Here is a 72,089-nt window from a genome sequence, read left to right on the forward strand (position 1 = left end):
GTTCATAGCCATAATTGAACTGATTCCGATGTTCTCGAGCTCTCTGTTTATTTTTTACGTACAGTTGGAAGTGATAGAATTTATCTATCACGGGCAGGAAAGCCCTAAAGCTGTCTAGCTCGTCGGGAGAAAGAGTAATGGTTGCAAAATAACGTTTTGCTGCTGCGCTATAAAGCGGGTTGTAACGCGGTTGTTGTGCTGTGTTTGGCTTATTGTTGAGATAGTTCGTTCGGTTCTGTTGATCACTTGAAAAATTATTCTGTATTGGTGGAGAGGGATCCTGAACTCTGTTGAAAATTACAATCGGCTGATCGTCAAGTGGAGTCAAGCAAGTGAATATCTTCAAGTTGTCTGACAGATAAGTTGTTAAGGTGGCCGTGTCTTCTCTGTGCATCACTTTGTGTCCACTGTGAAAATATTCTTGCTTTACGTTCCGCGCAGTGATTTGATAATTGATCGTTTGTTGAACGAAAGTTTGAATGATGATAACAGGAAGGAACTTGTTCTTCTGATATTATCTCTGAGATTCGGGGACAATTTAGATCCTCCAGATTATAAACAGTTTTTTGTAAAAGCTTACTGAGGAGCTCACACTTTTCAATGCCTTTGGCAAAAAAATTTTTTAGTGTGAATCGGAAACTGAAACTCAAACAGATTGTTTTCAAATCACAGTAAGGTATATCACCTTCGTCCCAATCAAGACCGTGTAAGTTATTGGTCAGCCAAATAACAGTTTGTCTATCGTGTGTGGGTAAATCAGCGAATTTAAGCGGCGGTTTGAAAAATATTGTATCGTTGTAACTGGAACACAAACTGAGTTCTTTTATAATGAATCCTAGTGACTTGAGTTTGAAACCTTCGAGATCAAGGACAATAATATTTGTGGTTTTGCTGCCAAAATTTTCTAGCATTCCAATTCACGAAACAATTGTGAATGAAAAATTTTCACTGATAGAATGAATAATATTCCTGTCAGGTGTCCAAAAAGACAATTGTTTACTGGTGAGTAACGGAAAGCGTAAACATATCCAGGGCCTTTGTTTCGGCAATCTTTTATAAATCCAGCGGCGTCATGTAATGCAGCATGAAGTCGTAGCACTTTGCTCCGTTTCAATAAAGGATCTAGTCTTGAATTATCAATTCCAATGAAACCACTATAGGGTCTAAATTTAAGTGCTATTTCTCCGTCAACTTCTGGATCTAACAAAGAACAAGCAGCTACGAAATTTAATTGTCGATAAGATATGTGTGTATAATTTATGTTACCTCTCAGTGATAAAACTTTCTCATGAATGAGCTTGATGTCTTTTGTTCCTATTGTGTTCATTATTTACTGTTTACTGAACGTGAGCGTTTAGAGTTGTTGTTTATAAACCTTTCAATTCTGATTGGTTGTCAACTTGAATAATAAATCAAGCACTGCGATTGGTCAATTTATTTTGGAAAGTTTTGTGACCCTGAACATGTTTGGGCATGATCTGATGACTCTCCAATTGATATATCATTAATGATTTTATACATCTACTAACAGGTTAGTTGTTTTACTGTTGTTTTCACCAATTTATGTATGCATTTATGGACATAAGTGATTATGACCATAATTGTGTACATACTTAGGTAAAAACTTGTTTTCTTGTACAACTCTGGGTTTTTTTATCATTGTGTATGTATGTATGTATGTATGTATGTATGTATGTATGTATGTATGTATGTATGTATGTATGTATGTATGTATGTATGTATGTACGTATGTATGTATATGTGTATGCATGTTGTATATGCATATATGCAGTTTTGTATGATGTATGCAAGTTGCTATATATAAGTGTTTATGTATAATATATATATATATATATATATATATATATATATGTATACATATATATATATATATATAAAAGCAGGATGGCGCAGGGGGAGCGCGCTGGGCCCATAACCCAGCGGTCGGTAGATCAAAACTATCTCCTGCTCAACCTTTTTACGTGAATTTATAGATTTTTTTTTGTATTCATATATGTACTGCAGTTGAAATATTTTGCTTAAATCGGAGGTTGAGTTTGGGTGTGGTTGGTGTAGGTGGGTGGCGCGTGTTTGTGTGTGTTTGGGGGTTGTGTTTGGGTGTGGTTGGTTTAGGTGCGTCGCTCGTGTGTGTGTGTGTGTGTGTGTGTGTTGGCTGGGCGTGTGGGTTGGGCATGTGTGTTGGTTGGTTGGACGTGTGTGTTCGTGGGTTGGGCGTGTTGGTTGGGGTGTGTGTTGGTGGGTTGGGCGTGTGGGTTGGGCATGTGTGTTGGTGGGTTGGACGTGTGTGTTCGTGGGTTGGGCGTGTTGGTTGGGGTGTGGTTGGGTGTTGGTGGGTTGGGCGTGTGTGTTCGTGGGTTGGGCGTGTTGGTAGGGATGTGGTCGGGTGTTGGTGGGTTGATGCCCAAAACATGATTAACACCGTATCACATCTAATAGAGACAAAAAATCAACAAAGATTTTGGACCCTATTTCTCAAAAATTTTTATAAGTTCTTGTCCTCCTATTGGACAAAAATTCGATTTCCAATAAAATCTTTTCTGACCACTTTTATCACTCACAAAACGTGTTTCACAACTATTTGCATTGATTCAAACCAAAAAACACAAAAAAAAAATTTTGACCCCATTTTTCAAAAATTTTTACAAGTTTTTGTCCTCCCTATAGGGCAAAAATTTCAATTTTTGAAAAAATTTTTTCCGACAACTTTTTTTACTCAAAAAACATGTTTCACACATTTTTACATTGATTTAAGCCGAAAAAACGCAAAAAAACTTTTCGACCCCATTTTTCAAAAATTTTTACAAGTTCTGATCTCCTATATGGCAAAAATTTCAAAATTTGAAAAAATTTTTTCCGACAACTTTTTTTTACTCAAAAAACATGTTTCACACATTTTTACATTGATTAAAGCCGAAAAAACTCAAAAAAAAAAAATTTTCGACCCCATTTTACAAAAATTTTTACAAGTTCTGATCTCCTATAGGGCAAAAACTTCAAAATTTGAAAAAATTTTTTCCGACAACTTTTTTTACTCAAAAAACATGTTTCACATATTTTTACATTGATTAAAGCCGAAAAAACTCAAAAAAACTTTTCGACCCCATTTTTCAAAAATTTTTACAAGTTCTGATCTCCTATAGGGCAAAAATTTCAAAATTTGAAAAAATTTTTTCCGACAACTTTTTTTACTCAAAAAACATGTTTCACACATTTTTACATTGATTAAAGCCGAAAAAACTCAAAAAAACTTTTCGACCCCATTTTTCAAAAATTTTTACAAGTTCTGATCTATAGGGCAAAAATTTCAAAATTTGAAAAAAATTTTTCCGCCAACTTTTTTTACTCAAAAAACATGTTTCACACATTTTTACATTGATTAAAGCCGAAAAAACACAAAAAATTTTTTCGACCCCATTTTTCAAAAATTTTTACAAGTGTCGACGCCCATTAGCGGTAAATTATCAAATATGAAAAACTGGATCTGAATAATTTTATCATACACAAAACATGTAATCGCAATGCTAGCAATAGCAGTGCTTAATTTATATCACTGTTCTAAACAAACAAACAGACCCCGCAGCAAACAGTTAGTCGTAACAAAAACTGGGTCAAGCTTGTAAACAAATTGAACAAAGTTAAAATCAACCGAAAAGTTTTCCATTTTTGGTCAAAAAAGGAGGGGGACAATTTTTGCAACCTATAAAGTGTCCCACCCCGTTGTAGATGTGCATTGCAAAAATTGTCCGTCCCCCCCCCGTTGAGGTTCTAGTCACTTTCCTTTACTACTGGGGGCGTCAACCTCTAAGAACCGCCTTTCACACTATAAGTGTAAGTCTCCAAAACAGTTTCTGTGAATCACATACTTGAAGACTGGTGAGCTCAAAGGCTCAAAGAGCACTTAATGTCCGCTGGGCGCTACATATTTATCCCTTTTTAAGGACGAACGGTCAAATGGGTCAGACAAAAAAATCGGTCGAGCGAAAAATCGCATAAAAAAGACCAACAGGACTAATATAATTGCTAAAGGAGTTTCGCTGGCATCTAAAGATAAAAGAACTCATGAAAAATGACAAAAAAGCTCAAAACAACAAAAATCGTAAGAGAAATCGTAAATTTTGTTTAAAAGTCGCAAACTTCGTGATGATAAGATCTTCAAAAAATTCCCTCTGTCCAAAAACCGTTTTGTAACCAATGCCACAGAAAAGTTTCATTTGCCCGTAAATTTCAAAAAAAAAATAAATGTTGAAAAAGCTTGAAAATTGCGAAAAATTAGTATAATTTTGCGTGTTGATATATGCATTACCAAAATATACAGCTCAAGTTTACTAAAAAAGCTATGTCGTGCAAAAAACCTTTAATAACAATTTATGGCTAATCAGCTTGACCTGACTTTTTCACCTTGAATTAAGGCTTTCCCAGCAGCTGCGGCACTCAATGCACTGGATAAACTACTGAAGCCAGCTACGTGCCTCTAATGAAAAACAGACAATAATATTAGGAATGCAAACAGAAGACAAAAAGACGGCATGAAGCAACTCATTTGGTTATCTGCTCCCGGCATTCGTTATAAATAAAAAAACAAATGTAGTGTTTTCCTTTCACTGCGAAGATGTATTTCTCCCAATCTTTCATAAAACTTCTCAAAAACCACAGAACATCAAACATTCAAGCAGCGAAAACAACTAACAACTGAAAACAAAACCGAAGATTAACTTTCAACATCAAAAAATTCTAATAATTCTTAGTATTATAAGAAACGGATTTAACCAACCAAAAACTCATTTTGTTGGGAGAGAGCAATCACAGGAACACAGCTCACAACTATTTAAGGCCAGGAATAATTGGAGACAGCTGACCTTGAAATTTCAATTTCTTCCATGTGCCATACAAAGTACATTACCTAAAACGCATGATCAAAACCGCATACTCAAATTTTCATTATCTTATCAAAATCCTCAATATGCAGCAAACCTCTTATTACAATTCCACTTTCATCTAACGGAGCCAACTTTTGCGAGGAAATCGGGCTGTCATTTTCAAGCCGTCCTTAGAAGCCAATTATGCACCCTAGAAGCCAAGTATGCACACTACGGAGCTTCTAAGCACATGCGGGTCGAGGCCGAATGGATAGCTTGTAAGAACTTGCAAGTTTCTTGCAAAAGATGGTTTATTTGTAAAAAATGCAAATTTCTTGAAAAATATGCTTTACTTGTAAGAACTTGCAAGTCGAACGGCAAACGTGAAAGTCTTTTGTATTTTCGCTCCGGTTGAGCTCAACTCATATTGGTTAACTCATTTATTGTGAAAGCGCATGGGAGTTAGTTGTTCAGTTTGAATAGCAAAATACAATCCGACATAAGTTGACTAAATGGTTACTTGTCAATTTTATCAGCTCCGGACGTCATTTTACAATTCAATTCATAAACAGATGTTAATTAGCTTGCTTTTTGTAAGCTGTTCCAAATTCTCTATGCCTTATTACCCTTTATCGCTTTGATTAAAGTTTATAATTCATGTCAGCATTTTCTCGAAATAATTTAGTGACCTTTCATTTTCTACACCTTTTTTTCTTAACTCCATTTCACAATTTTCCCAATCCTATATTTTTAAACATCTGTTTGCATTCATATCTTGCAAGGTTTTATTATCTTTCGGTTAGAATATAGGCAGAATGGTTATCTAACAACTCATATTCTAATAACTTATGAAAGAACATATAAATTAAGTCGAATTTTTACTTTTATGAACCCTTTGAGTCGAATGGTTAATTTTCAAGAGCCTTGTAAGTCCAATGTTTAACTTGAAAGAACTTGTACGTCGAATGGTTAACTTGTAAGAACCTGTAAGTCGAGTGGCTAACTTGTAAGAACTAGTACGTCAAATGATTAATTCGTAAGAGCTTGCAAATTTTTGAATAAAACATGCAATCCGATGTATCGTCTTGTAAGCTTCTGCAAGAAACTCGCAAATTCTTACAAGTTTACCACTCGGACTCAACACGGGCAGCTAAAAAGATTCAGTGAAAAATACAGTCCAAAAAAACATCAAGCAACGAAAACAACTAACTACTGTAAACAAAACGGAAGATTAACTTTTAAAAGTAAAAAAACAATCTAATAATTCTTTTATAAGAAAAAGATTTAGCCAACCAAAACTCATTTTTCCTATTTTTCGTTAGGAGAGAGCAATTACAGGAAACAGTTTATAACTTACTTAAGGCCAGGAATAATTGGAGAGAGCGGACCTAGAAATTTCAATTTCTTCCCTGTATCAAAAAGGTACATTACGCAAACGCATGACCAAAACCGCATATTCAAGTATTCATTATCTTATCAAAATCCTCCTCAATATGCAGCAAACCTCTTATTACAATTCCACTTTCATCTAACGGATCTAACTTTTGCGAGGAAATCGGGCTGTCATTTTCCAGCCGTCCTTAGAAGCCAATTATGCACCCTAGAAGCCCAGTATGCACACTACGGACCTTCTAAGCACATGCGGGTCGAGGACAAATTGCTACCTTGTAAGAACTTGCAAGTTTCTTTTAAAAAATGGTTAATTTGTAAGAAATGCAAATTTGTTGAAAAATATGCTTTACTTGTAAGAACTTGCAAGTCGAACGGCAAACTTGAAAGTCTTTTGCATTTTCGCTCCGGTTGAGCTCAACTCTTATTGGTTAACTCATTTACTGTGAAAGCGTATGGGAGTTAGTTGTTCAGTCTGAATAGCAAAATACAATCCGACCTAAGTTGACTAAATGGTTACTTGTCAATTTTATCAGCTCCGGACGTCATTTTACAATTCAATTCATAAACAGATGTTAATTAGCTTGCTTTTTGTAAGCTGTTCCAAATTCTCTATGCCTTATTACCCTTTATCGCTTTGATTAAAGTTTATAATTCATGTCAGCATTTTCTCGAAATAATTTAGTGACCTTTCATTTTCTACACCTTTTTTTTCTTAACTCCATTTCACAATTTTCCCAATCCTATATTTTTAAACATCTGTTTGCATTCATATCTTGCAAGGTTTTATTATCTTTCGGTTAGAATATAGGCAGAATGGTTATCTAACAACTCATATTCTAATAACTTATGAAAGAACATATAAATTAAGTCGAATTTTTACTTTTATGAACCCTTTGAGTCGAATGGTTAATTTTCAAGAGCCTTGTAAGTCCAATGTTTAACTTGAAAGAACTTGTACGTCGAATGGTTAACTTGTAAGAACCTGTAAGTCGAGTGGCTAACTTGTAAGAACTAGTACGTCAAATGATTAATTCGTAAGAGCTTGCAAATTTTTGAATAAAACATGCAATCCGATGTATCGTCTTGTAAGCTTCTGCAAGAAACTCGCAAATTCTTACAAGTTTACCACTCGGACTCAACACGGGCAGCTAAAAAGATTCAGTGAAAAATACAGTCCAAAAAAACATCAAGCAACGAAAACAACTAACTACTGTAAACAAAACGGAAGATTAACTTTTAAAAATAAAAAACAATCTAATAATTCTTTTCAAAGAAAAAGATTTAGCCAACCAAAACTCATTTTTCCTATTTTTCGTTAGGAGAGAGCAATTACAGGAAACAGTTTATAACTTACTTAAGGCCAGGAATAATTGGAGAGAGCGGACCTAGAAATTTCAATTTCTTCCCTGTATCAAAAAGGTACATTACGCAAACGCATGACCAAAACCGCATATTCAAGTATTCATTGTCTTATCAAAATCCTCCTCAATATGCAGCAAACCTCTTATTACAATTCCACTTTCATCTAACGGATCTAACTTTTGCGAGGAAATCGGGCTGTCATTTTCCAGCCGTCCTTAGAAGCCAATTATGCACCCTAGAAGCCCATTATGCACACTACGGACCTTCTAAGCACATGCGGGTCGAGGACAAATTGCTACCTTGTAAGAACTTGCAAGTTTCTTTTAAAAAATGGTTAATTTGTAAGAAATGCAAATTTGTTGAAAAATATGCTTTACTTGTAAGAACTTGCAAGTCGAACGGCAAACTTGAAAGTCTTTTGCATTTTCGCTCCGGTTGAGCTCAACTCTTATTGGTTAACTCATTTACTGTGAAAGCGTATGGGAGTTAGTTGTTCAGTCTGAATAGCAAAATACAATCCGACCTAAGTTGACTAAATGGTTACTTGTCAATTTTATCAGCTCCGGACGTCATTTTACAATTCAATTCATAAACGGATGTTAATTAGCTTGCTTTTTGTTAGATGTTCCAAATTCTCTATGCCTTGTTACCCTTTATCGCTTTGATTAAAGTTTATAATTCATGTCAGCATTTTCTCGAAATAATTTAGTGACCTTTCATTTCCTACACCTTTTTTTTCTTAACTCCATTTCACAATTTTCCCAATGCTATATTTTTAAACATCTGTTTGCATTCATATCTTGCAAGGTTTTATTATCTTTCGGCTAGAATATAGTCAGAATGGTTATCTTGTAACAACTCATATTCTAATAACTTATGAAAGAACATATAAATTAAGTCAAATTTTTACTTTTATGAACCCTTTGAGTCGAAAGGTTAATTTTCAAGAGCCTTGTAAGTCCAATGTTTAACTTGAAAGAACTTGTACGTCGAATGGCTATTCTTGTAAGAACTAGTAAGTCAAATGATTAATTCGTAAGAGCTTGCAAATTTTTGGATGAAAAACATGCAATGCGATGTATCGTCTTGTAAGCTTCTGCCAGAAACTCGCAAATTCTTACAAGTTTACCATTCGGACTCAACACGGGCAGCGAGAAAGATTCAGTGAAAAATACAGATCAAAAAAACATCAAGCAACGAAAACAACTGACTGCTGAAAACAAAACGGAAGATTAACTTTTTAAAATAAAAAACAATCTAATAATTCTTTTCTAAGAAAAAGATTTAGCCAACCAAGAACTCATTTTTTTCTATTTTTTGTTAGGAGAGAGCAATTACAGTAAACACTTTATAACTTACTTAAGGCCAGGAATAATTGGAGAGAGCTGACCTTGAAATTTCAATTTCTTCCCTGTGTCATACAAGGTATATTACCTAAAACGCATGATCAAAACTGCTTATTTAAATTTTCATTATCTTATCAAAATCCAACTCAATATGCGGCAAATCTCTTACTAGAATTCTACTGTCATCTAACGAATCTAACTTTTGCGAGGCAAATGGTCTTTCATTTTCATGCCGTCCTTAGAAGCCAATTATGCACCCTAAAGCCAAGTATGCACAATACGGAACATATAGCACACCCGGGTTGAGGCCTAATGGCTAACTTGTAAGAACTTGCAAGTTTCTTGCAAAAGCTGGTTAATTTGTAAGAAAATGCAAGTCGAACGGCAAATTTGTAAGAACTTGTAAGTCGAATGGTTAACTTGTAAGAACCAGTACGTCAAATGATTAATTTGTAAGAGCTTGCAAATTTTTGAATAAAACTTTGCAATGCGATGTATCGTCTTGTAGGTTCCTGACAGAAACCCGCAAAATCTTACAAATTTACCATTCGGCCTCAACCCGATCAGCGAGAAAGACTCAGTAAAAAAAACAGTCCAAAAAAACATCAAGCAACGAAAACAACTACTAACTACTGAAAACAAAACGGAAGATTAACTATTAACAGTAAAAAATCTATTAATTCTTAGTTTTATAGGAAACAGAATTAGCCACTCTAAAACTCATTTTTCAACTTTTTGTTGGGAGAGAGCAATTACAGGAAACAACTCATAACTTACCTAAGGCCAGGAATAATTGGAGAAAGCTGACCTTGAAATTTCAATTTCTTCCCTGTATCAAACAAGGTACATTACTTAAAACGCATGATCAAATCAGCATATTCAAATTTTCATTATCTTATCAAAATCCAACTCAAAATGCGGCAAATCTCTTATTAGAATTCTACTTTCATCTTACGGATCTAAATTTTGAGAGGAAGTCGGGCTTTCATTTTCATGCCGTCCATAGAAGCCAATTATGCATCCTAGAAGCCAAGTATGCACAATACGGAACTTCTTAGCACACCCGGGTCGAGGCCTAAAGGCTACCTTGTAAGAACTTGCAAGTTTCTTGCAACAGATGGTTAATTGTAAGAAATTGCAAACTTCTTGAAGAATATGCTTAATTTGTAAGAACTTGCAAGTCGAATGGCAAACTTGAAAGTTTTTTGCGCGTTCGTTCCGGTTGAGCTCAACTCTTATTGGTTAACTCATTTACTGTGAAAGCGCGTTGGATTTGGGTGTACAGCTTGAATAGCAAAATACAATCCCACCTAAGTTGACCAAAGTGTTACTTGTCAATTTGATCAGCTCCAGACGTCAATTTGCAATTCGATTCATAAACAGCAGATGTCAATTAGCTTGCTTTTTGTAAAATGTTCCAAAAATTTTATACTCTATTACGCTTTATCGCTTCAATTGAAGTTTATAGCTCATATGTCAGCATTTTCTCGAAATAATTTAATGACCTTTCATTTTCTATACATTTTTTTGCTTAAGTCCATTTCACAATTTACCCAATCCTAAAATTTTAAACAACTTTTTGCATTCATATCTTGCAAAGATTTATTATTTTACTGTCACAAAATAGGCAGAGTTGTTATCTTGTACCAACTTCTGAACCTATTCTGATAACCCATGAAAGAACATATAAATTAACTCGAATTTTTAACTTTTAGGAACCCTATGAGTCGAATGGTTAACTTTCAAGAGCTTTGTAAGTCAAATGTTCAAATTGTAAGAACTTTTAAGTCGAATGGTTAACGTGTAAGAACCAGAACGTCAAATGATTAAACTGAAAGAGCTTGCAAGTTTTTGGATGAAAAACTTGCAAGGCGATGTATCGTCTTGTAAGTTTCTGCCCGAAACTCGCATGTTCTTACAAGTTCATCCTTCGGCCTCAACCCAGGCAGCGAGAAAGATTCAGTGAAAAACAAACAGTCCAGAAATCAACAAGCAACGAAAACAACTAACTACTGAAAACAAAACAGAAGATTAACTATTAACAGTAAAAAAAAATCTAATAATTCTTAGTTTTATAGGAAACAGATTTAGCCACCCAAAAACTCGTTTTTCTACTTTTTGTTGGGAGAGAGCAATTACAGGAAACAGCTCATAACTTACTTAAGGCCAGGAATAATTGGAGAGAGCTGACCTTGAAATTTCAATTTCTTCCCTGTGTCATACAAGGTATATTACCTAAAACGCATGATCAAAACTGCACATTTAAATTTTCATTATCTTATCAAAATCCAACTCAATATGCGGCAAATCTCTTACTAGAATTCTACTTTCATCTAACAAATCTAACTTTTGCGAGGAAATTGGGCTTTCATTTTCATGCCGTCCTTAGAAGCCAATTATGCACCCTAAAAGCCAAGTATGCACAATACGGAACTTCTTAGCACACCCGGGTCGAGGCCTAATGGCTAACTTGTAAGAACTTGCAAGTTTCTTGCAAAAGATTGTTAGTTTGTAAGAAATTGAAAACTTCTTGAAGAACATGCTTAATTTGTAAGAACTTGCAAGTCGAATGGCAAACTTGAAAGTTTTTTGCGCGTTCGTTCCGGTTGAGCTCAACTCTTATTGGTTAACTCATTTACTGTGAAAGAGCGTGGGAGTTGGGTGTTCAGTTTGAATAGCAAAAAACAATCCGACCTAAGTTGACCAAATAGTTATTTGTCAATTTTATCAACTCCGGACGTCATTTTTCAATTCGATTCATAAACAGCAGATGTCAATTAGCTTGCTTTTTGTAAATAATCCAAAAATTTCATGCTCTATTAAGCTTTATCGCTTCAATTGAAGTTCATATGTCAGCATTTTCTCGAAACAATTTAATGATCTTTCATTTTCTATACCATTTTTTTCTTAACTCCATTTCACAATTTTCCCAATCCTAAATTTTTAAACATCTATTTGCATTTATATCTTGCAAAGATTCATTAATTTTCTGCTACAGTATAGGCAGAATTGTTATCTTGTACCAAGTTATATTCTGATAACTTATGAAAGAACATATAAATTAACTCGAATTTTTAACTTTTAGGAACCCTATGAGTAGAATGGTTAACTTGAGCCTTGTAACTTGAGCCTTGTCAAGAGCCTTGTAAGTCCAATGTTTAACTTGAAAGACCTTGTACGTCGAATGGTTAACTTGTAAGAACTTGTAAGTCGAATGGCTAACTTGTAAGAACTATTACGTCAAATGATTAACTCAGAAGAGCTTGCAAATTTTTGGATGAAAAACATGCAATGCGATGTATCGTCTTGTAAGCTTCTGCCCGAAACTCGAACGGTCTTACAAGTTTATCATTCGGCCTCAACCCGGGCAGCGAGAAAGATTTAGTGAAAAATAAACAGTCCAAAAATCATCAAGCAGCGATGATTAGAAAAGTACGTTACGTCAAACTTCTCTAAATTTGAAAATTGATTTGACAACCCTAGTCGAGACAGGATATTAATCTTGCATGATACTTGTAAATAGATATCAATCTTGCAAAATTATTATTCTTTCTAGAAAAATAAAAGAAGATTTGCGGAGGGAGTTCTCTGTTTCGTGTTGCTTTCTTTCGAGAGATTGATTTTTCGATGTGATGTATTTATTTTTTTACTGCGTCGCTTCTTCTTAATTCAAAATTTTTCTGCTTTCGTGAATTTCTTCTCCTAATATCTAGAACTAGGATCGGTATCAGCGGTTTTTTGGCTTTTTTTTTACAAAAACTAGGATAGTAGACGATTTCCGTGGCGTTTTAGGCACTTTTTTTTATTTAGGGCTAGGTAATGAAGCAACAAAAATGGCATCCGTGTGGTTGTTAATCTTGCAAGACGATGTTAATCTCTGAAGAACATCTTGCAAGATCTTGCAGAATTAACATCTTGAATTGACTAGGGAATTAAATTGGTCAGCTTAACTACAAGCAGTCCATTTCATGCTTCAACCCATAAGATGGTCCTTTCTTCCAATTTGCACCTCGCTCTCCCACTTCGGTCAGGCCAGGCCACATAAAACTAGTCTTCGAGAAAAAAACAAATAACTTGGGTAAAGTCATGACACCACAACAATGAAAGAACAAGATATGGAATAAACAACCTAATATTTCTCGGTTTACAAATATATCTTTCCATCTACAAAATAATTGGGAAACATCTAACGAGAAAAAATAGGAAAAATGGAGCAAAATCAAGTATGTACACTATTTGACTGAAAATAATTTTCCCAACAACCGAACAAGACAAGTTTGATTAGTTCTCTGCAAAAAAGACATCAAAATGTATGCGTAGTCGTCAAACGAAATAAACGACTCACTTCTGACGTGTTTTGTTCCCAAGGAAACTGTGACCACCAAGACGAGGAAAACAGCAGAGACATGACTTGAGAAACAAGAGAATTGACAACAAATCTGCGGGCTTTTCGGGCAGTCAAATGTTCTCAGACGTTTAGAATTCCTTATTTCCGACAAAAAATAATTCGAAATCAATATTAAATAATTGCGAAGTCTAAATATATTTTGTTAATAAAAAAATAATAGCAGAAGCTATCACCATAAATTCTAAATACTTCTCTAAGATAGCGTTAAAAAAACCCTTCTAAAAAACGAAAAATAACGTTAAAACAAACCACTCAAAAAGCCTTCCCTACAAGGTGGTCATTGAAAATTGCGTGCAAACAAAAATTGAGGCGCATTACTGGAAAAGAAATCGAAACAAACATTGAAACAATTCAAAAAATCTGAATTTAGAGGGGGTGTTATGGTAAAGCGGTTAATGAACGTACGGGGGGAATTAAATGGGAAGAGGTCAAACGCTAAGAAACGCCTTTACACCCAAGTTTTAAACCGTATCGATGAATCGTATACTTAGAGACTAGTGAGCTGTGAGGCTCTAAGACAACTTCAGGCTCTTCAGGCTTTACTTGTTTTTCCAGCTTCTGAGGAAAAAAAGCCAGATGATCAGATAAAAAACAATCGAACTAAATATTCATAGTACGAAAAATCGCAAAAAAAGAGACCAGCAAGGCTAATTTAACTGCTACAATTTTTTAGGGAGCATTAAAAAATATTAAGTTTTAGCAATTTTCACCTCGCAAACGAGATCATCAATTATTCAACAGTGAGCCAAACAAAGCACATATTTAAGTGGTAGACAGGAACATCGCTAGCAGATTGCTGAAAAAGCTGCAAAAGAGACTTGCGTGTGGTAAATTACAGACAGTAACAGATTCAGTTAAAAGTTATGGAAGCCTCTAAAAAACGATGAAAAAAAGTTCAGCAATAAATTAAAAAGGCTGGCAAGCATTTACTCAGCAGAAGCCTTTTAATTTTTATTGTGAACTTGTATTAAATATAGGAGTTCCTTCAATCTTAAACCAATTCAAATTAAACTTAAGTTTTAAAGTGCAAAAGTCATTTCATTGAGTGAGGTAAGTCATCTACGATCAAAATCGATTTACCTAAATGACCTAAAAATTTTTGCTAGAAGGAGTGAGAATTGATATTACCATTGCAAATGCCTTCAGTGAGAGGAAGAAGTCACTCGAAAAAAACTTTTTCATCTTCGCTGCCTGAACAAATGTAACCCATACAAGAGCGTCAGACAACACAAAAAACCAGGAACACCACAATATAGACACGCTCATCTTACACCTTCGCAGCTATAACAGGAGATATTTTAGCGATAGAGAAAGGGTTAAAAATTATATGAAAAAATTAATCGAAAAGGGTTTACAATTTGGTTTCAACATTTCTAAAGTGGGGAGCATCAGCAGTAAAATGTTTTGCATGTTTAAGCATTTCAGTATTAAAGGAAAAATGAAATCTTCTGAAACATTAGGAGCTACTTTTGATAGCCACTAAGGGATTGGTTTATTTGTTCTCAGCATTACAATATTAAAGTTTAAGCAAATTATCAAAATTTTTCAATTCTTTGGCCGCGGAAACGGCGACAACCAATTTTTGTGAGTTTGCTAACATAAGTTTGCTTATATTCCACTGAATATTTGAAGAAAATCTTTGGTATCGATTAGAAGGAAAATCTCAAAAAGGCAGGACAATTTGGGGGGTCTCTGACAGCTGCTATTTCGTTTCTTATCCACTAGCTCGTGACATGACTTGACCACAAAAAATGTGGTCCTCATAGCTCTCATGGTTTGCCAGTTTGGAAAAAGAATTGATGCCGAATGCCATCATCATTACGTTGCCAATGTCGTAAAAATCGAGTACACATACTCGATTTTGTCCGGCTTTTTCACTACCCATGTTTGTGTTCTAGGCCTGTGTGGAAACGAAAGACACTAGGCTAATTTATATCAAATTTCGTTATATGTTTATCTACTTGTCACATAGCACTATCAAGAAAACCTGTAACAATTTTTCGTCACGCTTTTCCACGCCATAAGTTACTAGTTTCCACACTATAAGTAACTCATCTCCACGTCAACCATTCCCACGGTTGCAGTATCTAATTATCGAAACGAAAGAAACCCTAGTTTATGATTTATTTCAGTTATTTCTCTCTCGATATTACTAGTCAATTAAGAAGACAACAAGCGACTTTACAATTACCCATAGCACTCCTCACAAGAAAAACTGAGTATTTGAATTTGGTCTCAATTGATTACTAAAAAAATCGACAATAAAATTTTAGGCTGATTACATTCTCAAAATGATGTGAAATTTGCTTTCTCGGAAAATGACCACGTAATGATCTCACCAATAAACGACGTCGCTCCACTTGGTTTCGCGGATCTGAAAATATTTATTTAATGATCAGTTCTACAAGAAATGCAATGTTTTTGGACATTTTTTGTGATCTGCAGGACAAAATTGCTGAACTACTAATACAGAAAGACAAAGAACGTGAAAACTCACAATGCACTCGTTTTAGAGGGCACTCGGTTAGCTGCACTCCTGCTGTTACACTCGCACAGTGCATTTAACCCATACACTTGACCCATCACGTCTTCATCAAACCTGTAAACATAATTGAATACTGTCAAACGAATTACTAGTGGGAAAAATTGCTTTCAAACGACAGGGGAGGAGATCAACTGTGCCTTAGTTTACCCGGGGAGGCGGTTTAATGTCACTATCTTCTCAAAATGATGGCATTATTGCTTGTTGCAAAGTACTACTCAGAATTAAAGTAAAAATGAGATTCATTCTAACGCAATCTTGATTTGAATTTTAGGATCTACCAACCCCCCCCCCCGTCAATGGGAACTTCATTTAACTCCACCCAGGCGAATGTGCTAATTTTTTAACATTCTAACGTGCTATCTAAAACGGAGGAACAGAAGAGATTCGATTTTTCCTCAGTAGTACTTTGTTGGGAAATAATTTAGCAACTTCTGATTGCGAGCAATTTAGATTACGCAAAAATCGAGAAGTCAAGCGTGAAAAAAACATGCAAGCGAAAAATTGCTTGAAAAAGTCCAGGACCTCGTTTGAGAGGAATTAAAAGCACAAAATAATCAAAAGAATATTAACGACTGTCCAGTCAGTTAATTGCATCGCTTAGTATTTGAAACCTGATATCATTCTCATGAAGTGGGATACATTCTGCCCCCCCCCCCCACCCCACCCAGTATTCTTATATCCCCAGTAACAAATTATGTGTTGCTATATAGCACGCAAATATGTAAAAATATAGAACGTGCACCCGGGGGAGGTAAAGTTATATGGTTATATGCCCACTAAGCTAGTGTGGGGAACAGAATAGATCCATGAAGTGTTAACTTTCTTGGACACTTTTAGACACTGCATCCCGGACTATTTAATATGTATTTTTTGGTTCGCAGCCACATTTACTACAATTACATAACACTTGTATTGAAAAATGGCGTTAGCATACAATATAAAATTTTGGGACATTTTCCGTTTGTGACCCCCAGCTTAGTGGGAGCATATTATTTGCAACCCCCAGACGCACGTGCCATGTTTTTACAACAGGACTTACTATGTAATGGCACGTGTTTTGCAACTGGGGGCGCATACGGAAAAAATCCAAATTTTGAAATAAATTTCTTCATTCATTAATGCTAATTTTTCTATTCCCAAAACAGGTGCTAATTGCAGAAAGTGCTATTACACAATTAAGAACTGAATTTCAATATTCAATAAAGCAGATTTTATTATTTTTTAATAATGCCTAACCCCGGTCCAACTTTCAGAAAAAGCTATTCCCAGCACTGGTCCTATTCCAAGATTGTTCTATTCCCATCACAACTCGGGTCCCATTCACAGTACGGTTCTTTTAATTTTTTTGATTTAGCAGCTTAAGTTCTGAAGGATAGCAATCTAGATTACACAAAAATCGAGAAGTCAGGCGTCAAGAAATGAAAGTTAAATCAAGCGAAAAATTGCTTGAAGAAGTACATGACATCGTTTTCGAGAGACAAATTAAAAAAACAAAAAATAATCAAGAGAATATCAACGACTGTCTAGTCAGTTAATTGCATCGATTGATTTTAAACCTGCGATATGCTGAGGAACAAGGGATCCATTGTCTCCCACCGGTGTGTTCTTGTATCATCAGTTACAATTCAATTACGTTTTGTTATATAACACGAGGAATCTGTAAAATATAGCACGTGCGCCTGGGGAGGTAAAATTATATGCACACTAAGCTAGTGTGGGGAAAAGCATAGATCCATGAAGTGTTAACTTTCTTGGACACTTTTAGTCACTGCATCCCGGACTAGTTAAAGTGTATTTTTGTGTTCGCAGTCATATTTACAACAATAAAATGACACTAGCATTGAAAAAGGGCGCATTGGCATACAGTATAAAATTTTGTAGCAACTGATGCGCAGCAGAAAAAGGATCATGGAAATGAATGCTCGACGCTTGAAACACGCACAGAAAAGTTTTAAAAATGCCAGCTGTTTCTATGCACTGTACCAGATGTCAAACTTGCATGTTCATGTTTCAAGCAATGTTACGTAAATCTGCAGAAGCAATTTAAAAAGTCTGGCTTACAATTGGAACCGCTGAGGGGTTATCGACAAATGTCAGATTTTTGCAAATGACTTTAACAGAGTCATGTAAGCTATACATCAGAAGCATGTTAAAGAGACATGCCAGAACATAGCCGCCGTTGATTCCCATAACTAAGATGGGGATTGAAAGAAGAGATAAAACTAGACAAAATGATTTCTGTACAAGCAATTTTGAAGTGCGAACAATTTTGATGTCAATTTGGAGCTGAAAATACTCCGGTTTCGTAGTGAGACCACACAGGGGCTATAGTATCAATACCAATAAGCACTAAGGATAGTAACTAAGAACAAAGTTAGAGTAACGGGCATCTAAAATTGGGCTTTGTGGGTTTATCTCGTTTCTATTTCTGATGTCGTTTTATCATTTCGTTGATCTGATCATTTTGAATTGTTTTGCCGAGCAACTGCTTTCTAAAAATATTTTTTAGCAGAATGAGAGAAGAGTGAAACTAGCCTAGACAAGTAAAAGATTTCACGCAAACTGTTGAACAAACTGAACTAAGGTAAAGCGAAAATTTTCTTTTTTCGACGAAGTAAAAAAGCAGCAAAAGTCCTGACGTACAATTCAAAGAAATTTCATTGACTAAACAATCAATTAGATCTAGAACTGACTATGAGTGAATTGAGAAAACTATTTTGAAGATATTCGATCCGAAAAATTGAAAAAACAGAAAACCAAACCGTTTCCAAAATCAGATCAAAAAAATTTAAAAAATGAGAAAATCCAAGTTAAATGACAAATGTTAGCAAAAAACCACCAGCGAGAAAAGGCAATTTGGTTGAAACAAAAAAACTAGGCCTAGAATAAACTATGAATGAATTGGGAAACTATTTTTTGATCCAAAAAATTGAAAAAACAGTAAAAATCAAAGTGAAAAAATTGCCGCATGTGAACAAAAAAACCCACCAGCGAGAAAGCGAAATTTTGTTCAAACACCGTTTTCTCACTCTACTTTAAAATTAGAGCAAAAAAATTTCACACCGCAAAAGCACTCGCTTTTTCGCTCCATTTCCTGTTTCGACGTGACCAAAATCACTATTCCAATTTGACTTCAAAAATCAAAAAAGTTGGAAAAAATCTTTTAAAAAAGACAGCGCCCCAATACAATTCAAATTCGTTGAATTGTAAAAAATCTTTGAATTGTAAAAAAAAATTAGGAAAGCTATAATAGCCAGCCGATAACCTCAGACGGTTATTAATAAATACACAAAACATTTTTAAATTCACTCCACAAAATCACTCCCTTTTTCGCTCCACTTCCTGTTTCGGCCTGACCAAAATCACTACTCCAATTTTACTTCAAAAATCATGAAAATGTTTGAACAGATCTTTAAAAAACATAGCAGGACAAGTCCTTACGTACAATTCAAAGAACTTTCATTGACTAAACAAAACACTAGACCTAGAAGAGACTCTGAGTGAATTGGGAAAATCATTTCTTAAAAAAAACGGATGAAAACAAAAAAAAATCAGAAAATCAATATCAAAATGCCGCATGTGAACAAAAAACCACTAGGGAGAAGTGGAAATTTGGTTCCAACCAAAAATTAGGCCTATAATGAACTATAAATAGATTGGGAAAACCATTTAGAAAAAAAATCCGATCCAAAAAATTGAAAAAACTGAAGTGAAATTGCCGTTTGTGAACAAAAAAACACTACCAATAAAGCGAATTTTCGTTCAACACCGTTTTCTCACTCTACTTTAAAATTAGAGCGATAAAATTTCACGCCGCAAAACCACTCGCTTTTTCGCTCCATTTCCTGCTTCGACGTGACCAAAATCACTACTCCAATTTGACTTCTAAAATCATGAAAATGTGCGAACAGATCTTTAAAAAAGACAGCGCTCCAAACAATTCAAATTCTCTGAATTGTAAAACATAGCCGGAAGAATTCCGGAAACGACTCGAAGTGAAAATCCATTTAAACGCCATCCAACTACTCAACAAACAAAACCTGCCTTCCTTAACTTATGATTATCTTGAAACAAAGTCATGAAACAAAAAAGTAAAAACAATAAAATTAAATCTGTTAAAATATGATAAAAAATCTGATCAAATTTTGTTATAAATTGAGATACCAAAAAAACTATCTCTGCCAAAATAACCTCATCAAAACAACTATTACCTACAAAAACCACTTATGTGAATTTTGAAAAAACACTTTAGGCTAAAATCATGAAAAAAAAGCTCTTAAAAACAATTATCACTGAAAAACTGGAAAAAGTTACTAAATTTTTTAATATTTCAAAAACATATAAATCCAAAGAAAACATCCCCTCAGCCAATAGGGTATCCAGATGCTCGCAAAACAATAGGCAAGTCATAATAGGCAAAGAAACTTAGCTAAAAACAGAAAAAAAAACGAAAAACTGCAAAAAATTAAGAAAAACAGTTCACATTTTTGCCTTTTTTGGTCATATTTCTCAACAAAAAAGTGATTCTTACCCACAAAAACTGTAACCAATTGTTATCATAAAATTGCTCAAGTAGAAGGGGTTTCCTTAATACCCATTTGAGCCCGTAAAACAAAATAATCGTAAAAAAAAAACGCAAAAATTAGCCCGGAAATAAGCAAAATACATTAAAAACCTCCGAATTATCATAAAATTCATATTAATTTGCAGAAACCTTCAAACCACTACCAAAACCAGCCTAAAATTAAAACAAAATCATAACCAAACCTCTTAATCAAAACAAACGAAAAAAAAACTGCTTTAAAATGCCGCACGTGAACAAAAAAATTTCGCTCGCTTAGAGAAAATTTTTTCACACCTCAATTTCTCGCTCTCTCAAAAACAGCGGTATGAACAAAAACCACTCTTTTCGCTCCGCTCTTCACTTTTGTTCAGCGCCAAAATCACTCCAAATTTTTTCACGCGTTTCATTTCCCGCTTTAAAAATCACTCCAATAAAATTGATTAAAAAAAAAAAAAGGACTTCTCCAATACTCCTCTTCGAGTCGTAAAAAGGACTTCTCCAATACTCCTCTTCGAGTCGTAAAAAAAATTAGGAGCGCTATAATAGCCGGCTGATAAGCTCAGGCGGCTGTTAATAAATGCACAACACATTTTTAACCAATCAGAATTCAACATTGTCATACAAACCAATAAGGTGATTTGGATTCATCCATGACGTATTTCTTCTCGTGGTTCCTGAGTCTGGGCGAGATACAAGGGTACTTCTGCAACACCCCCTCTGAGATCATGAGACAAGAGTGGTCTCCGTGACTCACATTGACAGCTTTCTTCTCGTGCGAGTCCAGGTCCGAGGGCTTCGCACAATCCGTGCAGTTCAGCCATTGCGGTTCTAAATATATTTTCAATAACAACTCTTTAATTTCTAAAAAAAGTTTACAATTTGGTGTGAGAAAACAAATATGAAAAACAGAAATCGTTGAAACAAAATTCTCAAAAAATGTAGTTTTTCAACTTTTGCCTCGGAAACCGTTAAAAATTTTAAGAAATAGATTTTAACGAATCGTTATTGTTGTCAAAAACTAAGGTCAAACCAATAACAGAATCATTATTACTGCTGCTATTTGAAATGCTTACGAATTGGTTAAGAAATATCAAAAAATTTCCGATTGTCCTAGCTCTAAATAAATTATTTAAACTCGATTAGAGTATGACTATGCAAAAGTAAATGTTCAGACTATTGATCTCCTATGGTAATGTTCAGCTTGAAACAACTAGATGTAGGTCTCAAACAAGAAGGCTCGTGCCAGACTGTACCAAGAAAAAAATGTCCCCCCACCAAACGTCCCAATTTTTTTTCAAAAAATGTTCTTAGTTCTGTGAGGAAAAGCTCTTTTTGACTATCAGTTTTGCAAAGCTCAAACTGAAATTGAAGCAATGTTTTGGATGAACCTTGATCACAACATTCTTTAAAATAAAAACGCATAAAAATTACAGCCCTCAATTTGATAAAAATTTAACAGATATTACAACACATACATTGGCAATTATTTTGCAGCATAACCAAGCTCCTCAGGAAAATGAAGTTACCAAGAGCAATCAGTCGCACAGAACAATGATGTTACAAAAACACAGACGGTAATTTGCAAAAAAAAGTAAACCGAAAATTTTACACGCTAGAAGTACAAAACAGAGATTACTATGTTTTCTCATCAAAAAGTTTTCTTATTGACAATATGCCCTACTGATGCTATCTGTACCAATTAGTCAGACTCAAGGTGCCGCTGAATTTATCCTGAAAAAAAATCGAAAATCAAGAAATCATACGAAATTAGAGTTGTTGGTTATGTCAAGTTTTCTATTCTGACGAATTCTGATTAAAGATATTCTCAATTCATTTATCACATATCAAATGTAAAATTTTGAACAATTTAAATCGAACAAAAATTTTTTCTCTTCAAAAAGTTTTTCCTCTTTAAAACGTTTTTACCACACGAAGGAAGATAATGCTCTTTGATAATTCAAACGCTTTTGAGTCAACTGATGAATTTACTTTTTAATGTCAACCAAGCGTAATTTGAGAAGACGATTGCAGCGTTTGAAAAGATATTGCTCACTTTTTCTCAAAAGACTGATTTATTTCTGTTCCTAGCAAACATTTTCTCATGTGATCAATTTGGCTAATCATAGCTGTATGGAACACTTAATTAAATGGTGGGCTTTACTTTGGCCAGCATTTTCGCAGCAAATAAGAAAAATTGTTCTACGCCTATGAAAAATTACGTTTTTTTAAATTTCAAGTGAAAACATATAATCGCCTCAATACAAATTCTCTTGAGTCGTCCTGCTAATCCATATGATTAGACCATATGCCGTTAAACCGTTTGAACAGAACAAATATCAAATTCAAATCTGATTTCAAGTCTGAAGAAAAGAGGTTTAAAAGGAAACAATTTTTCTTCTTTCCTCAAATTTTTGCCTATCCTGATGTTTTAGATGTCTCTTAAAGATTCAATTCTTTAACTTGATATGACATAAAAGAATAATATTGAACTATAAGGAGGGATATTTAAAATTTAGAGCATAAAATCGCGCTAAAATTGAGAAGAGTCCGAAAAACATTCCTGATTTCGTTTAATTTAAAGCGAACATATCTTGGTGATAACTCCACGTTTCGTACTTTAATCAGTGAAATTGTAAGTAAAACTATGACCTGAGACCAAATTTTATTTTAAGGTAGCTTGAAGAATCAGAAACAATCAACAGAATTCAGAAATGAAAAGAAAATTACCTTCCTTCTTGTTTTTTGTTGTTCCCGTCTCAAATATCACATATTTGGTCAACTCAATGACATTTTAGTCCAATCAAGTTTAAAATGGCATGAGGGAGAAGCGTTTGAGGTTTAACGTACGTGGCTCAGAATTTTTAAAAAAATTTTTTTTTTCATAAAAAATCATTTGATCTCTCTACATCCTAGCTCAACAAACCTAAAAACTTTCCTAAGACATTGCCGTTGAATCAAATAGTCCATGGTACAGAAGCGTTATTTTGCAGGAAACATAGTTTGTTCGTGAGGACAGAGAAACCACAAACGAGGTAATCAAATTATTCAACTTTGTTTCGTTTTTGTTTTTCTCTAGAAAAAATACTTTTTGTAGTTTTCCTGTACATAAGCCTATCGCAGTTTTCATTTGGATTCAACCTTTGGCAAATTGATTTACAGAAACTAAATATAGAGCAGAAACTAAATATTTAAGATTTCAAAGAAAAAATTAATGTTTTTTTTTCTTTTATTTTTCAAAAAAAAAATGATCGTCTCTTAAACTTTTCCATTTTCGTGTGCTAAGAAGTTTGTCTGTTTCGATTAAATTGAAGGTCTATTGAATTTTAAAAAAGCCTAAATTGGGTACTAAGGATTCCTAAAAAAGTTTTGTCCTTCATTTTTTGTCTTTTCAAAAGATAATTTTTATAGGAAAACTTTCTCTTTGTTTCGTTTTCAAACTAAGTCATATAATAAAAATATATAGTTAAAGAATTCATTGACATTTTCTAGTAGTTTTCAGTATAATTTATTAAGTATCCTCGTCAACCACCACACAAAACCATTTTCCTTTTCAGGTTTTTTCAATTTTTTTAACAGTTCCCCTGTTCCAACCCGCAATAAAATTAGTAGTTTTTTTAAAATAGAAACCAGGCTCTAAGTGTTAGAAAACGGTGTTCGCGTTAAAAAAAGCGAGACTTCATAAACTGCAATTTACACCTCTTGAAGTTCTAACTTACCAGTTATTTTGGAGCGTTGCGCATCTTAGCGACATGTAACGCTCTAAAATAATCACCCAGCTGCCCTGGGACGTAACAGGTTTATAATAATTCTTCAGACAAAAAGTCAAATGGTCAGACACAAACGGTCAGACGATAAATCGGTTGTACGGATAATTGCACTAAAAGGAAATACCAGCGGGACTGAAACAATCGCTCCGAACGTTGTTTGAGAGCAAATATCCTCTAATATTTACCTTTTTGGTCTTTTGTCTTTGTCAAGCCGATCCAGAACACTGGTTTCCTAAAGCATAACAAACCAATTCAGACGGAATAAATTATACGTGGACAATGCTTCCCTGGGTTATGATTATGAATGGCAGCCCAATTTTCTTTTTTGCTGTCGCATTTGCAGATAGTTGCCCATCATCAAATACTATTTAGATTTTACATAGAAATAATCGACAGCAGATATATTAGCTCTGATACTGGGTCTTTCCATTATAGCCCCCCCCCCACTCCCCACCAATCACTGCAATTATACCATAATGTGGGCTCTAATTTCGTGAGGAGGCTATAATGGGGAAGCTAATAGACACTTTAAACTAATAGACGGCTGTCAGGGAAGTTATGAGACCAATTGTCAATAAGCTATATGCGTTCGTTAAGATTTCAACCTGCTAATGCATTACTTCGTTGGAGCATTCAAACTGAAAATTGTATACAATCAAAAATGAGCAAAATCTAAAAGCAGAAGCAGATCAAATATCCTCATTAATTTTATAAGAATTTACCATAGGTATTAAACATAACCTCCCGCACAAAATCATCATAAAAATAATCCTAATAGCTCAGTTGGCTAGCATTAATCATCAATTGGTACTGCTGACATAAATATAGAGGCAGTATGAGCTTTACATTTTAATCAGTATAACATCTTAGTTTATCATTGAGTAAACAAAAAAGAAACGTTTCAGTTAGTTACAAACATAAATAATGCAAAAATTTTAAATCAGAATAGAGAATTCATATACATAATACATTTCAAGAAAACTTGAAGTCACGCCAAGATATATAAGCCATGTAACCTTGACATTATAATCTTTTCCCCAGTTTGAAAATAAATGTACCAAAAATCAAAAACTTTTTTAACAGACCGTATATTTTCCTCCCTCAGTTTGGTGATAAATATACCAAACCTTTTTTTAAAGAAATCTTTTTAAAAATAAGCAAAAAGAGCATTACCTTAGTGACGATCGTCTCCACAATTTATAAGTGATCTCGTGTTCGTGGTCAGTGTCCTGGAACTGGGCCAGTTCTCCAGCCAGTACCTGGACACATGTCCTGTTTGCAGCCTGGAAGTTGGCTGCCTCTTTGGACAGACAGTAACAGTACTCGGACTGAGGACAGTAGAAGGCACTGCAGAGACGCTGATACTACAACACAAATAACAGCACGGGATGACCACCATAAATGTATCTTGGATACCATACGCAAGACATGTATGGTTGTATGGCTTCTTTGATAAGACCATACAAAAACCATACACAAGACCATCTCAGAAATCTTTTGGATCACGTAGTACAACGAATATATCGTAGTTGTCATTGGCCTTCAACAACAAAAATTTTTTCTATGGTGTCTTGTATGGCTATGGTCTTGGATGGGCCTATGGTGTCCTTTAATGGCCCATCCAAGATCATGAAATTTTTTGTGCAAACTCATTTTTTAATCATTTTTTTTTTCACAACATCATATGCGGGTTTCAAACAGTGCTAGAGAAAGAAACATATAATTTGGTGCTAGGAACATTGAAGGCCAGGGGAAATTTGCCGGATCTCATTTATACCCTCTCGTGTAAGCGATCACTTCAGCCATATCTCAAATTCGTCTATCCACAAATGGCGTGGCTGTTTTTATGTCTTGGTTAACGGCCAATTCGGCTGTATCCATACAAATTAGACGACCATCGAGGAATTTGCCGACGGGGGGTTTAGCTGACAACCAAAAATTAGAGCTTAAGTCGACAACCCCGCCACACACCAATTGTAGTGGTTAGACGATTTAGAGATATTTCAACCAATGAGATTGGTCCACCAATCAGAAGTTAAATGGTCAGCTATTTCATCAGCCACGTTCCCCTGTTGTAAGATAAGATAATACCATCCCTATGTATCGCGAGAAGCCAAAAATGAAAAATACCATTTACCATGATTTTCTGACTTGTGTTGGACAATTTTTTCTTCGTTCTACATTTAGTTAGCTGGTCTTAGTAACTTTATGATGAAATGTTTTTTCAAAAAATTAATCAATTTGCCCGAAATCTTTACGGCGTTCGGAAAAACTGCAAATAAAATGAAGATCTAAGTTGATCTATGGAACAAATAGAAAGCTGTTATTTTTTCATTAACACACCAGCAAGCAGACGAAGCCGTTCAGCGATCCGTTCTCAATTATCCAGCGCGTTTGAGAACTCCGTACAAAAAGAACAATCAATTCCTACCTTTCCAATGACGTCCATGTTGACCATAAGATCCGGGGCATCGTCACTGTAGTCATAGTCGATCCAAGAGTCTTTGGATTTTTCACGGCTGCCATTCTCAAGGTCGCGGAGACGACTCCCATGCGAGAAGTCGACAATGAAGCCAATGAAGAGAAGCAGACACACAATTGACACAAACAATAGCTGCTTGTGAGTTGTCACAAAATCCCGACTGAAAACAAAAAATCTGGAGGTAGCAAGAAGGCTCGCTTCTCAACAGCAAACGGCGCTTGGATATCCAGCAAATAGAGCACAAAGGCAAACATAACCCACAAACTGTCGAAACATAGCCGCAGTTGACACCATTGACGCACATCAATATTGAAACAGAAAAAAAAGGAAAACAAGATAGAAAGTTAAACTAATTTAAGGAAAACATAGTAGGACCAAACCTGAACTACAATTCAAAAAAAATTTAATATTATTGATATTATTATAGGTTTATGCACCATTTACAAACTCAAAAATGCTTTCAAAATCAAAAGTTTTCAGTGTTTTCCGATAATCAAACTCATGGGGTATTAGTTTTATTCCAAAAGGCAACTTATTCCAATCAAAAGGAACAGCAAAACTGAATAATCTTCGCCCAAATGCAGTCCTGACATTAGGAACCTTCAAATTGTATGCATATTGGTATCTAGTCAGCTTATCGTTTCGCAAAACTAATGCGCCAAGATACACGGAAATTTTCCACGAATGGTGAACTGAACCAAACGGTGACCAAACGCAGAACTTTGTAGAGGATACGTTGCAACACGGGTAACCAATAAAACTGTTTGATATAATTTGCTGTTGGTGAACCATGTGATAGCCCAAAAAATGACACGACATGCTGAGTTCATTATACACTGTAATTTCTGCATGCTATACACAGGTAGTCCGTAGTACAGTGAGTTGCAGTAATCTAGTCGCCAGCGAACCATTATTCGAATTAACGCGATCAATGACTTTCTGTCGACTGTATCTCTGATGGAATAAACTTTTTCGCAGGAAATAATAACATCTACGACACACATAACTAACTTGTTTCGTATATGAAAGTCTGGAATTTAGATTGAAGCCCAACACAGTAACATTGTTAAGAAAAATTGGCATCTGATGAAATTCAATATAGCCATTTGAACAATTATTTCTACTAGAGAACATGTATACAGTGTTACTCGAGTTTAATCGGAGCTTAGCACCACTGAACCTCTTTTGCAGAGTCTTAGGTATCAAATCAAAAGCCCCCTGATTTATCGAATCATGGAATATAAAACAGGTAACAATGTCATCGCTATAAAAATGATAATTGACACCAAGACGTTCAAACATAACTTCCAGAGGAACATCAGAGCATGAAAAAAGATCAGGACCAAGAAGAGATCCTTGAGGAGCACCAGTTTTTATAGTCTTTGGCATCGAATATTCACCATCAATCAACACTTTTGAGATATACTGCTCATGTCTCTTTTAAAAAATCTAAGCGTCTCTTTTAAAAAATCTAAGCACTTTATACTTGAATCCAAAACTTGTTTCGAGAATCGAAAAAAATTAATTTATGATCGAGAGTGTCAAAGACAGCTGATAGATCAATTCCAACCTAAAAGGTGCTTTTTGTCTTACCTATCTCAATTGAGGAGCAAATCATTCGTCACCCTAACGCGGGCTGTTTCTGTAGAAAAAATTTTCTTGAGGCACTTTGGTATTCACTAAATAGGCTATCCTTTTCAAAGTGTTCACGCATTTGCAGAAAAGCGGCCCGTTCTAATAGTTTTGAAATGTAGCTTAGGTTTGAGATAGGTCGATAATTTGAAAAATCTTCATTATCAGAAATTGCTTTCTTCAAGTGGTGCTTAACAATGGCCATTTTAAAGCACTGGGGAAAACATCCAGCCTTCAGCGAAAGATTAGTAAGTTTCAGGAGGTCGAGAAAATAAAAATCTGGAAATGAATTAACAAGATGTGTTGGAATGATGTCCAGTGGAAATGTAATGTTTGAGGACGCCAAAATCAAATCAATAAACTAACTTATCGACAACTCTGTGAACGAATTCTTTGAGTAAACCTCAGCTTTAAGAAATTCAGGGCCTATCGCAGTGGGAATCTATGCAATAATAGTTTCCACTTTATATACAAACAACTCGCTAAGTCGTTTGCAAGCTGTTTTTTGTTTTCATTTTTCAGGAGCTGTTCTACATCTTGACGGAGAAGCAATTTTAAGGTGGCAAACTTCTTACTGCTAGAATTTTCCATCAACGCATTCTGAATGATTAATCTACACTTCTAAGAATTTTTCAAAATTTATATGAGAAACATTTTCATATTCAGATTTTAGAACTGGTATTTTCGACATTATATTTACGCTCTGCATATCTCTTCCTTCGTTTCAAACTCCAAAGCTCGTCGTCAAAAAATGGGCATTGATCTTTTACACGTTTGAGGGGTAGAACGGAATCCAAAATATTCTCCTTAAACCTTAGATACATATCCCATGCTTCATCAAAACTTGAGGCAAAATCAAACTTTAAGCACGGCTTCAATAACTTAATAGAACACCAAGAGTCAGACTTCTTCAAATTTCTTTACAACAACTGTTGTTGAGATTTGCGTTGTTACACATTGCTGAGCGAGAAGCAAATGAATGGTCCGATGAAGTACTGAAGCTATTTGATTTAACATTAATTGAAAAGTTCTTTGACCCTATAACAAGGTCCAGAATCCCACCACTGCTATGCTTTTTCTCGCAGACGTGCTGAGTCAGGCCAAAATTTTCAAAAAATGATATCCACATTTTTGATGCATCTTTATTTACATTCAATGAAATGTTAAATTCACCCAGGAGAACAGTCTTGTCAAATTGTAGTCCTTTTCTTCAAAAAAAATGATCAAAGAAAGATTTAACATTTAATCCAGTTGGTCAATAAACAGCGATTACTAAATAATTTTCAGACTCAACAAAAAAACTAGACTTAAGTAAAGAATGAATAGGAAAACTAGTTAAGAATAAATCCGTTCAACAAATTCAAAAAATATGTCAGAACATCGCACGTGAGCAAAAAAACCACGAGCGATAAAGCGAACTTCTGCTCAAACATTCTTTTCTCACTCCACTTAAAGATTAGAGTGCTGAAATTTTATGCCGCAAAAACACTTTTTCTCTCCACCTCTTGTTTTGGCTTGACCGAAATCATCACTTCAATTCGGCTTCAAAAATCATGAAAATTTTTGAATAGATCTTTAAGACAATGCCCTTAAAAAAATTCAAATTCGTCGAATTGTCAAAAAAACGAGGGCCTAAATAACAATTGTCATGAGGCCCTATTAAATTCTGAAAGTCCCTTTGACATACTTTTGGGGTCTTAAACAACTATAATAATAGAGCCTAGTTCAGAAAATACCCACGACTGCTTCGTAAATCTAGAGTCTTTGAAGATAAAACACAGACCGAAAAAGAGAAATCTTTTTATTATTTCCTGCGATTATATTTTGATTAAATATCCGAATAACTTATTGCTGTTTCTACTAGCTGCACTCAAAGAACCTTCAGTTAGAGTCACACAAACACATTTAGTTGATCTTATCTCCTTGAACTAAAGTGAAGTCAATTTCAAAGTGACGATTTCATTTTTGTTTGAGGTAAGTCGTTTGTAAACAAAAAATTAATCACGCAAATTAACAAAAGCTAGGTCCACTAAGAGTGAAAACTTCAAGATTAAATAAACAAAAAAAGCAGATTTGAAGTGATCGTGATGTCATATGTTCGTAACAAAAATCTTAACAAAAAAAAACAAGAGAAGGCCGAAAACAGCCCCAGCTATCACGTTGCGGGTATTATACAACAAAAATCAGCAAAAACGGTAAATTAAAAACAGTGAACTCAAAATTTCAAGGAAGTCATAAAATGTTGAAAATTGTCTATACAAGCTCTACTTAAGTCAACGAAATGAAATACTTCGTCCAAGACTGACACTGTAGATGCTCAAGAAATATATGTCAAAAGGACAGTAACTTCATGAAGTGAACTTTCGCTAATAATGATCAACATTTTTGACCTTCCATATCATTTATAAAAAATTCATGCGCGTACTAAAAAAGTTAGATCACTATCGTTTAAATAATTATCAAAATTCTGTTCCTGATTCCCTAATTCTTTTGGTACAAAACGCCTGTGATGAAAATAGCAAAACAAAAGATCCAAAGAAGCATTTGAAATGCTATTCTTGTTTCCAAAGCTGAATAAAACTTAAAAATGATTAATACATTTTTCAAGAATGTGTAACAGTTCATTTTCTTCATGAGTACCTATAGAGCCCGAAACAAAACCATGAATGGTCAAAGCTAATAACAATCTTTTTATTCGGGTGACCACGTATCGGCTAAAAGTGGTCTGTAAACGTAAATCGAGAAATATTTATGATGGCAAAAAAATTTTATGTAAAGATCAACTCACCACCATAGACTGAGATAATGTTCGAAATGTTTCAAAAAATCCTTTTCGCTAATTTTTTCTCGACATCTTGTATTTTAAGTTCTAAAAAGTTCTAAAATCATAACACTATAATTCCTAAATGAATCAAGCTACCTCTCTTTTATGGATCATTGAGTATATGCTTTTGATGGTTTCGATTTTCAAGTGGTTTTGAAGAAGTATGCAGGGCAGATATATACGCTGATAATAATACAATTAGTTTTGAAAAAGTTGTGTTTATTGAACCAAGAGATTTCTAAATTTTTACAGCCAGCAAACAAAATCCGCAGCGGGATTACTAGAATTTAATTTTTTGTTTGAAATGGAAAGAAAAATCTTCCGGGTGATGAGAATTCTAATGAGAATTTGTCGTTTTGGTGGAATTCTTCCCAAAATTTTTAGAGAAAAACTAATTTTTGAAGCCTCATATCTTCTCAGAAAAGATTTGAGTAAATATTCTATGCAACAAGGATTTTCACAAATGTTTTTTACTTAGTTTCAAAAAACCAGGCGAGCATATACTTCTTTCGCTCATTTCAAGCGGTCGGAACAAATTCATTCCTCGACAAAATAACTGCTAGTTATATTAATGCACAGCAAGATAGGTGATGCTTCTGGCCGTAGTTCGTCCTGATCAGCCCAATGCCCGGTGGTCACTTTTTCAATTGTTTAAATAAGATCTTGACTAAATTTTTTGTTGTCTAATATATCTGTTCAATATACGATGCTGATTTTTTGTGGTTCAGAAAATAATTTTTTCGACAGAAATATAGAAACACATGGGCATAAATCCAAAACGGGCGTGTTTCTGCCTGAAAAAAGCCAATAACGGTGCCTATCATATAGCAAAAACTATTTTTTTTCATTAGGAAAAAGTTAACCAATTTACCAGATCTAAACCATGCATAGACTCAGCCGAAGATGTCTAATTCTAGAGTTTCAAATGATAAGGGGAGTCAACATGGGAAACTTTACTTGTATTTTTTTCAAAATGAAAGCTCGGTGTACAAAGCACTTGATAGAAACAAGAAGAGGTTTAAAGTTGCCCCGTATCTGATGCTCTCAAGCTTACAAAATCTTATTTCGAACCAAATATGTCTGCACAGGAAGACAGCGAGACCAATACAAAACAACTGCAGGGCTTTAAACAGAAGCGGACAAGTCTTTAAAAGTCTGCGAGAAAAGGTTGATACATAAACCTGGCAGTCAAAATCATGGCTAGATTTCATAAAATTCATTTTATTCGCAACTTCAGTTTTTTTTAATTTGTGAAAATACATGCATGTAAACGTAACGCCTCTTGTCGCATTTCCCAAAAGCAAAAAATCGAGAATCAATAATTTTGTTTTAAAAAATTGCTCACTATCGTACTTTATTGACTTTGAAAGGTCTTAAAGTAACCTTTATTGACCTTAATAGTGTTCAAAATTATGTAGGGACTGAGATCCGTTAATAATGCTCAAAACATGAGCACATATATAGGCAGGCCTCTTTAATTTGAGGAATGACATCACGACCGTAAAAGCATTGAAAATAGCGGTATTAAAATTTCAAAATCGTTCCTCGCGAGCTGCACACGAAAAAATGTCAGACGAAGCATAGCCAGAGAAATCCGCAAGCAACTCCAAGTAATAAAATGACCTAATATCAAGACTCCTGATTAAATGAACAAATAATTTCTTTAATATCTCTTCATTAAAATTAAACTTAGAAAACCACTTCAATTGCCAGCCAAAAATTGAACAAAAAACGGATTAAAATGAAAGAAAAAAGACAATACCATGAACAAAATTGACTCAGCTAAAATAACCTGAAGAATTCCAATACTCCTCTTCGAGTCGTAAAAAGACAACACGACTGAAAAAATTACCAGAATTTGGGTTTGAGAGCAATTCAAAACAACAATACAGTCAGAGAAAAAGTTCTAAGCCTGCTTTCCTCGAATAAATTAAGTGACCCATAAAAAGTACAAAACGGAATAAGGCTAAAAGGTGAGCAAAATTAAGTAATCAGCAAGTATAGATTTTATAATCAGTGGTATATACTGTCACAAACTCCCAGAGGACTGAAAAACTACAACATTCTGATCAATCAGCAATCCAATCAAAATTTAACTGAGTTGACGGCTAATTCAGCAAATACCAGTTACGAAAAAGGCAAAATTAATCAATATTTTTATGAAATTAATTTGACATATTTGCCTAAAATATCCGAGATGAAAAGCCTAAAAATTACGAAAAACAGATCAATTGATGTTACATATTAGCAGTGAAGATCTGAGTTACTCAAATTCGAAGATGTAGAAATGATTTAAAAGCGAAAAAAGCATAACAGAGATCAAAAAAGTTGAAAACCCTACTATATGCAGATAGAAAGTGACAAATGTGATTTCCAGGCTACAAAACTGACAACAGATTAAGTTCATAAAAGGCTTGAAAATGAAAATCCGCAGATAAATTAAAAAAACGAAAACAGGCTAAAAAGTTCAGTATAATTTATCAATTTTCTTTAGCAAAACAACACGAATTTGACAAAATTACTCAAAATAATTGTTTAAAACGAGCATGATAAAGCAGTCAAGTTACATTGAACACTAAAAAAAGATCAAACAAACCAACAGACGTCGGAAAAATTGCTCTCGAGTGAGAGGCGGGGCATTTTAATTCAGGGGCTGTAGCCTAGATTAATTTTTCTCCATAGATGTAAAAACATCAACCGGAGATAGGGTTCGAACTCCCACCTCCTGGGTCCAATTCCGTCGCCTCAACTAAGGTATTAACCACTCGTCTATCAGGGCCTTGTAATGGTCTCTCTAACAATCGGTTTTGTTTGAAAAACAAACTTTATTTCGGAGTGCGAGTAATTGAAACCACTCAAAAATCATAACGTGCGTGAGAAAGTTACTCGAGAGGTCCAAGATTATTCTAGAAGAGAAGCGCAAAAACTCTCAAGCAAAAATTCTGCACAACACACACGTTCTTATTAACGGCCTGTCATTCACGAGCAATTAAAAACAACGCCTCTAAAAGCGCATCTCTGCCCGCAAATTGACTATAAAAAAGTAAATCACCTTCAAGAATAGTTAAAACCCAAAAAAACCAAAAACACCCATAAAAGCTATTTCATTTTTTTAAAGAAAATTGCTCGGAAAAACATGCGCGCAAAAAATTATTTTCTCATTTTGCAAAATATAATTGTTATTTTCCAAGACGCTATTTTTAAAAATTATCCAAAAAAAATTGAAAATGCGAAAATTATTGCAACAATACTTTAAATTAACTGGCAGTTAAAATTTAAGAATTAATTATTCTGAAAATAGCAAACTACAACCAATACTCCTTTTCGAGGCTAAAAAGAAGACTTGCCATTAATAAAAAGGCCAACAATAGGCAAGCACGGTAAAAACACCAAACGAAAAACAAATCGAATGCTAATAGAACTTCCACGCAATTAATTTGAATCAGAACATGAGCATGACGAAAGCACGACGCATTGCAACCATTTTAAATTTATATTCAGAACAATCAATTTACCTTCCCCGAAAAACACTAATCTTCTTTTGAATTCTACGCAACAATGCTCGTTTTTATGATGCTCTTTGCTATTTTTGGAGAAGAAAATACTTGCACTTTATTGATAAATGAGGCAGATCCGAAGTTGGAGTATTTGAAACTGTATCTCTCCTGCCATGCCCCTCCACCCTCGGGCTGCTCATTCAGAATAACCTGATTGTCACTGTTGCTCATTGTACACCTTTATAGACTGAGAGGAATTCTTATCGCAAAGAGCATTAAGGTCACGACAACAGTTAAATTGACACAAAAATTTAAGTCAAATTTTGTGTTATTAAACTAAACTAACTCAAAATGAACAAATGAATGAATCAATGAATGAAAGAATGTGTGCCCGTTGGGATGCTGTAACAAAACTACTCTGTGAGTGTTAGAGATAAACTAGATTAAGCATATACGCAAACAGTCCTGCTCAGAAGCGCAGAGCACTGAAAAGGCACAAGACCTGCAAGCTCAAAAGTACACACAATAAGAAGAAATTGTCAAGATATTAGGAGCGTTTGTGACATCAACAATAAATGCAAAATCAAATAACTCATTAGGCCAATAGTGGTAAAAGCAACTCACAATCTGCACCAGATTTGCCATTTGAACTGATGAAGTACTAGGCTTTGCTTCATCACTGTGGCAGTATCTGCGTATAATACTTACTTTCCCCATGAGATCAGCCCGCGTTACGCGAATATCCTTAAATACTATTAAAAACTTTATCGCTATAAGATGTACGCCCAAGTTACCGCGTTGGACAGTAAACTAAAGTACAAAAGTAAATCAAACTAGAAAAAAATCCTGCATCCGCGATTTTAAATTCTCAGCCGCTTTTATAACTTAGCTTGTGGAGTTCTCGTTAAGGCTGCGTGCTTTCACTTGAAACAATTTGGCGCGCAATATTTGAAGAAATTTAAGTTCTTTCAATTCAAAACCCGAGACCGGGAGCCATTTTGACCACGTGCAACGAGTTTTCATTGGAGCTGTGTGTGTGTGTGTGTGTGTGTGTGTGTGTGGGGGGGGGGGGGGGGTGACAAACTCGCAAGATAACCAATTCCGCTATGGTGACGTATAGCTGAGGACGTTGTACTAAATACCTAAATTCGTGAGCGCTTTATACTTTTGGTACAAGCACTCAAAAAGGTATTAAAGTATATTGTTTAAACTAAAATCACCATTTCTTCAACGCGTGCTCTGAATAACCTTACCTCACAACTTCCGTGACGTGGAATCGTAGGCCCCACAATAATAGTAAAAGAAATCCAACCAAAAATAGCAAAATATTCATGATTTTCATTCTCCGATGCACTGATAAAAATATATGAAGAAGTACCATTCTAAATATAGCACCAGAAGGTCTCTCAAAAGGAATTTAAAAACATGTTGTTTTAGTGTTCTTGGGCATTGTGATTGGAAGATACAACATCGACTCATTACGTGCAGCAAGTCAGAAAGGGAAAGCAGTGTACCCGAAGAAACATCAAAACTTTCACAACGAGAAGTTTGTCAAAACGCAAACAAGAGAGTGACTTCTGGCTGCGAGCTACAAAACTGGCCAATTTACTGGGTGCCCATCTTGGCACTTGCATCGATGAGTTAGAAATCAGCAAAGCCAAGGAGATGCTGATGAACATCTTCAAATTTTTCAGTTACAAATATGACTCCGAACGACCTTGTAGCTGGAGAATTATCTGTGGCTGTTCCAGCTGCAGTAATACTAAAAGACTCGATTTTGACTGAAACTGCTTAGGGACCTAAAACTCCCCTGGACTTGGCCCAAAATACTCATTTATATTACTACCTGGGTAGTCCTAACACATACAACTTTAAGGTACAAACTCAAAAACGATTCACGATTTTGATGCATGAAGATTTTTTTCTGTTCTGAAAGCAACGTTTTTGAACTGTTATTCGATCATCCTAGTTATGCAGTCAACAGACTACTTCACTTATTCATTAAATCTGCAGGTTGGTATCACGATGTCAGGGATTATATTGCAGGGTTTTTTCACACAGACATTGCAAAAGCGAACAGCAATGACACTGCGAGCTCTCATTGACTCAACTTCGACGTATTTTGACGTCGAATGCAAATGAAAACAAGCTTCAGAGATAAATCTCATAAACTGTGCTGATATTACTCTTAAGGAAAAGACCGTGCGACTATACCCGGTGCACTTTAAAGTTAAACTTTTTTCTGCACCTTCAAAATCGGCAGGAGTTTGTTTTTAAGAGTACATACATCTGTATACGTAAAGTCCATAATGTACGATCGGTGTGACGTAAGTGAACCCCTTAAGTGAAATGTTATTCAACTGAAAAACTGCTTAATGCGGAGCACAAACAGGTAGATAATGTAAATCATTTCCTTGGCGAACAAACAAATGTTCAAAACATCAGAAGACTACTGAATCAGAATTCAAATCGGAAGCAGCCTAGAACTGATATATTAAGTGAAGAAAGCATGTTCTGCATTTAATATATTTGTTAATATTTAATTTAACATTTTAACTCCTGACGATGCTAATTGTTGCGAAAACGTTCGAGTAATTTAACAATTCTATATCGAATTTACATTCTTTTCAGCTATACAAACAGGTCAATAGTTAACGGTTACCCCTCAGCAAGGTAATATAAGGATGTTATTTCAGAATAACAAAGATTTAGACTAAACATTTTAGCGGCGTCTTCTCTTTCTCAGGCATTGAACAAAATGACTTATGAAGGCAAGAGAGGACTGTCACCCCATATCACATCAATTCTGGGCTTGAGACTGAACCCGAACTCAAGAAACATCCTCAAAAACGTCACTTTTTTGGTAGAAAAAAGTAGAAGCCTTGGAAACCGGACAGATCTAGTACTGTGGCACTACAATAAACAACACCACTACAAAACACATATCCAACGACCTCAAGCATTGTGAACCGGACCTCTTGGATTATCTGCAGCAAAACAGGCTCCGTTTTAAAAGCTATTGTGTAACGTACACGTAAGTGCGCCGCGGATAATGTACAAAGCTTGCTGAAAACAGACATTCTGGTAATCCATTTAACCAAGCACATTATTTTCAGAGGAAAACCACGTGATTATTGGTGTTTGAAGCAGTACAACGAACTGCATCAAGAAGCTGCACTGGAATTGAAGACGTTGGATATCGTTTGGCGACACCGGAGGAACTTAAGAGGTTTACTGAAAAGGGAAAATATAAACCGAAGGTGTTTAAACGTCAACGGCGGCAAGAGCGAAGCAAAGTTCAAACAAGGTCAACTCGTTACTTACAAACTTTGTTGTTCGTATTTTAGTTGAAAATTGTGTAAATGACGCCAATATTGCCATTGTGTTGGTTGAAACGTGTCCTAGCAAAAACTGAAAATTGGAAGGCTTTTCTGGAATATACAAAAAACTTAGAGAAGCTGCAAAATGGATATGGAAGGAAAATCCGTTAAAAATGATGTTATACCAGACTTTATAAAATTTCTTGATCCAATGAATAGCGTTCTCTGATCAAGCCTTACGTGGTGTTCAGTTTAGGCTACTTAAAACAGAACTAAAAAAGCAAAAAAGAACAAAGCGAACCTTTAAGCAAGGGCCATATGGAAAGGAGTGAACTTTGTCGGGCTCTGAACAGCAAACTGCTCCGTTCTGTAGTCTTCAATGTATCTTTATCTATCCGGAAAAATAGACTAGAACATAAACTGTGATTGGTTGCAAGAAATTTTAAAAAAAGCTGTCGTTGCGTCAAAACAGACCTTTAAAAAAACCAAAACTTCTTTTCCATATGAATACTTGACGGCATTAGTTTACCATCTTTTGCAAAAAAATCTTCTATCTTGCGGCCAAATGCATCCCATCCGCGATAAGTTCAATGAGCTGAATTTTTTGGCAGAAATAGACAAATTGGTCCTCTTGTTCCGGGAAAGCGAAACTGATGGTGAAAAATTCAGTGAAATTGAAGGCTCTGCAAATTGTTAAGCTAGAATGTCAAAAATGACAATGTCAATAATGGCAATGTCAAAAATGACGCCAATCTTGCCATTGTGTTGGTTGAAACGTTTCCTAGCAAAACCTGAAAATTGGAAGGCTTTTCTGGAACATACAAAAACTTAGAGAAGCTGCAAAATGGATATGGAAGAGAAATCCGTTAAAAATGATGTTATACCAGAATTTCTAAAATTTCTTGATTCAAAGAATAGTGTTTTCTCTGATCAAGCCTTACGTGGTTTTCAGTTTAGGCTAGTTAAAACAGAACTAAAAAAAAGCAAAAAAACAAAGCGAACCTTGAAGCAAGGGCCATATGGAAAGGAGTGAACTGTATCGGGCTCTGAACAGCAAACTGCTCCTTTCTGTAGTCTTCAATGTATCTTTATCTATCCGGAAAAATAGACTTGAAAAAAAAAAACTATGATTGGTTGCAAGAAATTTTAAAAAAGCTGTCGTTGCGTCAAGACAGGCGTTTAAAAAAACCAAAATTTCTTTTCCGTATGAATACTTGACGTCATTAGTTTACCATCTTTTGCAAAAAAATCTTCTATCTTGCGGCCAAATGCATCCCATCCGCGATAAGTTCAATGAGCTGAATTTTTTGGCAGACATAGACAAATGGGTCTTTTTTTCCAGGAAAGCGGAACTGATGGTGAAAAATTCAGTGAAAGTGAGGGCTCTGCAAATTGGTAAGCTAGAATGTCAAAAATGACAGAGGCGTTGTAAAGGTGGCAAAATTTTTGAAAGATAACTACATCCTGGCTGTAACTTTTGATAAAATCAAGTGATTTTGTGAGATTAAGAAGCAACTGTATCGCAATAAACAGACTGAAATTTTTGATTGCTCCCAATTTCAAGAAATTGTTAGCGCGAAGGATAAAACTGCTCTGAAGATTGAAAGTGACATTAACAGTGCGTTGCTTGATTTGAAGAAGAGTTGTTTATTAGGCAAAAAATTGATCAAAAGTTAATTTCAAAAGGATCACAACCCGGGAGAATTTATGGAAAAAGTGCACAAGAATGGAATTTTTTCACACCCTGTATTGTCTATAACGGGTAGTAGTTAACACAATTTGAACAAACTCCTCACGCATTTCTTTGCTTAAGAACTGGGCGCATTTATTGAGAGATCAACGTTCAATTCACAGAGAAAAATTGAATACATCAAATTGAGTCCTGATGAGTGCAATGATTCTTTAGACCTGAAGAGCCTATGTACAGATTTCCCAGTTAATGAAGCACATGAAATAGTCTTGAGGACTTGTATGCTGGAGACCATGACCTAGAGATATCAAGATCGACTTCGATTTTGCTCTTTAGGCTAGTTTTGGCAAATCTATGTTTTAAATGCACTGACAGATGCTTTTGTCAGGTTGATGGCTTAGCAATGGGTGCATAACTTGCCCTAACTCTGGCAAACATTTGGATAAAATCTTCAAACATCAGATCATGACAACAAAAGAGATCATCAATAAGCTCCGTAAAAGTGATCTTGAGGTCAGCCCTGAGTCCAACCGAAGAGTCACTTATAGAAGAAAAAGGCTAAAAGAGTCGAATGTTTAAAATGTGAGAAATGGTTCCGTGCAAAATGGATAGTCAATTTTACGCTAAAATGAAATATAATGTGGTATAGCTCTATTTTCCAGAAAAATTAGAAACTAGATAGTGAACCGGAAACGGAAAGAAACATATTCGAACGATAAGTAGAAGAAACAGTTTCTACTGTAAGTGGTGACCCGGACAGTTTGCTCAGAAAAATCAAGACCCTTCCTAGGAATTTGAAATTCACAACGGAGGGGACAGATGAAAATTGTAATATAGCCTTTTTAGAGAAGAAAAGAATGTAAATAGCTGTAAAAAATCAATTGTGAGTGATACAAGAACCCAACTGATACAGGAATTGTTTTGAATTTCCGTAGCTGTGAACTAATCCAACAAATACCGTAGAAGGAACTGTTCACTGCATTTTTAGAAGCACAAGAACACAGCAAAATTCTGACAAAACTCTGGAGGAAAAATTGAATATTCGGTTAAAAATCAATACCCTGAAGTTTGGACTTCCAGAGTAATCAACGACGCTTAACATTATAGTATAAGTAAACCTAAAGTGAAGAGCGTTGACGCGAAAGTGCAACAGAGTGGACAAAAATCAAAAGCGAAAGATGTGAAAGAATTTTTTTTGCAGCCTGCAATTGCAGCGAAAATTGAAAAAAGTGCAAAAAGACAACCATCTTCACCACGCGAAAACGACGAACATGCTTATCGTCCTTGAAATAAAGTTTTGATCTGAACTCTCCTATGGTCTGCGAACTCAGTTGTTGTGAATGCAATTACTCCGATTGCGGCCAAACTTGTCAACCGTTGACCGCGAGGAATTTGGAATACCAAAATTTTATTCACTGGTGGGCCAATATATTGTGGAATGCTTTGGGGCTCTAACCTTTAACCTTTAATTAAAAGATATTAAATCAGTGACAGGATACCAAAAATCTTATGACCATAGAAGCTCTATGCATTAGTTGATGCACGCCACAATTAAATGGGAGGACGAGTACAAGTACAAAGAAATAACAGTTAAATTTTAAGTGCAGAATGCGTGTTCTGCCCAAAAAATTTTGTGAATTGACAAGTGTGCAACGAAAAATTGATCAGGAAAACCAAAATCTCTCCATAAAAATTTTTAAAGAGAAAGACTCATACTAGCAGTTTTAATTTTTTAAAAACATTTTGACAAATTTTAAGGTGAAAACTTATTGGAATTTAAGAAAACTCGAATATGTATATAGATAATCAAAACAACTTACTGTATTTATGCATATTTGAAAATATTTAAGTTAACAAGTTTTTAACTCATAACAATGCAATTTATTGCAAAAAGGTTCGACTATTCTAGCAATTGTTTATCGACCTTTAGTTCCTTTTAGTTCAATTTTTTTTGGTAACAAGAAGCCGTCCCAGGGAAGTGACAGTTTTTTGCAGAAGGGAGGAAGTTGGCCAATTAAGACTTTCCTGCCTTTCTGCCTATGTGTGTCTTAACCATTTGTTTTTTGTAGAACCGCCAACTGAAAATGGCTAAAACAACCAGCCGATAAACATGAGTTGGGCTTTACAACAAAGTATATATAAATATAAAAACAATAAGAGTGTGTAACGACTTTATATTAGTACTTGTAATAGCTTGGTTAATTAGGAGTGCCGAGTGCCTTACCACATTCCCCTTTGGGGATAAATCCAGGTGGTGCCTGGGTTTTATTCTGGGATCGAGTAGCCTTTGTTGTGCTCGGGTTCCATGGCCTGGTGTTCCGTATCGATTAGTTGCTCCGGTGGGGGATTGTCCGTTTGTGGATTTTTCATCAAGGTGTGAGATGCTCTTTGGACCGAGTTGATAGATTCTTGCGAATCTGATGACAGTACTACGTAGGAGTGTCTGAAGTCGGACGTTGGGTGGAATACTGAGATGTCCGGTTGGGTCATCTCTTTTTGAGTGCTCTCAGTGGTGTCAACTAGGTCGACATCTTCGGGCTCCGTCTGGATCGGGGACATTGGCAAACTCGTGAGCTTTCACTCCCCATGGAGTTTCCTTACGGATGGGTCGGCTGACCTCTTGCGAGGGTTTAGGTGGGTCGGGCTCTGAGCGATGGTATTGATAATCGAACTGGATATTGTCAATGGGGTGCTAATAAAATCCGCTGGGGAGGAGGAGTTGAGAATGATGTGGTCCCTTTTATTAAGTGTTGTTGCCTTGACCTTGAATACCTTTGTTTGGGGACTGGAGAGTTTGCGTGTATCTAGTATATATCTTGATTTTGATGCAAAAAATTGTGATTGCCGTAGTGCGGCTAGTTTCGCTTTAGTCAGTTTCTTGCTGCTCGTTGATTGGGCAGTTGTCCTCTTGGTCTTCTTGATTGGAGTCTTCTTTGTGATTTTATTTCTGGCTTCTTTATTTGCCCCTTCTTCCTGTTGACTTGTTCAACAGGGATATTGCGTATGACGTTGTGGCTGCTGATGGTCCTGGTTGGTCCACTGGTGTGGAGGGCCTTGGGCCTCAGTGTTCCGTACGCGCGCTTGTTCATCTAAACAAAATTTTCGTATGTTTGATTGTTTCGAGTATATTTTCCTGCGGTTTTGCAGGATACAAAGTCTATTAGGCGTATTTTAGGTTCTTCTGCTTTTTTCCAGAGATTTTTGAGTGTCTGATTGCTATAGTTAGTTGTTTCCTTTGAGATTGCTAAATCGTTTTTCCTTATTACCGTGTTTTTCCTATAATGGATATCAAGGGTTACCGTGGGGGTTATAAGCAGTAATGGTTCCGTCTGGTATTATTGATCACATTGGTTTAAAAAATCCTCTAGGTTGAAGTTTACGCCTCCTGATGGTCTTGCGCGCCACATTTTTTCGAGTTTGGTCGATTATGGTTGTTTTGTCCCCTAAATGAAAAGTAAATTCGGAAGGTATGATCTTACCACTGTTTGTGAAGGTTCCCTGTTGGGCATTGTCCGTTTGTGACTCTGATACCTGGTGGGGAGTTTTTTATGGACAACGGTACAATATATTAGTGCGTCTCGCTGTTTGTGTCGTGGTCCCAAGCGGCACTGGGTGTGAGGGCTGCGTGTTGAAGAAGCTGCTTATATAGGTAGAAAAATTTTATTTTAGAGTAGGATAGGTCGTATTGGGCTTTGTTAGCTTGTTTGTTAGTTCTGCAATGAGAATTAGGCCGAAGTGCGCTTCGCATTGAGTTATTTTAGTGACCCGGTTGGGTATTAGTCAGATCAATTTAATTATAGCCGAGATTTTCTCTGCATGTGATTTTTAATCGCATAGTGGGTCAGTGATCATAGAGGCTAAGCGGCGGTCAAGGGTTTGTATGAGTCGTTCAACTGTTTCTGTTGCCCTATGGTTGTCTGTGGGGGAAATTTTAACTTGTTATTTTTGTTTCTACAGAATATTTCGAAAGATTTTGCTTTAAGGACTTGCGGTTGGTCATTGCGTATACTGTGTGTTATTCCATAAAATTTGCAGTAGTTTTTTAGGAAGTTTGGGGCAGTCGGGGTGTCGCCATTCCTGTGTACAGTGGCGGACGGGTATTGCAAGCATCTGTCACCTGCTACTTGTATATAAGTATCCGTTTTAGCTTTGTGTGTGTCAGAGATTGGGCCAGCGAAATCTAATTGTATTTCTTGATCAGGTTCTTGTAAGGAGGGTAGTTGGTCCAACTGGGACTTTCGGATTAGAGGTTTCGGATTTTTACCTTGTTCGGTGCACTGTTTGCAGTTCTCCACTCGTATTAATATTGTTCGATGGAGATGGGGAACAATACCAAGTTGGCTAAGCGACTCATCACTACTTGGCCTGCATGTGTCTGTGGACGGCATTAATCACCGTGTTTTGTAGCTGATAGGGGAGTACAAGCTTGCCGTCAAATAGGCGGCTTCTTGCTGGTGAGATTGTTAAATCTCTCCTGATGTTAGAGTAGTTTTTGCTGACTGCTTTTTATTCGTCCCAGTCCTGTTTTGCAACAATTCTGAGAAAATTTGGGAGGTGTTTGTCCTTTTTTGAAAATCCTTCCACTCGAAAATTTTTTACATAGAATTGTTGCAAAATTAACTAGTGATAGGGTGATGGGTCTTCTACATTTTGGAAGAGTGAGGCATGTCTATTTTCTTCGATTGGTGCTCTTCCTTTTCATACGTTGGAATTTTCTGCTTGGATTTCGGTTTGTGCCCCACCGAGCTCTGCTTGTTTTCTGTTAGGTTGACCATTGAATGTTTTGCTTTTTTGTTGCTTTGTATCTCTTTTTGATTTCAGTGTCGTATGTGTTCTTGTTGGGATTTTCTCTTGTTAATAGAGTTTTTAATAGAGTAATTAAATGAATTTGAAATAATGTATTTAGAAATTTTTTTTGAGTTTGCAATTTGATTTCTTTCAGAATCAGAAAGAGGAGAAAGCTGCTGCATTTGAGTGTGATTAAATTGAAATGCGCTTTGTTTTATGCATATGAGTGCGATTAATCATCCGGTTGGAGTTTTTTCAAAGTTTTTCGTTGTTCCATTGGACGAAAGTTAAAAGCGTCGAAATGTGTCCTCAAGGATAAATGTGAAATTTTTTTCGGTTCACAACGAAGAGCTCCTAGTCTTTGCGTTTATTGCGGGTGCGGATGAGTGAGGGTGTGTGATTAGGTAGACCCTAAACCCAATGTCTTTCCCTGGGATGGTTTTATTTTGAAGTTAAATGGTGGTAAGCGACCTACAATCTACCCATTGTTTTAGGCGGCTGTGACGCGATTTATCACTTCTGTTAGTTTTAAGTGCTGATAATAGTGCTTTATGGTTGGTTACTAATTCGAATTCTGAATTATATAGATCGTATGGAAAGTGTTCCCTTGACCCAACCACCGCCAGCAGCTGGTGTTCATTAGTGCTGTATATTTGCTTGGCTGTGTTTTGAAAGCATCTAGCGTATGCGATGAGGAACCACCCGTTTGGGTGAAATTGTTCGAGTGTTGAGCTCTGAGCTTTATGATTTGCATTTACCCGTGTGAGTCTCTTTTTGTCGAAGTGTCTTTGTTCTGTTCTTTGAAGTGTTTGGCTTTTTATTTTGTCGAGCGCTTTGGCGTTGTGAGTAATCCATTGATTTTTGTTCATTATGATGTTTTCCTTATTTTAGCATTGGTCGGATTGGGTAAAGTAGGCTAGATAGGTTAAATATAAATTTGATTAGCAGATGAATCGAGCCCATTTATGAATTTGTTGTTTTCGGGTATTCGATGGTTCGATTTTTTGTATTGACTCTGTTTTTGGTTTTTCGGGGATATGCCCGTTTGTGTTATATTGTAACCGAGCCAGTTTATTGTCGAGCGTGCAAATTCGCATTTTTCGATTTTAATTGCTAAGTTCTCTTTGTCTAAGCGTTCTAGGATTATTTATACGTCCGATTGGATGTTTTTAGTGATCCTTTTGTGATAATGAGGCTGTATTCGAGGAAGTTTATCAGTGATCTTGTCGAGCGTTCGGTCGAGCGGTTTTTGGAATTTAGATGGTATGACTGCAAGCCCCTTGAATCCATTTATGAATCTGTACGTACCTGTTGATTTCCCCCTAGTATGTTGAAATTGCAGTGTTGCTGGATTGTGGGGTGTAGTGGTGTTTGACTGTACGCATATTTCATATCATTTTACTGGAAAAAAATTCCTCTGGGAATTGTTGGATATCAGAAAAGTGTTTTTTACTGCCTCCGTTAGGTTATCTATAGAATGCATTTGATATTTGTTTTTGACAATTGCATCTTTCAATAGTTTTAAGTCTAGTGAGGGCTTTATAGGTTTATCATTTTTTTAGAGTGATGACAATTGGGCTAATGAACACGTCGTCTGAAGATCTGAGGAGCATGATTATTTGATTCGAGTCTTGTAAGTGTTTTTTTCTTTGTCTACCTTTTCGGATAGGCATAGTGGCTTTTCCGGGCTTTGTGTTGCATTGGGTGAATGTAGTTTTTGATTTTGCGGCCAAATTGTGATTTTTTGCTTTGCCTATTTGTGAACATAAAGGGGGGTGTTTTTCCTTGATTCTTTTTTTTAGAGAGGTTGTGGTTATAATAAATTATTTGCTAATTTTGTTTTGGGAGAGTGAGAATTCCAATTTTGAAAGGATGTCTCGCGCAAATAGATTAACGTTCCGCGTCTTTATGATTAATATGTTTTTGCTTTTTGCTGTCCAATGTCCTGATGAAAAGTGCGGGCGGATTACGAGACGTTGTTGAAGCAGCGGTACCTCGAGGTGACTTGGTTGTATTGGAGTCTCTTGGCGTTCCTGCAAGTTCTTAGTAATAGATTGGCTGTCTCTTTGTTTATGAAGCTCTTTGAGCTGCCGTTGGCTGCCATCCAGTTAAGTTTCAGACTTTCCGAAATTGTTTTTATCCAGATTTCATCACTGAAAGATTTGTGGGGTTTTTGGTCTCAGAATCCTTTGGGAGAAAATGGTTCTCCTGATTCCAGCGATTGATAATTTTTTGAACATAATAGGTGCTTTCAGGATCTATTGACGCTTGTGCTTGTTCAGGTGCCAGGTCGAGTTGTGTCGTTTGGGAAGATGTTGATGCCTTTTCTTGTATATTGCGAGTTCTTCTTGCTGGCGGGTTGTTATTGATTTGGGGTTGTTGTGTGTTGTTCCACATGAGTCTTCCTGACCTACAAACTTTACTAAACTGCCCCATGTTTTACAAATTTTGCATTGCGCTTTCTTTGCTGGGCAGACCTGTAAGTGATGTAAGGGGAATGGTGCTCCGCAGCGGCGGCATGGGTTACTTTGTGCGGGGTTTCTCTGCTGCTGTTTTCTCCTTTTCTGTGATTGCGCCTGTGGACGCTGTTGGAATCAACCTGCTGCTTGATGGGGTTGGGTTGCGTTGATTAGTGAGATTTAATTGTCCATCCGTCAAGTTCTCTTGGCCTCGCTCTTTGTTTAGAGCGTGTTGGAAAACTTGCGCTGGTGTTTCAATCTCTGTTAGTAGCTCACTTCGAGTTTCTGAATTTTTCAAGAAGGCTATAAATAGGTTTTTGATTAGGTAATCTTTAGCGGTGTCTAATCAGCAGTGTGCTTCTAGGGCCTTAAGTCTGCAATGGAACTTGTCGATCTTCCCATTGTCTTTCTGCTTGCACTTGAATAACAGAAATCTTATGTCGTGTTCCGGGGTCTTGATGACAAGGAAATGACAAGGATAGTTCGTGAAAGAGTTCGAACGCTAAGATACTATTTATGTTGGATTTTGGGAAACGTTGATGGTAAATACATCGTTCCTAGCCTGCAATACACAAATAAATAAGACTGTTGACTTTCGTGTCGGCTTCGTCCAACGGTATTCCGTCTATGATCGGTCCTCTGATTTCAATGGTCTTGCATTTGTTTTGTCATCTACATTGCACGTGATGTTGCGCTGGACTCAGTCCCTATGTTGAGTTGTGTTTCGTTAGCTCCGGCGGTCTCATAAATCAGTCCTCTAGGGTAGAACAAGTCTTTGGGTTTTGGCTTGTATCTGAAGAGTGTATCCACGTTTATTGACTCATTCGCTTTTATGGCGATTTTGTGCGTTCCCATTCTAAGGGTGGATCCATTACTTTCTCCAGGAAAAATGATATACCAACCGGGGTGCGAAAAAGGGCTGCTGACTGCGCCATGTGTTGATGCGCTTTTCATGAACAATCGAATGACAAAAGATGGCAGAGAAAAGTGAGATTCTAACAGCTGATCTCTATATAGCTAGACACTATGTGTGTCTTGACTATTGTTCCAATTGGAACTACGAACTGCATGTGGCTGGTCCAACGGGCCGTTAGGCACGAGTATGGCTATACGTATGCACAACAAACTACGTGAAAATATTGTAACAATAGGGGTCTGTAGCAAGTTTATATTAGTACTTGTAGAAGCTTGGTTACGTGTGAGGCCCGAGTGCCTCACCACAATAATTTTAATAATAACAAAAATAACAGTAATAAAAATAAAAATATTAATAATAATATAATAATAATAATAATAAAAACAATAATATTAACAACAAAACTAATATTAAAAATAATAATAATAATAATAATAATAATAATAATAATAATAATAACAAAAATAATAATAATAATAATAATAATAATAATAACAATAATAATAATAATAATAATAATAATAATAATAATAATAATAAGAATAATAATAATAACAATAGTAACAATAACAATAATAATAATAAAAATAATAATAATAAAAAAATAAAAAAAATGACAGTAATCATAGTAATAATCATCAAAAAAAATAATAATATTAATAATAATAATATTAATAATAATAATAATAATAATAATAATAATAATAATAATAATAATAATAATAATAATAATAATAGTAATAATAGTTATATAAATGATAATAATAATAATACTAATATATATATATATATATATATATATATATATATATAGTAACAATAAAAACAATATTAATAATAATAAGAAAAATATTAATAATAAGAGAAAAAATTATTTGTATTTTTGAAAATTGTGAAGGATGATTCCCCAGGGATAGCAAAAATGCACCTGAATCTACTGTTATAAACATTTTATTAAGACTGTATTATATATATATATATATATGTATATTTATACTAATTTCTTTGCTCATTTTAAGTGGAGTTCCACGTGGAACGTTACTTGTTATTGAAGAAGATAATTATCAGGTATTGTCTGGTATCCAATAGAATTCCTTTGGATTTCAAAACGTTTTCTGGCAAGAATAGCGGAAATGAAAATTGAATGTGTAATTAGTACTTGCGCGCCTGCGTTTTATGATACAGCAAAACATGGCGCAGTCACTCAAATTGCCAATTGGCGTAAATTTCTTATGGAAGTCGGCTGCTAACTCACCCAGGAAGGGACGTCAGGTCATGGCTGTCTACGTTTAAGCTAGCAGTCATAGCCCAAGAAAAACTTACTTGTCAATCAACTCCTGAAATTAAAAACGAAGGACGTGGACTCATTCTACCATACAGTGCATTCCTTTGAAAAAACCGTCGAAAACGCTAGCGACAAAGAGAATAGAAAGAGAGACCTAAGGAATGAATGGAGACGCGTGGAACGAGAGTACAAGTGTATTCATATAGGAAACGGTGGACCTCACATGGACAGATACATCAAGGACGAGGCGGACGTCAAGGTAAAAAGTTCACTTTGCCTCTCACTCGGGAGAAGGCAAACCGAATATATCATCAAAGTAACCCAATTACGGCCATAGTTAGAGTTGCACAATCGAGTTCGTCTACGAGATAGATATAACATTTATCCGACCTCGCAACACAACTTTCCACCAATTTCAAATAAAATCAGTTCAACGAAAATCAAACAGTACCCTAGAGACGTTCTTCAGTCGTCTCAGAGAACTAGGGTCAAAAACGGCTCTAGGGAACATTGAAAAGGATCTTTAAAAATTAATCATTGGTAAGATGAATAACACATCTATTCAGATGGAATTATATTCCGAAGTGAGAACTCCGACACAAGCATTAAACTTCGCTCCCGCCAGAAAAAGAGGGCAAAAAGAATCAACGCGAAATCCTCAGATCGAAATAAACAAATTAGAATCAGGTCAACCCAACATGTCAACAAAACAATCCTCGCACACCTCAACGCCCTCAAATAAAAAACCAACGGCCAAGAAACTGACAAGAGCCAACTCAATGTTGACGATGTGGAGGAGTATTTACACAAGCACTAAACAAAAATTGTCCAGCCAAAAAAGCACAGTGCAACATTTGGAAGAAAATGGGGCACTTTGGGAAGTTATGTTGAATGAAATGGCCTAACAATAATCCAACCCCCGGGTATAATCAAACGCGATGGGTGAGACACGTCACAGAAACAAACCCAACGCAAGACAAACAAATAGACAAAGAAGAATCTATAGATCCCGAATCCTTTTTATATTGGAAAAAACGAACGGAGAACTGGATCAACCAAAATTTAGTCAGACCACCAGCACGATTATCTGCTCTAAAAAGTAGGGGAAGAAGACTTACCAAATCAGATTAAACAGATTGGTTGGTCCCTTATTACGGTTCAATTTCACAGTCGATCATATCCCAGGGAAGAACATGAACTTCGAGGATCACTTCAGTAGAAATCCAACACTTCCACCATTTACCATATCGTGACGATACACAATGTATCATAAAAGCAATAAACGAATCCAACTACACATTAACACGCGACACAAAATCACAAAAACATCTTTGTTACAACAAGAAAAACACCCAAACTTAATACTGTTAATAGACTTATTCCAAAAAATGCCCCAAAAAGAAAACTATTATGATGTCGCCCATTTAAAACATTAACTTGTATAGGTACACAAATGGAAAAGTCATACCTGCCTCATTCCATTCAGAAAAAGTGTCCGTCTCATCAAAACCAACAACGACGAGATATGGATACAAACAATATATAGTAACAAAAAACACTTGGCTGACAGAAAAACGTTCACCACGAAGCTTCGTCCATACAACTACAGCACAACAACTACTACAAGCAAATTCAACAATCTATATTGAAAAAAACAACAAAAACAAGAAGTACGAATGCTACAGCAAAAAAGAAAGCATATTCAAAGGAGTAATCCGACTGGATATCTCCTCAGGAATTAAAATGCGACAAAATGCCCATCATTGTAGTGGAACAAAACACAACAATTTTGATGGGCCGCAACATACTACCAAAACTGGGGATGTGCCTGCAGCAGTAACAATTTATGGAACAACGTTCGAAAATCAACACCATTTCTAATATCGAATCAGAGAAAAACTTTTATCAAATGGATTCTCAACAGAAACCTTCACCTCTGTACAAGATTCGGGAAACCAAAGCACCATAGTGCAATTTCAAAACTTCAGGAAAATCATTGCCGCAACTAATAAAAAAAACGCCGAGTCCCAATACATTTACTAGAAAATGTCGAACTAGAACTAGACACTTTAATCTCAGATAGATAAATAATATAAATTTAAACATATCCAGATGACGTAATTATCAGTCCCGTAGTTATTGCAGTGAAAAAGACAAATAGGTCAGGCTGGCGTTAGACTCAAAGAAACTCAACAAACCATCTCATAAAAACAAAAACCAGATTCAAAGCATCGATCACATAATCGAAATTGACATATTGGTGCTCAAGGATATATTGGTTCTCAAGGACCATTATGTTCCCTAGGGACATATTGATTCTCAAAAAAGACTGAAAATATGCATATTACCCAGTTCCACTGGATGAAACCGTATCCAGACACTGTAACTTCAGCATCCTAGGCGGCGTGCACTTGGTACATACCGATTTCTATGGCTTTTATGGATTGACAGATATGCCAGCAACATTTCAAAAAACAATAAAAAAATTACTAGAAGGAATGGAATACATTAAAAATTCGCTTTCCTGGACAAAATTTAAGTGGTAACACAAATTTCTTTTATTTAACACGATTTTTAACTTGACATTACACTGTCAAGACCTGGCAATTAAGGTCTCGCAATAAAGCTACCAAAGTGCTAACTTGCCAAAAAAACCGATCGGATCCACAAACATTGAAACAACATATTGATTCTCAAAAAAGATCTCGAAATAAACTTACAAAAGTGCGAACTTGCCAAAAAAAACGATCGAATGGTTGGGAAGGAAAATAAATCCCCAGGAATTAACTCCAATAGTTACAATAAAAACGAACTAATAAAACTAGATAAGCCACAAACACTGAAACAACTAAGCTCATTTAAGGGAAGCGTCCAACGTCTCACTAAGATTATCCACAAACTAAAAATTTCGAAAACTCTGCGCCCATTACTCAAAAACAAAAAAGGACAACAACAACAAACTTTAGCGCAACGAACACCACTTCGAAGCTTTTATGAAAATTGAAAGAAAGATAAAATCAGTTATCAAAAATAAACCCTTTGATACATTCAAAAAAACACATGGAAAAACCCGACACACAAAAGCACTCGCTAGCCAGATCCTAAACAACTATTAAAATCGCTACAGTAAAAACGAACTACAGTTTTTAGCTGTGGTCTAGGCGTTGAAGCAATTTCACGACGGTCAAGAATTCAACCTTCAACCAGACCCCCAGCACTATTATCTGCTCTAAAAAGTAGGGGAAAATGACTTACCAAATCAGATTAAACAGATTGGTTGTTCCCTTATTACGGTTCAATTTCACAGTCGATCATATCCCAGGGATGAACATGAACTTCGCGGATTACTTCAGTAGAAATCCAACACTTCCACCATTTCCCATATCGTGACGATACACAATGTATCATAAAAACAATAAACGAATCCAACTACACATTAACACGCGACACACAATCACAAAAACATCTTCGTTACAACAAGAAAAACACCCAAACTTGATACTGTCAATAGACCTATTCGAAAAAATGCCCCAAAAAGAAAACTATTATGATGTCGCCCATTTAAAACATTAACTTGTATAGGTACACAAATGGAAAGGTCATACCTGCCTCATTCCATTCAGAAAAAGAGTCCGTCTCAACAAAACAAACAACGACGAGATATGGATACAAACAAAATATAGTAACAAACAAAAAAAACTTGGCTGGCAGACAAACGTTCCCCAAGAAGCTTCTTCCATACAACTACAGCACAACAACTACTACAAGCAAATTCAACAATCTATATTGAAAAAAAAACAACAAAAACAAGAAGTACGAATGCTTCAGCAAAAAAGAAAGCATATTCAAAGGAGTAATCCGACTGGATATCTCCTCAGGAATTAAAATGCGACAAAATGCCCATCTTTGTAGTGGAACAAAACACAACAATTTTGATGGGCCGCAACATACTACCAAAACTGGGGATCTGCCTGCAGCAGTAACACTTTATGGAACAACGTTCGAAAATCAGCACCATTTCTAATATCGAATCAGAGAAAAACTTTTATCAAATGATTTTTCAACAGAAACCTTCACCTCTGTACAAGATTCGGGAAACCAAAGCACCATAGTGCAATTTCAAAACTTCAGGAAAATCATTGCCGCAACTAATAAAAAAAACGCCGAGTCCCAATACATTTACTAGAAAATGTCGAACTAGAACTAGACACTTTAATCTCAGATAGATAAATAATATAAATTTAAACATATCCAGATGACGTAATTATCAGTCCCGTAGTTATTGCAGTGAAAAAGACAAATAGGTCAGGCTGGCGTTAGACTCAAAGAAACTCAACAAACCATCTCATAAAAACAAAAACCAGATTCAAAGCATCGATCACATAATCGAAATTGACATATTGGTGCTCAAGGATATATTGGTTCTCAAGGACCATTATGTTCCCTAGGGACATATTGATTCTCAAAAAAGACTGAAAATATGCATATTACCCAGTTCCACTGGATGAAACCGTATCCAGACACTGTAACTTCAGCATCCTAGGCGGCGTGCACTTGGTACATACCGATTTCTATGGCTTTTATGGATTGACAGATATGCCAGCAACATTTCAAAAAACAATAAAAAAATTACTAGAAGGAATGGAATACATTCAAAATTCGCTTTCCTGGACAAAATTTAAGTGGTAACACAAATTTTTTTTATTTAACACGATTTTTAACTGTCAGGACTTGGCAATTAAGGTCTCGCAATAAACCTACAAAAGTGCGAACTTGCCAAAAAAACGATCGAATGGTTGGGAAGGAAAACAATTCCCCAGGAGATATGGATACAAACAAAATATAGTAACAAACAAAAAAAAACTTTGATACACAAATGGAAAATTCATACCTGCCTCATTCCATTCAGAGAAATTGTCCGTCTCAACAAAACAAACCACGACGAGATATGGATACAAACAAAATATAGTAACAAACAAAAAAAAACTTGGCTGGCAGACAAACGTTCCCCACGGAGCTTGTTCCATACAACTACAGCACAACAACTACTACAAGCAAATTCAACAATCTATATTGAAAAAAAACAACAAAAACAAGAAGTACGAATGCTTCAGCAAAAAAGAAAGCATATTCAAAGGAGTAATCCGACTGGATAACTCCTCAGGAATTAAAATGCGACAAAATGCCCATCTTTGTAGTGGAACAAAACACAACAATTTTGTTGAGCCGCAACATACTACCAAAACTGGGGATCTGCCTGCAGCAGTAACACTTTATGGAACAACGTTCGAAAATCAGCACCATTTCTAATATCGAATCAGAGAAAAACTTTTATCAAATGATTTTTCAACAGAAACCTTCACCTCTGTACAAGATTCGGGAAACCAAAGCACCATAGTGCAATTTCAAAACTTCAGGAAAATCATTGCCGCAACTAATAAAAAAAACGCCGAGTCCCAATACATTTACTAGAAAATGTCGAACTAGAACTAGACACTTTAATCTCAGATAGATAAATAATATAAATTTAAACATATCCAGATGACGTAATTATCAGTCCCGTAGTTATTGCAGTGAAAAAGACAAATAGGTCAGGCTGGCGTTAGACTCAAAGAAACTCAACAAACCATCTCATAAAAACAAAAACCAGATTCAAAGCATCGATCACATAATCGAAATTGACATATTGGTGCTCAAGGATATATTGGTTCTCAAGGACCATTATGTTCCCTAGGGACATATTGATTCTCAAAAAAGACTGAAAATATGCATATTACCCAGTTCCACTGGATGAAACCGTATCCAGACACTGTAACTTCAGCATCCTAGGCGGCGTGCACTTGGTACATACCGATTTCTATGGCTTTTATGGATTGACAGATATGCCAGCAACATTTCAAAAAACAATAAAAAAATTACTAGAAGGAATGGAATACATTAAAAATTCGCTTTCCTGGACAAAATTTAAGTGGTAACACAAATTTTTTTTATTTAACACGATTTTTAACTGTCAGGACTTGGCAATTAAGGTCTCGCAATAAACCTACAAAAGTGCGAACTTGACAAAAAAACGATCGAATGGTTGGGAAGGAAAAAAATTCCCCAGGAGATATGGATACAAACAAAATATAGTAACAAACAAAAAAAAAACTTTGATACACAAATGGAAAATTCATACCTGCCTCATTCCATTCAGAGAAATTGTCCGTCTCAACAAAACAAACCACGACGAGATATGGATACAAACAAAATATAGTAACAAACAAAAAAAAAACTTGGCTGGCAGACAAACGTTCCCCACGGAGCTTGTTCCATACAACTACAGCACAACAACTACTACAAGCAAATTCAACAATCTATATTGAAAAAAAAACAACAAAAACAAGAAGTACGAATGCTTCAGCAAAAAAGAAAGCATATTCAAAGGAGTAATCCGACTGGATAACTCCTCAGGAATTAAAATGCGACAAAATGCCCATCTTTGTAGTGGAACAAAACACAACAATTTTGATGGGCCGCAACATACTACCAAAACTGGGGATCTGCCTGCAGCAGTAACACTTTATGGAACAACGTTCGAAAATCAACACCATTTTTAATATCGAATCAGAGAAAAACTTTTATCAAATGGATTTTCAACAGAAACCTTCACCTCTGTACAAGATTCGGGAAACCAAAGCACCATAGTGCAATTTCAAAACTTCAGGAAAATCATTGCCGCAACCAATAAAAAAAACGCCGAGTCCCACTACATTTAATAGAAAATGTCGAACTAGAACTAGACACTTTAATCTCAGATAGACAAATAATATAAATTTAAACATATCCAGATGACGTAACTATCAGTCCCGTAGTTATTACAGTGAAAAAGACAAATAGGTCAGGCTGGCGTTAGACTCAAAGAAACTCAACAAACCATCTCATAAAAACAAAAACCAGATTCAAAGCATCGATCACTTAATCGAAAGTGACATATTGGTGCTCAAGGATATATTGGTTCTCAAGGACCATTATGTTCCCTAGGGACATATTGATTCTCAAAAAAGACTGAAAATATGCATATTGCCCAGTTCCACTGGATGAAACCGTATCCAGACACTGTAACTTCAGCATCCTAGGCGGCGTGCACTTGGTACATACCGATTTCTATGGCTTTTATGGATTGACAGATATGCCAGCAACATTTCAAAAAACAATAAAAAAATTACTAGAAGGAATGGAATACATTCAAAATTCGCTTTCCTGGACAAAATTTTAGTGGTAACCCAATTTTTTTTTATTTAACACGATTTTTAACTGTCAGGACTTGGCAATTAAGGTCTCGCAATAAACCTACAAAAGTGCGAACCTGCCAAAAAAAAACGATCGAATGGTTGGGAAGGAAGATAATTCCCCAGGAGATAACTCCAATAGTTACAATAAAATCGAACTAATAAAATTAGATAAGCCGCAAACACTGAAATAACTAAGCTCATTTATGCGAAGCGTCCAACGTCTCACAAAGATTATCCACAAACTAAAAATTTTGGAAACTCTGCGCCCATTACTCAAAAACAAAAAAGGACAACAACAACAAACTTTAGCGCAACGAACACCAATTCGAAGCCTTTATGAAAATTGAAAGAAAGATAAAATCAATAATCAAAAATAAACCCTTTGATACATTCAAAAAAATACATGGAAGATCCCGACACTAAAAAAGCGCTTGCTAGCCCAATCCTAAACAAATATTAAATTCGCTACAGTAAAAACGAACTACAGTTTTTAGCTGTGGTCTAGGCGTTGAAGCAATTCCACGACGGTCAAGAATTCAACCTTCAACCAGACCACCAGCACGATTATCTGCTCTAAAAAGTAGGGGAAGAAGACTTACCAAATCAGATTAAACAGATTGGTTGGTCCCTTATGACGGTTCATTTTCACAGTCGATCATATCCCAGGGAAGAACATGAACTTCGCGGATTACTTCAGTAGAAATCCAACAATTCCACCATTTCCCATATCGTGACGATACACAATGTATCATAAAAACAATAAACGAATCCAACTACACATTAACACGCGACACACAATCACAAAAACATCTTTGATACAACAAGAAAAACACCCAAACTTGATACTGTTAATAGACCTATTCCAAAAAATGCCCCCAAAAAAACTATTATGATGTCGCCCATTTAAAACATTAACTTGTATAGATACACAATTGGAAAATTCATACCTGCCTCATTCCATTCAGAAAAATTGTCCGTCTCAACAAAACAAACCACGACGAGATATGGATACAAACAAAATATAGTAACAAACAAAAAAAAAACTTAGCTGGCAGACAAACGTTCCCCACGAAGCTTCGTCAATACAACTACAGCACAACAATTACTACAAGCAAATTCAGCAATCTAAATTGAAGAAAACAACAAAAACAAGAAGTACGAATGCTTCATTAAAAAAGAAAGCATATTCAAAGGAGTAATCCGACTGGATATCCCCTCAGGAATTAAAATGCGACAAAATGCCCATCTTTGTAGTGGAACAAAACACAACAATTTTGATGGGCCGCAACATACTACCAAAACTGGGGATCTGCCTGCAGCAGTAACACTTTATGGAACAACGTTCGAAAATCAACACCATTTCTAATATCGAATCAGAGAAAAACTTTTATCAAATGAATTTTCAACAGAAACCTTCACCTCTGTACAAGATTCGGGAAACCAAAGCACCATAGTGCAATTTCAAAACTTCAGGAAAATCATTGTCGCAACCAATAAAAAAGACGCCGAGTCCCAATACATTTACTAGAAAATGTCGAACTAGAACTAGACACTTTAATCTCAGAAAAACAAATAATATAACTTTAAACATTTCCAGATGACGTAATTGTCAGTCCCGTAGTAATTACAGTGAAAAAGACAAATAGGTCAGGCTGGCGTTAGACTCAAAGAAACTCAACAAATCATCTCATAAAAACAAAAAACCAGATTCAAAGCATCGATCACTAAATCGAAAGGGACATATTGGTTCTCAAGGATATTTTGGTTCTCAAGGACCATTATGTTCCCTATGGAAATATTGATTCTCAAAAAAAGACTGAAAATATGCATATTGCCCAATTCCACTGGACGAAACCGTATCCAAACACTGTAACTTCAGCATCCTAGGCGGTCGTGCACCTGGTACATACCGGTTTCTATGGCTTTTATCGATTGACAGATATGCCCGCAACATTTCAAAAAACAATAAAAAATTACTAGAAAGAATGGAATACATTCAAAATTCGCTTTCCTGGACAAAATTTTAGCGGTAACACAAATTTCTTTTATTTAACACGATTTTTAACTTGACATTACACTGTCAAGACCTGGCAATTAAGGTCTCGCAATAAAGCTACCAAAGTGCTAACTTGCCAAAAAAACCGATCGGATCCACAAACATTGAAACAACTAAGCTTATTTATGGGAAGCGTCCACGGTCTCACTAAGTTTATCCACAACCTCAGAATTTTAGAAACTCTGCGCCAATTACTCAAAAACAAAAAAGGACAACAACAACAAACTTTAGCGCAACGAACACCACTTCGAAGCTTTTATGAAAATTGAAAAAAAAATCAGTAATCAAAAATAAACCCTTTGTTACATTAAAATACACACATGGAAATACCCGACACACAAAAGCACTTGCTGGCCAAATCCTAAACAAATATTAAAATCGCTATAGTAAAAACGAACTACAGTTTTTACCTATGGTCTAGGCGTTGAAGCAATTCCACGACGGTCAAGAATTCAACCTTCAACCAGACCACCAGCACTATTATCTGCTCTAAAAAATAGGCGAAAAAGACTTACCAAATCAGATTAAACAGATTGGTTGATCTATTATTACCGTTCAGTTTTACAATCGATCATATCCCGGGGAAGAACTTGAACTTCGCGGATCACTTCAGTAGTAATCCAACACTTCCACCATTTCCCATATCGTGACGATACACAATGTATCATAAAAACAATAAACGAATCCAACTACACATTAACACGCGACACAAAATCACAAAAACATCTTTGTTACAACAAGAAAAACACCCAAACTTGATACTGTTAATAGACCTATTCCAAAAAATGCCCCAAAAAGAAAATTATTATGATGTCGCCCATTTAAAACATTAATTTCAATAGGTACCCAAATGGAAGGCACTTCCAATAAAAGACTTACCAGTAATTGAAAACGAAACCCAGAAAAAGAAATGTTCCCTTTAAATCTCAAAACAAACAGGCCAGAATATTGCAGAAATTTGAATCGCGTATTCGGCGAGGAATGCTTGGCAGAAGCCACCTCCAGGGACGAGAATTTCGCCCCCATTTTTAAATTAATTCAAGATAGAGATTCGGCAAAGTTAATACAATTTAGCCCATATTTCCATTCCATTAAAGGAGACTTGTCAGTACTCCCTCGGGATGCGTATTGTATAATTATCGACTCATGACCACCAAAGCTTTGATGCAAATAGTGATTGATTCATTAGAACAAACAAACCTTCGCCAATTAGGCTTGTTACGTCTAGCAGACATAGTCTGGCTCCACTGCATAAACCGGATGCGACAATTAATGCACAATACTGTTCTAACTTCATCAAAACGGTAAAAATCTTACACAAACTCAAATCAAAGCAAACTTGGTCACCATCCATAAACTTCACGATAAAAACGAAGAAAACCAAATAGATTTTACTGGAGCATTAACATTCAGAAAACACAAAGTTGAATACCAGATACTGGCAACGGTTGCCTGCTTAACTCATTTACCCCACGCCCAAGTCTATAAAAACTGTGACACACACAGCAATAAAATATTTAGAAGAAGACTGTTGATTCCACACGGTATTCCACGTGCTATCAGACACGACCAAGGGCAAGCATATAAATCGCCAGAATTGGAAATTTTTTGCAAAGACCAAAACATTAAATTATTATTAGCACCCGCACTGGACCACAGAGCAACAGGGATGGTTGAAAGTTGAATCCAAACAAAAAACGGCGTATATCAACAATGTAATCAGACGAACTATGGTTAAAGTCCAATTTAGCACAAATAGAAGCAAAAATATTGAATCATTTAAACTATTCCCATATTCGGTTACTAAAATAAAACCATTCGAAGCATATGTTGTGAGACTTCCAAAGATAGAGTAATAGAGCATACTTACAAAGCCTAAATCTTCATTGTCAACAGACAAAGGAAAACGGAATCAACACGTGCTCACCAGAACATAATCTGTCACCAGGACAGGGACTCTGAACCCAAGCTTGATATAAAGAATAGAGAAACCCAACAAGCGCAGGTGACGCCGTGACAAACACAATCAATTGGGACAAATCAAAGAACGCGACGCTGCATAGCCACAAGCACGTTCTTGGTAGGTTCACTCCACCTAAATATCAAGGAATATTTGGAGAAAAGACGACAGCGGTTAAATTTAATAAGGAAAACGTAGCAGGAAAAACACTAGCACGTAAAACAAACCCAGCTACAAGACTAACACTAAAACCCCAATGGAACAAAGATCAAGGTTGAACAATAACGATTTACTCACCCACACATTAACTTTAGATACGAAGAGCAGAATGAATGCAGTCATCAGACAAAACGTTCTCGCGATTGTAACCAAAACCAAACCGCTTCCACTTCTAACGAATAATATAGTCAAAATTAACCCCGGTTAATACATATGGATCCATTTAAGTTAGTAAAGGAATATCATAGAAAACAACTGAAACAATGAAAAATATATTTAGATGAGCTAGCAGCTAGAGCATCCTTGCAATCATCAAAGTCAGCCGCAACGAACATCAACCCGATACAAAGAGAGCCCCTCAGACTTAAAGCTATTGTCCTAAAGGCAAGGGTCAACCAAAAACGACAACAAGCAACTAAATCAAAAGACCAAATTACGTCCAAACCCTAACGATGAATAGGGAGAAAGCAAGATCCCAAATAAAGATTTTCATCATTTGCCACTATAACATAAGAAGCAGCACTCAAAGAAAACGAAAGTCCGCCATGAGATATCAACCCCAGAGGCTTTCATGACCCAAAAGATTTTATGTCAAGGGGCAAGTTGTTATTCCCCAGGGACTGCAACCAAGCATTTAAATCTACTTTTAAAAACACTTTATTAAGATTTTATGGTTTAAATATATATATATATATATATATATATATATATGTTGATTTCCACTTATATGTTGATTTCCACTTGGAACGTAATCTTATTGTTAAAGATAGTTCACAGGTTTTGTCTGGTAACTAATCAAAGTACTTTGAGTTCCAAAATGTTCTCTCGAGAGACCAGCCGAACTGAAAATTGAACGTGAAAATTAGTTAAGTACGAAACAAGCAAAAAACTTGAATTTGATCTTTGAATGCCTGCGTTTTATGATCCAGCATAGCAAAAAATGACAAAAATATAAATAATAAAACTAATTATGAAAATAGCAATACTAATAAAAATATTTAAGATAATTTTTGTGTGACAAATTAATTTAATGGAGCATTGAGCGATCCTTATTTCTGTAATTTTTTGACTGAGATAGAAATCAGACGTGAACGTACTATCAATTTCGATATTTAACTACTTCACGGAAATACACTTTGTAACATCTTTTTTACAACAAAGAAGATCCCAAAATGAAACTTTAAAAGACATATTAAAAAAAGCCCAGAACAGGAAAATTTTTATATTATCGCCCGTATAGAAAGCCCAGATACACATATCTTCCCCTTAGGTCTCCAAACCAAAAGGCCAGAAAATCGCAAAAATATGAATCGCGTAATCGGTGATGAAAGCCTGGCGGAAGTCAGCTCCAAGGAAATGCAATTCGCCCCCATTGATAAATTAATACAAGATAAAGATTGGGCAAATTTAAAACAAGTTAGCCCATAATTCCATTTTCTTAAAAGAGACTTGTCAGTTACTCCCTCGGGATGCGTATTGTATGATAATCGACTCATGATCACCAGAGCGTTGAAGCAATTAGTGATTGATTCATTACATCAAACACAACCCGGCCAATCAGGCTTGTTACGCCTAGCAGACTTAGTCTGGTTTCACTGCATACACGGATATGTGACAAATAATGCACAATACTGCCCGAACTGCATCAAAACGAACTGCATTACTTAGAACAATTTTGTAGATTTTACGGTAACCTACGTGCTATCAGACACGACCAAAGGCAACCATATAAGTCGCGGGAATTCGAAATATTTTGCTAAGACAAAAACATTAAATTATTTTTAGCACCCGCCGTGGAACAGCGCAACAAGCACAGAGCAACAAGGATGGTAGAACGTGGAATCCAAACAAAAAACGGCATATAGCAACAATGCAATCAGACGCACTATGGTTAAAAGTGGACTTAGCACAAATAGTAGCAAAAATAATCGAATCATATAAACTAATCCCATATCCGGTTTTAAAATTAAAACCATTCGAAGCATATGTTGTAAGACTCCCAAATACAGAGTAATCCAGCATACTTACAAATCCTAATTCTTCGAATCTAACATACCAAAAACGACATTTATTTTCCTCAGACAAAGGAAAACGGAATCAACACGTACTCCCGAGGAACATCATTTGGCACAAGGACAAGGAACTCTAGCGTTTTTCACAGCATATAGAAGTGGAAACCCATCAAGGCAACCGTGGGCAACCCGATTCGGACGATTCAAAGAATGTGTCGCTGTTTAGCTACATTGCGTTCCTGGTAGGTTCACTTCATCTTAACTTCAAATAATATTTGGAGAAAAACGGTTAAATTTAATAAGAAAAACGTAACAAGAAAAACACTAGCACGTAAAACAAACCAAGCTTCATAATTAACATTAAAACCCCAATAGAACAAAAATCCAGATAGAACAATAACGAATTACTCTCCCCACACAATAATTTTAGATACAAACAACAGGATGAACACAATCATCAGAAAAAACGATCTCGCGATTGTAACCGAAACTAAACCGCTTCCAACTAAAAATATAGTCAAAAATAAACCCCGGTTAATTTATACGGTTGCAAGTAAAACAGTAAATGAACATCAATTAAACAACGGAAACTAAGAAAATTATATTTAGATAAGCTGGCAGTAAGAGCATCATTGCAGCCATCAATGTCTTCTGCAACAAACATCAAGCCGATACAAAGGGAGCCCCTCAGACATAAAGGTATCGTCCGCTTGGCAAGAGTCAACCAAAAACGACAACAAGCTACTAAACCAATAGACCAAACTACATCCAAACTCTCACGATATAAGGGAAGAAAACAAGATTCCAAATCAAGAGCGTCATCGTTTGCCACTAAAGCTTAGGAAGCAGCACTCAAACAAAGCCAAAGCCCAGCTTCAAAAACTGGCCGAAAGCGAAAACTGTTATATTCAAATTGATCTGAAGAGAAACAATTTATCCGAACAAGACCCAAGGCACTAAAGAATTCTCCAACTGTAAAACTCATCAACATTAAGGACACTCCATCCGTCACACAATTTCGAAATTCATCGGACCCAACGGATTTCATGACTTCTAATCATATATTGGACAATTCCCCAGGACGAAGCCAAGACAACTCCATCCTCAGAGCAGACCGAATAGTCGATAAAATTTGGAAACGTGCATCCCCGGAAAAACAGAAGCCCTCTCCAAAACCAACAGAAATTGTATAGCTCAAACTCGACTAAAGATACAAAAAAACCATTTGCAATTAAATCAAAATCAAGTCAGAAACCAAGCCAAATCGTAGAACCAACTACAACATCAACAGCAACTTACATTGAGATAATGTTACGAAACGATTCCGAGGAACATTACATAGTAACACACATTCCGATATCAGATATCAACCCCAGAGGCTTTTATGGCCCACAAAAATTTTGATTCTTATTTCAAGGGGGCATGTTGTTATTTCCCCTGCAACCAAGCACTTAAATCTACTATTATAAACACTTTTTTAAGACTGTAAGGTTTATATATATATATATATATATATATATATATATATATGTATATATATATATATATATATATATATATATATATACATAAATATATATATATATATATATATATATATATACACATATATATATATGTATATATATATATATATATATATATATATATATATATATATATTCCTTTCGTTGCTCACTTTATGTTGATTTCCATCTGGAACGTAATCTTATTGTTAAAGATAAATAAATAACAGCTCTTGTCTGGTAACTAATCAAAGTACTTTGTGTTTCAAAACATTCTTACGCGAGAACAACGAAACTGAAAAATGAATGTGAAATTTAGTTAAGTGTGAAACAAGCAAGAAAGGTGAATTTAGTATTTGCACGCCTAGGTTCTATGATCCAGTATAACAAAAATAATGAAAATAATATTCATTATAATTTTTATGATAACTTTCTTTTGACAAATTGATGCAATCGAGCAATGACCGATCCGTATTTCGATTTTTTGACTGAGTTGTCAATATAGAAATCAAACGTGAACGTACTATCAATTTCGGCACTTAACTATTTCAAGGAAATACACTTTGTTTTGACAGCGTCACAAATTTTTTGTAAGCAAAAGAGCGTTCAAAACGGAAAAAATATTAGTTCCTCACAGTTGGTACTATTTTGTTTCACCTGAGCCATAATGCTAACTCATGCAAATCTAGGTTTGTTTGACCCTGACCCTTTATTGATATCTATTGTAGTAGTACCTTAAGGGCATGAATAGTACCTTGACAGACTTTGGATAGTTAGTGTGACACAAAAAGGAACAACAAACATCTGAGAATGGATCTCTGTCAAATGCTGCAAAGCACGGATCTCATGTATGGCTTTTCTGTCTCGTATTACATCATTGATAAAACACCGCAGCCGATATTAAAAATTCTGTGAAGTAAACATGTTTTCTTAGGGTGTCCTAGATATAGACCATATCCTGCAAAACTTCATGAAAAGGCATCAAAAAGCACTTGTAACGTCATACTTGGTATTAAAAAAGTCCACCGTGAAGATGCTCGCGTCCTTTGTCACCAACCTGGGAAGAATTTCCCACCTCGCCATAAAGATTGTATTAATTTGCATGTCTCTGCAATAAACTTCCCTCAAAAACTAAGTTGACATCTTGCACAAATTGAGAGCTATTTGAATTCAGGAAAATTAAGGGCAAAGATAGCTTCAAATTCAAATTTTTGCGATTGAAATGCAGTTTTTGAGATGTTAATTAAAAACTTAAGTTAGTTAGAAAAAAATGTGCTAAAAAATCGTCCGAGATCCTGGTTATATACATGTTTGGTTTATACCCCTTCTCTCCTTATACACTAAATGTTTTTGCCAAGAACAGCAAGTTTGAATTGTTATGAGACAAAACGACTTTGCGATAATTTGTACGCTGTTCAAATAAATAAGCACAAGCGTTTGCAGGCTGCCAATGAAGTGACTGCGTAATCGAGCGTACTTCAATACTGGAGAAACCGAAACCTGAAAAAATGAAGAAAACTGAGGCTAAATGAAATGAAACGGCAAATTTCATCATTATATGACATGGAATTTTTTTCTTATAGGATTGAAAACCTTTTCTCATGTTTCAAGAACAGGTTGTGAAATTTGGTTTCTAACTATGTCACATAAATGATGGTCAAAAACTTGAATTTAGACTTGAAAAAACGTCAGTTTTTTTTAAATATCGATGCTAACCACAAAAATGCACTGCATAGCTGAATGAGATTATGACCTAAAGAGACAAGTTATAATTTTCCCTAAACCATTTGTCACAAAATGCTGAGACCAAATGCTTATAATTCACACTGAACGTAGCATTTTCTCAACTGATTTCTTACGTGAAAATTGACACAATTATATCCACCTATCATCCTGGATTTAAGAATTTTTTCAACGCGCCATAAATATTGTGTTAATTTGCATGTTTTTGCACAGCGATTGGCAGAAACTGAATTAACAAGGACCAAAATAGTTTTACGGGCTAACTTGTGCGATGAAAGGCAGATTTGAGCAGTAAACTAAAAAACTAAAACATTAAATTATTAAAATTGTGCACTAATTAACTTTTTTGTTAGCGTTCTGTTAGTTTTCGACCTCATCGGCTTATAAGGAAATTATTAATTTGTGGCTAATGGAACTTTTATTTTTTCAAGAAAACGCCATTAAGTTGGTTTCAACTGATGGCATACTCGAGCAAATAATCGTAAAATTGCAAAATTAGACCATTTTTTTGGATTGTAAAAAATAATCAGTGTCGCATATTTCCATAGAAACCAGTTAACGTTTAATTTTTCCACAAAATTTGGCTACATTTGCGTCCACTCATGAGTCAAAAGGCTAGCTTTTATTCTCTATTAAGAAGTTATCTATTACAAAATTTCCCAACTTTCCATAGTAGAAAATTTGTGGTGGTTTCCTGAAGAAGCAAAATCGTGAATTTCAGTTTGCGGCAAAAAGTTAAAAATTGAACACTTTCAAAATGTCTTTTGAGCTGAAAAAAATGGAATAAGAACAATTTTGGATCATGGTTTCTTTGATCAATCAACCTCTTGATAGAGCTTTGAAAAGATTGAAATTTTGCGAGACTTGAAAGATGGGATCTTTTCAACAATTGCCCCCCTTTGGTACCTAGTAGAGAATCGCCAGCCCTTCTGTGCTATACTTTACCACGATATTACTTGGCATACAGTTTAGATAGCCGAATAATAGTTTAAGCGCAATTGCGGACAGTTGTTCATGGTCATGACTCTAATGGGCTGTGGGATGTAATCCGGAAATCGCGCGTCGGTTATCGCGGCGAAGCGCGCCCACCGACCGCACCCACCGACCCGCCAGTCGGAAATTCATTTCGCTTTGTATTCCGGTTCGGCTAGTTGCCATACCATGGCGTATTTTATTCTATTCAATTTAACATAGTATGTGCATGCGTGGAAACTTATTAGTCGTCTCTTATTGGTTAATAAATGCTCCCTTATATTCTATTCAAGAATAGCCCCCTTTTTGCAAAAGGGGGCAATTGTTGAAAAGATCCGAGAGATCCTTGCAAGATTAGACTTTCCAAATCGTCAACTTTTTTAAAGTAATCTGACCTTTGTCTAGTTTGGATGTTGTCTTATAATCTGATTTTTTCTCTTTTTCTGGAATTTTCATCCCAGAGAAACTGGTTTGTAGAGTTTTAGGAATGCAACAAAAATCCTGCAAGATTCTTGCAAGATTTCGAATTCCACTAAGACATCTATGAGTTATGAAACCTTTCTTGAAGTCGCAATCTAGTTTAAATTACTACCCAGAGCTATAAACCGACCCTTTAATGCTTTGGTCAAGATTCATTTCTTATCACTAGGGCCACAGGGATAATTTCCTGAGTCATTTTAAACGTAGCTCAAACTGGGTATGATATCACGCACATATTGGGTTGTTTCCTGAAATACCATTACCCTGGGTCTATACATATTTGAATTATAACCCCAACTCTCTCTATTATGTATTTCCGAATAAAATAACCAGCAACTTACGAATTATTATGAGACAAAATATATTTGCCAAAACTTGTGTACAGGGTACAAACAAATGCGTACAAACGTTTGCAGGCTACCAATGAAACTGAAGTGACTGCTCAGTCGAGTGTAGCTTCAATAAGCCGAAGAAAACGAAGCCGAACAAATTGAAAACTGAGGAAAGCTATTTTAGAAATGAAATGAGGCAAATTTCATCATTATATGAGAATGCATCTTGTTCTTATAGAATTCAAAGCATTTTATCAAATTTCAAAAATGGGAAGTGAAATTTTGTGTCTAACTATATCACATAAAAGATATGGTCGATAATGTGAATTTAGACTTGAAAAACGTCGGCTTATTGAGTATAACGAGGGCAGCGACAAAACTGCAGTGTCTAGCCGAATGAGCTTATGACCTAAAAAGAAAAGCGAAAATTTTTCCCTCAACCATCATTCACAAAATGTTGAAACCAAATACTTATTAAGGAAAGGTCACGCTTCTAAATCTTAAATTGCTCGGACTAGAGCATTTCAAATCAATCTATGGCCGCAGGACAAAATACCCAAGGCCGAAATATCTCATAATTCGAACCTGATATACCCCATTTGTCAGGTAACCAAAATTCACGTTCTACCAAAAAACATTTTCGGCTAAATGAGGGTAGGTAATCTTTGACAAATATTCAATCGAAAAACTTAATTAATCACAAATGCCGTATGTTAAGCAGAAGGGGCTAAAACCTGAACTTATCCGAAGTTGAAGACCATCTAACTTATCAAACAAAACAATCAAAACTTCATATTTTAAAATCGTATCTCAAAATAAGGCAATACGGCCTTTCGGCTAAGAGTTCGCATTTTGACTTTTAGTTCTCATGTACGATCAGCTCCACTGCATTATTTAAAGTCAAACAACGTTCAAGTTGGTGCGCACGCAGATAGCAGAAAGTAATAGACGGTCATCGAAAAAATTTGATGTGCTAATTTTCACTCAATTCTCATTACTTAGCTGTAAGTCTTCAAAGTTAAAACAACCGAAACCGAAATGATGCATTAATTTTTTATAATGTCAATAATTTTTATGGTTTTTGTGAGTTGTTTTGGAATTGATATTGAATCTATCACAACCGAACAAAAAATCCCGGACCGAAAATACGCTTACTTTCGCTCAAATTTTTCGGCAATCTGGACTTTCGGCTATGTGACACGCCACCATTCAATCTTCAGTCCAACAAGTTTGTTCGTTTCTTCGTTTCTGCAAAAGTTAGTGCATTGGTCTATACGGTTTAACATTGAGTGAGAGTTTTGTATGTGTACCAAACTATAAATATAAACTGAATAATATCTTCAGTGCTGATAGCTTTGTTGTGACTTTCGGTGGTCGAGGTCACGTGAGAGGGTAATATCTCTATTATAACTATGGTTTATAATTAGTTAAACCAGGTCCGGTTAATTATCATCAGTTATTACTAGCAAACTGTTGCTGATATTCAAATAGATCAATTTGTGGGTGATTATAATTTATATTTATCAACCAGAAATGTCGAACAAGAAAGGTTAGTAAAGAGCAAATTTTGAAGTGTAATTGAGTTTCCATCTTTTTTTTATTGAAGCGAGGATGTTTTTGAATTTAATGGATTATTTTGGTTATTGTCAAGTTTTGTACCCACATTGCTAAAGAACACTGTCTTTTGTGAAGTATAGTTTTCGTCACTCTTTTCGCGCAACATTTATACCGATGCCCCGGATAAAGTCCGTGACCCAGTTAAGACAGGTATGGGCCAGACAGTCTTGGGTAGTGGGCAGTGGATCCAGTGAGACAGCTCTTAATCTTGGATAACTTTGCAGTCGCGCTGTTCAAGCCCGTACCCAATTCTAGTTTCATCGGTCTGGCGCATACTCAATTTTGTTTTTCGTGTTTGGTCTGGCCCATACCCAGATTTGGCGTATATTTCCCTCTGTTCAGAGACCTCTTTCTGGTTCGGTTAACAAAAACACATTTAAAGTTAACGAATTTTATGGAGCGAGGTTGACTTTGGCTCTAATCGTAGTCCAAACAAACTGCGGGATGGATCAAAGCCAGAAGCCCTGCCAGAGACAATAGCTGTTTCTGTGGAAAAGAGGACAATTGGGTGCTGCATTGGCAGTCTTTGTAAACAGCTCTTTACCAACGAGCAAGAGAGCGAAGATGGTTAAACAACCACGCCAATTTGCTTTGCGTGTTCTCAGAGACAGTGGTCAAACTAGTTACCTGACCTGATGTTTCTGAATTTTAAAATCAGCATAACTCAAGAGTTTGTTTGCGGTCTCTTGGGTTTGGCAAAGAGTGACCAAAGTTTGTTTCGTCTGGCCAAGTGTCTGCACTTGGGGCTGTTTGGCCAGTCGCAGCATCTGGCGCGGGTCTGCTTACTTTGGGCCATTTTGGTGCTCATTTTGAACCACTTTTGATCTGCGAGGTCTTTAGCTTCTGTAATTGACGTAGGTCTGCCTGGCCCATACCTGTTTTGAGTCGATACCTCAATCATGGTAGGACCCGGTAAGTTTGGATTGAAAATTACTGACAGCTAGTTTACTGAAATACCGGTCATTATTTTCTCGGGCTAGATATTTTCCAATTGTACAGAAACAGTTACAAAATTTAGTCATTACACGCAACTGTTATGGTTATGTAGTTGTTGATTTGGAGAATTGTTTGAGAAAATTCTGTTTTTTTTTCAAGAGCAGAGTGTTATTTTTGGAGCAAACATTAGCGTGGATGATCAGAAATTATCTTGGAAAGAAGTACAGTCTTCACTATCTAATATAGCGCATAACTTTGTGTTACTGCGGTAAGCAAGCAAACAAAATACTAGCTCTGACTGCTCGAGCAATATCGATTTGCATTTAGCCGCTGCGGTCAGCTTATCCTGCTTTTATCTGCGGCTTTTGCTCTGCTGCTGGGCTTGAATTGCCAACCAGTGGATTGTCTCCTCGCAGGATAAAAAAGGGTTTCTATTACACATTAACTGCTTTTTGTAGTGCTGATTGATACCGCTTGGCAGCTGGCATTGATTGATTGGTTGAGTCACTATGTCTACATATACTAAGGCAATAGCACAGTAGAATTTCGTCTGATAGCTCTGAAAATGTGTGAGTTTGGTATTGTATGTAGTAGCACTAATACAGTTATATGTGAGTATTGCCCGCATTTAAGCGATCCGTTACAATTCTGAAATGTTAATAAAAAAACGACTATTTTGGTGCTATATCTGGTGGTTTTTTTTAAAAGCATTGAAACTTTTAAAACCAAAATGACTTATTCTAATTGTTGTCCTCTGATTTCCCCTTCAGATAAACCAGAATTGCATAGCCCACGACAGTATCTATAATGATGGCGTTTTTAAGGGCTCCATATTTGCCTCTAGTATCTTATAATGTTCCATCTGATCCTGTCCCTCTTCGTACCTAAGTTGCTCAAATGAAACAAAAATTTTTGGTATGACATAAGCCCTAAATCGACTTTCGAGTTGAAAAGAAAAATTATTTTTAAAAGAGTTTCTAGGAATCTTGCAAGATTCTTTCATGACAATGTCACAGTCTTGCAGGATTTTTATATCATCACTCAGTATTAGCTTTTTCCTTCATGGTCTTTCAAAAATTCTCAAAAAGAAACTTTTTCTAGCAAGATTTATCATTTTGGGAAGAAAAAACTTTTAGAATACGGATTTGTTGTCTCAGTTTTGGTTTTTACTAGCCAAATGAAAAGCTAATCTTCCAAGTTTGTTGCAAAATTCCAGCAGGACTAACTTTGTCTTGCAATTTTTTGCAACACTATCTTTGTAATGCAAGATCTTGCAAAATTACCTTTTTTTCTACAAGAATCTTGCAAGATTTCGCAAGATTAACTTTTGTGTTCGACAAGTGGTAAAAACACTTAATTTTGCAAAGAATGTTAGAAACAATGACTAGACAAAATGAAAATTCTTTGGAAAGAATTGAAGATTTGGATTTTTTGTCTCTTTGCCTACATTTCAGCCTTTTTAGCCTTTTGATTGCGAATTTCTTTACATTAAGCTAAGAGTTTTTTAACCTCTGATAACTTTTAAATAGCTGGCTTTTTGATCCCCTTTTCTGATTTTGCCATCATTGGCGTTTCGTAGTGTGAAATGCAAATCGTCATTAGTTTTTTGAGACGCGTATTCAGTGAAGATAATTCTTTTCAAGAATTCGTCTCTTTCTTTCGGCCAATTTTTCCTCCCACTTTTTTCTCCGAATTGTTTATGCAGCAACTGAATCATAAAGCAAACGGCCATCTTCTAAAAAATCGCTCAAAAACTATCACTTCCTATGTCGAAAAAACGACCAAAAATGCTCAAGCCGGTCAAAAACTAAGTACTCTGACCGAGAAAT

The 72,089-nt window shown here is 35.7% G+C and overlaps 2 protein-coding genes across 4 annotated transcripts in view; one reads left to right on the forward strand and one right to left on the reverse strand.

Moving 5' to 3' along the window:
* Positions 1-15,878: 15,878 nt before the first annotated feature.
* On the reverse strand, positions 15,879-35,110 carry LOC142351721 (uncharacterized). The gene is made up of 6 exons (XM_075403866.1): positions 34,809-35,110; positions 26,693-26,903; positions 25,435-25,625; positions 24,447-24,493; positions 21,121-21,322; positions 15,879-15,984 (listed from the first exon to the last, which is right to left on the reverse strand). Exons 1-6 carry the CDS (start codon positions 34,925-34,927, stop codon positions 15,879-15,881), a joined length of 876 nt encoding a protein of 291 aa, XP_075259981.1. The 5' UTR covers positions 34,928-35,110.
* Positions 35,111-68,961: 33,851 nt separating this feature from the next.
* The window catches only part of LOC142351559 (uncharacterized), a 16,155-nt gene continuing 13,027 nt past the window's right edge, over positions 68,962-72,089 (forward strand). For all 3 annotated transcript variants that reach the window (XM_075403647.1, XM_075403646.1, XM_075403648.1), the window contains exon 1: positions 68,962-69,256. In XM_075403647.1, the coding sequence (XP_075259762.1) occupies positions 69,241-69,256 (16 nt within the window). In that variant the 5' untranslated portion in view covers positions 68,962-69,240. The remainder of the gene's footprint in view (positions 69,257-72,089) is intronic.

This window comes from Convolutriloba macropyga, chromosome 13, assembly GCF_964194025.1.
Source record: "Convolutriloba macropyga chromosome 13, txConMacr16.3, whole genome shotgun sequence".
Classification (NCBI taxonomy): domain Eukaryota; kingdom Metazoa; phylum Xenacoelomorpha; order Acoela; family Convolutidae; genus Convolutriloba; species Convolutriloba macropyga.

Coding starts and splice junctions, on each gene's coding strand:
- LOC142351721 (XM_075403866.1), bottom strand. CDS start 34,927: ATGAGCAACAGTGACAATCAGGTTATTCTGAATGAGCAGCCCGAGGGT. Junction 26,904..34,808: donor GCCTCATTTATCAATAAAGT/GCAAGTATTTTC, acceptor TTTTGTTTTCAG/TCGGGATTTTGTGACAACTC. Junction 15,985..21,120: donor GAATCCAAATCACCTTATTG/GTTTGTATGACA, acceptor TTATGTTTACAG/GTTTGATGAAGACGTGATGG.